At 44.5% G+C, this 72,089-nt stretch overlaps 1 protein-coding gene and 1 long non-coding RNA gene across 3 annotated transcripts; both read right to left on the bottom strand.

Annotated features, from left to right (window-relative positions):
• Positions 1–25,430: 25,430 nt before the first annotated feature.
• On the bottom strand, positions 25,431–45,060 carry LOC136004464 (uncharacterized). Of its 2 annotated transcripts, none has more exons than XR_010608461.1 (3): positions 45,023–45,060; positions 26,803–26,885; positions 25,431–25,876 (listed from the first exon to the last, which is right to left on the bottom strand). It is a non-coding gene; the product is annotated as an uncharacterized LOC136004464 (long non-coding RNA). The 2 variants fall into 2 exon arrangements; XR_010608462.1 differs by lacking the exon at positions 45,023–45,060 and adding an exon at positions 27,535–27,598.
• Positions 45,061–64,624: 19,564 nt separating this feature from the next.
• On the bottom strand, positions 64,625–70,783 carry LOC136004220 (S-adenosyl-L-methionine-dependent tRNA 4-demethylwyosine synthase TYW1-like). Its single transcript, XM_065660522.1, is given in 4 exon segments — positions 64,625–65,094; positions 65,097–65,155; positions 65,157–65,244; positions 70,540–70,783. Coding segments are annotated over 4 exon segments (861 nt in total).
• Positions 70,784–72,089: the final 1,306 nt, after the last annotated feature.

The following is a 72,089-nucleotide window of genomic DNA, read 5'->3' as shown; positions in this document are numbered from 1 at the left end:
ATTTTCTTTGATACCTTTTATAAACCCTTTCTCAGTTTTCCTTTCTAATTTCCCAGAAGTCCTCCGGGATTTTGTGGCTTTTCTCCACAAAGTAATATTTTTATTTCTGGTCCCAGAGAATAATGGATTGGGTAACTATAATTTCCCACCCGCCAGTGTTTCGCAAGACTCCCCGAGCAGTATCTGCCTCTGCGGTACCCTGAGCGACTATAAAAGTGGGATTTACACCAAAAGAACTGCCACAATATATGCTACCCATCACATACAGTTACACTCCCACAAGGCACACAGTCACAATATCCATGTGAAATGCCACCCACCACATAAAGTTACACTCCCACAAGGCACACAGTCACAATATCTACTACGGGAGGGGTAGCCGGACCTTCCCCCACTTTCTAAGCTGTTTAATGATTATACATAGACAAGACACAGAACAGAAAAACATAAATGGCTCGTCCATCTCTGGCCGCTCCCCTCGCGGAGACACGGAACCACGGATTAGGACTCCACACTCGCTTCGTACGTCTCAGTCACACAGAAACACAAACACATGGGATCCCACACACTCACACTATGGTTCCGCTTACCCTTCTCCTGCTTCTTATGGTAGCAGGTCCATCCTGGTTCTCAGAATCTGAGATGCAGTGGAGACCTGGTGGGTTCACCTACCCTTCACCTGCTTCCCTTAGCAGGTCCGTCCTGGCTCCCAAAACTTGGGATGCAGCAAAAACCCGGGCTCACCCGATCCGCCTTCAGGATCGCTCGACAAGTCCCCCTGCTTGCAAGCCCTACCTGCCAAGGGGAACTTCACTGTGCGCCAGACGTCTCTGCACGCCTTACCAGCAGCCCCGGGCCACGCGTACGCCTTACAGGCCCCCTAAAGTACCTAAACGCCAAGCATACCGTTTCTCTGCAGCTGGCACAGGTTGCTGTCTGTCCCCGCAGTGAGAGGACAAGAAGTGGAGCTCCTCCAGGCAAGTGGCCTGGGGTGCCTAGGATGTCCGCCCCTCAGCCCATCCTGCAGCCGATCAGAGGCCTCCTGGCTGGCTTGCCAAATTGATACCTGGATTGACTCCACAACTCGTTAACCAGGTGTCTGCTTTTCCTTATCAATAGAACCAGTAGTTAGTGCCTTTGTTCTGCTTAGTAGGCATGATAGGTATTTACAACAGACAATACTTTTGTTTAAGCAAGCAAATTCCTCTAACCCCCTTGTACATTGGTCAACCAGTTTCTCGGCTTCCATTGCTGCAACCACCCTGACAGGGCATTTGCCACCACCCATGAGTCTGTATAGAGAGAAAATACTGGCCATTTTTCTCATTCAGCAATGTCCAAGGCCAGCTGGATGGATTTCACCTCTGTGAAAATGACTTGATTCACCCTCTCTTGCAGCAGTTACTTCACCTTGTCGCAGGGCACTCCATACAGCTGCCTTCCATCTCCGATGGTTTCCCACAATACGGCAGGACCCTTCTGTAAACAAGGCATATTCCTTTTCACTTTCTGACAGTTCATTTTACGGTGGGGCCTCTTCAGCACACATCACCTCCTTGTTGCGTAATTAGTGCAGCCCACTTACTCCATGTAGCATCAGTTGCATGATGTGTAGAGCAGACACTGCCTTTGAACATCCAGCCCAGCACAGGCAACCAGCATGCCAGGAGGAGCTGTGCTTCAGTGCCAATCACTTCCGAAGCAGCTTGAACCCCTTCATAAGCTACCAGTGTCTCTTTCTCAGTTGGAGTATAGCCGGCCTCATATCCTCTGCATAACCAACACCAAAAGCCAAGGGGTTGATTTAAAGAACCAGTTAAGAACTCACCAACAAAGTTTTTAAGTTGACAAGCAGATATTCTTTTTTGCAGCGCCGGGAGACAGCCAGGATAGCTCCTCCTAGCGTGTCTCTCTCAAAGTGCTACACAAGCCATCCTTATATAGTCACTAAGCATACATATTCATTATGTACATGCATAGTCATTAGGTTACTTATGTATTACATCATTCTTTTAGAAAGTTTCTCCCACATGCGCACAAAAATGTGGTAGTGATCTTTGGAGGTCGTTTACCTCTTCCAAAAAACTTCGTCACTTGGCTGTTCCTTGAACTTTCCTCCTGGCAGTCTTTGAAGCATGCATGGTAGATAAATGCTTGCGCCATCTTAATTAGTTTAGTAACATCACTGACATAATTGAATGATTTCTCCCCATCCTTCTACTTATCAGTTAACTCAGCTACAACTCATTCTGAACATCTGCTAGTTTTAGATAATCTTTGTCTACGTGCCCTGTTTTGCTTACCATAAATTTTGCACATTGTTTTGCTTACAACAAATATTGTACAAGGTCATAAGGTCCTAGAAATATGTCAACTACGGTCATTTATCTTTTACAGGGATGACTGCTAAGCAGAACTAAACTTACTTAGATTATATGTCGTCCTGTTTTCTCTATTTCAGGGTCGACCTCGAGTCTCCCCTGGGGCTTTCTGCCAGAGGCTCCAGGAAGGACTATTCTCCCCAGCTGCAGTGTAAAGTACATTCTTCACATCTTGCCCAGTTCAGACTGGTCCAAGGGTCACTGCGTGAACTATCTCTTGTTTAAATTTGTTCAAAGGCTTGTTGTTGCTCAGGGCCCCATTTAAAATCATTTGTCTTCCAAGTCACATGATAGAGAGGGCTTACAATGAAACTGTAATTTGGGATGTGCATCCTCCAGAACCCCACAGCACCCAAGAAAGCTTGTGCTTCTTTCTTATTAGTTGGTGGAGACATTGCTGTTATCTTGTTGATCACATCTGTGGGGATCTGGTGACATTCATCTTGCCATTTTATTCCCAAAAATTGAATTTCCTGTGCAGGTACCTTGACCTTACTCCATTTTATGGCAAAACCGGCTTTCAGCAGGACTTGGATTATTTTCCTCCCTTTCTCAAAGACTTCTTCCGCTGTATCACCCCACACGATAATGTCATCAATGTACTGCAGGTGTTCTGGAGCCTGCCCCTGTTCCAGTGCAGTCTAGATCAGTCCATGGCAAATGATGGGGCTGTGTTTTCACCCATTGGGGCAGTCGGTTCCAAGTGAACTGGACACCCCTCCAAGTAAAAGCAAACTGTGGCCTGCACTCTGCTGCCAAAGGAACTGAGAAAAATGCATTGGCAATATCATTCGTGGCATGCCACTTGGCTGCTTTTGACTCTAATTCATACTGAAGTTCTAGCATGTCCGGTATGGCAGCACTCAATGGCAGTGTGACTTCATTTAGGCCACGATAGTCTACTGTTGGTCTCCACTCTGCGTTAGACTTTCACACTGGCCTTATCGGGCTATTAAAGGGTGAGCGGGTCCTGCTGATCACTCCCTGACTCTCCAGTCAACGAATCAGCTGATGGATAGGAATCAGGGAGTCTCAGTTGGTGCGATAATGTCGCCGGTGCACTGTTGTGGTCGCGATTGGCACTTGTCGTTCTTCGACTTTCAGCAACCCCACAACAGAAAGATCCTCTGAGAGACCAGGCAAGGTGGACAGCTACTCAATTTCCTCTGTCTCCAAAGCAGCAATACCAAAAGCCCATCGGTACCCTTTTGGGTCTTTGAAGTACCCTCTCCTGAGGTAGTCTATGCTGAGGATGCATGGAGCCTCTGGACCAGTCACAATGGGGTGCTTTTGCCATTTCCTCCCAGTCAGGCTGATTTCAGCCTCCAGTACAGTCAACTCTTGGGATCCTCCTGTCACTCCAGTAATATAGATGGGTTCCACCCCTTGACAGCTTGATGGCATCAGGATACACTGTGCACCGGCACCTACTAAAGCCTTATACTTCTGTGGGACTGATGTGACAGGCCATCTGATCCACACAGTCCAGTAAATATGATTGTCCCCTACCTCCACCTGGCTGGAGGCGGGGCCCCTCTAATAGTCATCACAACGTTTAACACTTAAGTCTTGTTGAAAGTTATTGCTCTTCATTATCACAGGAGCTGGAATAAAGTCAGCTCTTCCACTCCATCTGGGGACCTGCTCACCAGAGACTGAAGCTGCAGCTCTCATGGGATGATGAGTCTTGGCCCTTGATCCCCTGTTCAATTCACTCACACATTCCTCCAATGCTGAAGTAGGTTTTCCATCCCGCTTTGTCATGTCTTCTCCGTGATCTTGCAGGTAAAACCATAGGGTGGCCCATGGCGTATACCTCCTGTATCTTCTCTCTCGAAGAATAGGATGCCTTTTGTTAATAGCTGAGACTTGTGCTGGTACTCGTGAGGAGCTGAATAAATCATATAGATCATCCCTCAATTGTTTGAGATCCTGGGACAGTTTTTCCACAGCTGAGATGATGGAAGGGGTGAGGTTGTCTTCTAAATCTCGGAGTTTATGAATCAGTTCATCCACTGTTAGTGGTACTATGTCATTCCAGGTTACTGTTGCCAATGAATGGGCATATGATGACGGTGCATTCCGTGTTAGTTTTCGCCACATGGGTCTTGTACATTCCACTTCATCTGGGTCTATGGGTACATCCCCGTTATTTGGCTTGATGTGATAGATCATCTCTACGATGGCTGATTCCCTCAGAGACTGGATGCCTTTGTCTAAAGTAGTCCACTTGGCCGAACGACTCATAACATCGTCCTTGTATGGAAACCTTTCTTTCACAGCTGCCAAGAGCCACCTCCAAAGACTGAGGGACTTTTTCTCTCTTGCAATTGCTTTGTAAATTCTCCCTTCTCTAGCAAGTGATCCCAGCTGCTTGGCTTCACTACCTTCTAGTTCGTGACCATAGGCTCCATTGTCCCAGCATCGGAGCAACCAGGTGATGATGTGCTCCCCTGGTTGACAGGTAAAATCTTTTCACATATTCTGTTGCTGGGTTGAGGTCCGAGTTCGAGAAGACACCTCTTCTTCTTCTTCCTCATGTGATGATGACTCCTTATCAAATGCTGGACTGGGTGGTGAATACATTGTTTCTTCATCTTGATTCACCCTTCTTGCCTCTTTTTTGCTTTTTCTTTTGCTTACAGGGGCAACCGATCTTGGTACGAATTGGTCCTCTGGTTTAGCTGCAGTGATTATCACTGTGGTTTGAATAGCAACTGTACTTGTTGCTGGGGGTGGTGTAGCTGCTGTGCTTGGAGCTGGAGTAGCTGCGCTGACTGTTGCTTTGCCCTCAGATGCAGGGGCATTTTTTTCCTTTTGAAGGTGCTGGACAGTGTTGAACAAGGCCCTGTAAGCTGATTCGGAGAAAACTCCAGGAACAAAGTTGCCAACGAAGTTTTCAAGCTGACAAGCAGGTATTCTTTATTGCGGCGCCAGGAGACACGGGGGATAGCTCCTCCTAATGTGTGTCTCCCTGGTGCTACACAAGCTGTCCTTATATAGTCCCTGGGCATACATACATTACGTCATTTTTCAGAAAGTTCCCCTCATGCATACAGAATTGTGGTGGTCGTCTCTGAGGGTCATTTACTTCTTCCAGCAGTCTTCATCACTTCTGGCAGCCTTTGGAGCGTGTGCAGTAGATGCCAATACCGGTTTAATTGGTTCGTTAGCAAAAGGGTCCTGAAGGTTTGACCTGCCATGTCTTCTCTGGCTCTGGTGCTTTCTTTATTCTTGAGTAATGTATTCAAGCAGGTTGTTCCTTTATCTTCACTGCTGTAAAGGTGGTAAGTAATCTCTGGTACAGTCCGCTCCACTTCTCCTGTAGAGGATCTCCTGAAAAATTCTTAACATAAACCCGGTCTCCAGATCTGAAAGGGTGAATCGAATAATCCAAACCTCTTGCTCTTGTCCCTACTATTCTCTTATTTATCTCCTCCAACTGTTTTCCCAGATCGTTCAGAAACTGTTGGAGATAGCCTTCCCCCATTTCCTGAAGACTTTCTCCTTTAAACTGGGACTGATATGGTCTTTCATACAAAATCTCAAATGGGCTAACCTCTTCTTTCAACCAGGGTTTAGTTCGAATTCTTAATAGAGCCAGTGGTAAAGCTTGGTACCAATATAAATTTGTTTCCTGACGTATTTTACTAATCTGTTGTATAATCAGATGGTTCATCTTTTCTACTTGCCCACTGGCCTGAGGCCTGTATGGAACATGTATGGAACATGTTGCCAATCAATTTCTAATTTTTTGCTAATTTCTTGTAACAATTTTCCACTAAAGTGTGAACCTCGGTCTGAAGAAATTGCCTCTGGTACTCCAAAACGAGGTATGATCTCGTTAAATAATATTTTAATCACTTGTCTTGCATTATTTATCCTTCTGGCTTCTGGCCAGCCTGAAAAAGTATCCTTTAACACCAACAAATATCGATAACCTCCTTTTCTTGGTAATTCAGAAAAATCTGTTTGCCACTGCTGTCCCAGATAACTTCCTCTCACAATTGTCCCAATTTGATTTCTATTTTCAGTTTTAGGATTATTCTTAAGACATAGCTGACATTGTTTTGTCACTAATTGAACTATAGTATATAGATTTCTTCCTACAATTTGTTTAAGTATTTATACAAAGAGTTACTACCCCAATGAGTTTTGTTATGTTCCTCCTGAACTAACTTCCAGAGTTGGTTGTAGGGGATTACAGTTCTCCCATCAGGTATCTGAACCCCACCCTCTTTATTTTCCTGTCTTTTTAGATCTTGAATCAATTTTCTATCCTCTTTTGAATACCTATGTTTAGATTTCTCAATTGTTATTTTGCCATCAGGGATTAAGAACATGATTTGAGATTGTTCAGCTGCTCGTTTGGCTTCAAAATCGGCCAAATTATTTCCAATTTCCTGATCAGAGTCACCTTGATGTCCTTTACTTTAAAGGTTTCAGAAAGAATGTCTCTCTTCTTTTTTTTCTTTTTCCTGGTGGCCAGTAGCTCCCACATCTGTAACGACTTCTTTTCTCTCTGATTTAATACCAAATAACTTGCTTCTGTAACCACTAAAATTCCACTTTATTTCCTCTAGACCCTAGTTTTAATTTAACCAGTGGATCTGGTAGGGTAGATTCCCCAGGTCCCCGTCAGTCTAGTTGCAATTCAGTCACTGGAGCCACCCCATGGCACTGCCCCCCCCCACCCAGGGCAGTCTCACTTCCAACATCCAAACTCCCCATAGCATGCTCACCGATCCGCTTCCACAGAAGAAGAGCCCACTCCCCCACCTCTGCCCGACAACCCTCCTCCCAGACTCAAACCCAGGAGCTGCTCAAGCTCCCATCTTTTCCCCCTTGGTTTTCTCTTTTTTTTTTTTCCTCACAGTTGCTCACCCTGCTCTGCAGGGGCTGCAGATGCCTGCCTCTGCAACAGCACTTCTGGTTTAACCCTTTCTTAATTCTGAATGTGAATCTGACGCTTTTTGCCAGTGACAGCAATCTCTTCCTCCTTATCAATATCAGATAGGACAGGTGCAGAGGGTGCTCCTTTCAGAGGTACCTATGACACATAATTTTCCAACCTATCTTCCTGATTACTGTTTTTTTAACTTTAAACATCTTTCCCCAATATCACAGGCTGAACAGCATCTCTCCATCTTAATTTTCAGTTTTTCCCTGTCCTTTTCCAAAGCCAAAATTAAGGGATCTGGCAGAGCTATATTAATTTTGCATTCAGTCTGTCACTCCACGTGGTTTCTTAAAGTGAAAAACATATCTGCATACATTACTTCATTCCATTTTCCTTGCCCCCTCAAAACAACATTAATTGTAACAATGTATTTGTCCTGGTTTGAGCAGCAACAGTCAGTTTTCTCCTTCTTAGTAGCTAGTACAGTGCTGTGCTTTGATCTTTTGGCCTGGGAACAGTGCTGATAACGCCGATGTTTTCAGTTGCTGCTCGAATGTTTGGTCTGGCCAAGGACTTTCTGAGCCTCATGCTCTGCCAGGGAGGAGGGGAGGCTGGGAGGAAGCAGAGACAGGACACCTGACCCAAACTGACCAAAGAGGTATTCCATACCATAGCACATCATGCCCAGGAGGTAACGGGGAGGGAACCGGAAGGGGTAGAGGGACTGCAGGGTTGGACGAGGTATCGGTCGGTGCTTGGCTGGGGGGAGTGGGGCGAGTTATCAGTCAGCTGGTGCTGAGATGTTGTATTCTTTCCTCTTGTTATTTCCTTTAGAATTATTATTATTGGTGGTAGCAGCAGTGATTTGTGTTATACCGTAGTTACTAAACTGTTCTTATCTCAACCCGTGGGAGTTGCATTCTTTTCGATTCTCCTCTCCGTCCCTCCAGGAGCAGGGGGAGGGCAAGAAGTGGGGGGAGTGAGTGGACGAGGTTTGTGGTTGGGTTTAAACCACGACAGTATTATAGTTCAGAGTTCCATTTTTAGGCCATTTTCAGGCCATTTTCCCTGATTTTCCAAAATATACAAAGGCCACCATCGGTTACAATATTTTACTGATGTTTTCTTATTTACCGAGCCCCCAGGAGACCCTCCCAGTTCCTTCCAGTGTGCCAAAATGCACCCTAAAAGACTCTTTTTCAAGATCTCTCCACTCTGCTGATTTTCCATTATCAATCTCACATTCACACACACACACACACGGGATCCCACAGACACACTCCACACAGTTACAACACTTGAGACAGAGACTAAAATTCTATCAAACAGACAACAGTTAATAACACAGTTATAGCATCCTGTCACCAATACCAAATCACATGACCAAAGTCCTTAATGTAACAAGCCACAAAATAAATCAAATACCAACAAGATCCAAAACCATTTCCACAAGACACCCCCTGCGTCTTGTAGGACCCGAACCACAAGATGCCCCCTGCTTCTTGTGGGTCTATACCGAATGGACGCTAGCAGCCGGGTATACGCCTTTACCTACAAGATTTCCTATCTCGATTTACAGAAGGCTTCCAAACCTTGCGTATGCTTACCAAACCAACCCAATCACCAATTTAGTCTTTATGCAAGATGCCCCCTGCACCTTACAGACTATACAAAAGAAAAGAATACCTTTTATGAAGATGGTCCTTGTCTGCTCCTGCAGTGATCCGAATGAGTTGAGGAGTCCCTCCGGGAAAAATTCCGGAGGGCCCTAGGGAGCCCTGTCCTCAGCGGGTCCTGCAGCCGAGCAGAGAGGGTCCCATCTGGGGTGCCAGATTGATTCGGAGAAAACTCCAGGAACAAGCTTGCCAACAAAGTTTTCAAGCTGACAAGTAAGTATTCTTTATTGCGGCGCCGGGAGACACGGGGGATAGCTCCTCCTAACGTGTGTCTCCCTGTTGCTCCACAAGCTGTCCTTATATAGTCCCTGGGCATACATACATTACGTCATTTTCCAGAAAGTTCCCCGCAGGCGTACAGAATTGTGGTGGTGGTCTCTGGGGGTTGTTTACTTCTTCCAGCAGTCTTCATCACTTCTGGCAGCCTTTGGAGCATGCTCAGTAGATGCCCATACCAGTTTAATTGGTTCTTTAGCACCAGAGACATAATAATCCTCCTATCCTCCTACTTATCAGTTAGTTTAACTGTAGCCCATCCTGGACACCTGCCATTCCCAGATACTCCTTATCCCTGTGTCCTGTTCTTCTAGACTGTTTTTCTTAAAACTGTGTCAACAATAACGATTTATCTTGTACAAGAATGCTCAGTGTGTTCTCTAGCTGCATTCTATTTTTTTTATGTATCATGCACTTTAGTAATTTTCCATTGCTACTGTTACAAAGCCATCAAACTTAACATTACTTAAAACTGATTCTAAAGGTTCCATTTTGTGATTTTGTGTTCCCCTTGTCTCAAAGCATAAGCCAAGCCCCAGCACGTTGCCATGATTTGTCCCTCTCTGGTATGACCAGGATGACCACACTCCTCATTTAAGTGTTTTACTAATTCTTTCAGATTTTGCACTTGTTTGGTGGTGAAATTCCAAAGTACTGGAGGGGCCCAGTGACCTAAATACTTGCCCATACTATCCCACACACCCTGCCACTTATGGCTGTCCAGCCTCGGGGAAAATCTCTTGGCCCTCCTATATCGTCATTTAACCCCAGACAAGGCCCAAACCTGACTCTGCTTAACTCTTGAAATCAGACTAAATGGTCGTGGGCAAAACACACTCTGTATGTGTGCCAAGATGGTGATCCCCATCACAATCAGCAAACAGGTCTCAACAGTATTAAAAGGCCATTCAAGAACTTCAAAACTCTCAAATGATGCTGTAAATGATCTGAGAGGGAGGCTGGGAGGGTAAAAGAACGTCTCCTTCACAGGTTGACCACACGAGAAGGAGAAAAATGATGTGTAATTGATAAGCGCTTTTATTATATACTTCCCAAAGTATAAAGGTGGTGACTACACTGGGAACATAAGCCAGATCATTTTCATGATAAATGATTCTATTGTATTACAAGTCATTATCATAAAGTACAATAAGACAAGATCTTTAGCCCAAGCCCCACACTTGAAAAACACTACCACAGCAAATACCGGCTCTAAGTAAGGTACGATATAATGAGACTGTGAGATCAAGTGGAACAACTTTGAGAGCCAATAAATCAGCACTGTGACGAGTGACTATTAATCCTGTCAGATCTGTCATTATCTCAACCCTTCGAGGCCCGCGTTGGGTGCCAAAAAAGAACTGTCGTGGTTTAAACCTATCCACACAGCTTGTTCACTCAGTCCCCCCCCTTTCTTTTTCTCCCTCTTTCTTTCCTCCCCCCCCCTCCCCACTCCCAGAGGGATGGGGAGGAGAACTGAGAGAATGTAACTCCCACAGGTTGAGATAAGAACAGCCCAGTAACTAAGGTATAACACAAATCACTATTGCTACCACCAATTATAATAATGATAAGAGAAAATAACAAGAGAATACAGTACCACCGCCGAACGAGTTCGACCCCCCCAAAGAGAGACTGTGCCCTTCCAGGTAACTCCCAGTTACCTCCCTGGTCATGGCATACTGTGGTATGGAATACCTCTTTGGCTAGCTTGGGTCAGTTGTCCTGTCTCTGCTTCCTCCTGGCCTCCCCTCGCCCCCGGCAGAGCATGAGACTCACAAAGTCCTTAGCCAGAATAAACATTACTTAGTAACAATTAAAAACAATCAGTGTTATCAGCTCTGTTCCCAGTCTGGAAGTCAAATCACAGGGCTGCACCAGCTACTAAGAAGGAGAAAAACGGCTGCTGGTGATCCTAGGACACCCAGTCTCTCTCCTGGTTTAGGTAGCTGAGTACCGATCCAACAATCACTCTTGTTTAAGACACTAGTGGCATTTTGTATCAATCTCAGATATAGATTTTGATTCCATGCTTCTAAACCTATTTTTATACAAGTCCAAATTATGATTGATGTAGTCTCATATGTGTGGGTCCTAAAGACTCGGCACGCCATACTTTTTCTTGGTTCTGGTGTTTTTCTGGTTCTGGCGCCTTCCTGGTTCTTGAGTAATGTATCCAAGCAAGCTGTTCCTTTATCTTCACTGCTTTAATGGTAGTCAGTAATACCTGGTATGTTCCACTCCACTCCTCTTCTAGGGGATCACCTGCAAAATTCTTAATAAAAAGCCTATCTCCTGGCTTAAAAGGGTGAATAGGATAATCTAAACCTCTGGCCCTGGTACCTAACACTGCCATTTTTTTCTTCTAACTCTTTTCCCAAATTTACCAAGAACTGTTGAAGGTATCCTTCTCCTACTTCTTATAGGCTCTCTCCTTTAAATTGAGATTGATATGGCCTTCCATAAAGAATCTCAAATGGGCTAATTCCTGCCTTTGACAGGGGTTTTGTTCTGATTCTCAATAAGGTAATGCTTGATGCTAATATAACATAGTCTCTTGACAAATTTTCCCAAGCTCTTTAATTGATTCATTTTTTTCCATTTGCCCACTGGCCTGAGGCCTATATGGAACACATAATTGCCAATCTGTTTCCAATTTCTTGCTGATTTCTTGTAATGATTTTGCACTGAAATGTGTACCATGGTCAGAGGAGATAGTTGCTGGTACCCCAAAACAAGGTATTATTTCATTTAATAGCATCTTAATCACTTGTTTTGCATTATTTGCCCTGCAAGGGAACACTTCTGGCCAACCTGAAAAAGTATTTGTCAATACCAACGAATACTGATAACCTCCTTTTCTAAGTAATTCAGAAAAATCTATTTGCCACTGTTGTCCCGGATAATTCCTTTTTCCAGTTGTCCCTACCTGATTCCTGTTTTCAGTCTTAGGGCTATTTTTCAGACATAGTTGACATTGTTTTGTCATTAATTGCACTATGGTATAGAAATTTCTTCCTATGATCTGTTTGTTTAAATGTTTATACAAGGCATTACTTCCCCAATGAGTTTTGTTATGTTCTTCTTGTATCAACTTCCATAATTGATTATAGGGGATCACTGCTTGCCCATCAGGTATTTTTATCCAACCCTTTTCATTTTCCTGTCCTTTCAAGTCTTCAATTAGTTTCATATCTTCTTTAGAGTACCTAGGTTTATTTTGCTCAATTACCAGTCTACCATCAGGAACTAAGGACATAACCTCAACTCTTTCTGTTTCTGCCACCTGTTTAGCCTCACGATCAGCCAAATTATTTTCAATCTCTTGATGAGAGTTACCTATTTGATGTCCTTTACAGTGTATGATAGCCACTTCATTAGGTAATTGTACAGCTTCTAAGAATCGCAGAATTTCCGTTGCATGTTTAATTTGTCTTCCCTGGGTATTTAAAAGTCCTCATTCTTTCCAAATTGCTCCATGTGCATGAACTACACCAAAGGCATATTTGGAATCAGTCCATATGTTTATCTGCTTGTCCTTTGCCAACTCCAAGGCTCTAGTCAGGGCTATTATTTCTGCCTTTTGTGCTGAGGTGTTAGAGGGTAATAGTTTAGCTTCTATTACCTTTGAAGTTGTAGTTATGGCATATCCTGCTCTTTGTTTACCGTCTTTAACAAAGCTGCTTCCATTGGTGAACCAGGAATTTGCACCTTCCAGAGTTTCCTCCTTCAGGTCTGGTCAGAGTATATTGTCTCTATAGTGGCCATGCAATCGTGAACCAGAGGTTTGGTAGGGGAAAGATGCAAAACACCATAATCATGGGTCCAGAATCGACACCATCCTGTCATTCCCAGAAACGTCTGGAGATCTTTAACTGCAGATGGTCATGGTGTTTGACAGATATTGCTTCCTTCTGAGCTGCCCCAAGATCTCGTTGTCCTCCTGTCATTTCGTATCCTAAGTAAGATACTCGAGTTCGAATTAGTTGAGCCTTCAATTTAGATACCAGGTATCCATTTAGCCCTAGAAAGCTTAACAATTCTATAGTTTCTTTCTCAGTTTCAGTAGCAATTAACAGGTCGTCAACATATTGTGGTAAAGTTCCAGTCTGTATGGGTGCTTCCCAGGATTCTAGTTCTTGTGCCAATTGATTTCCGAAAATGGTCAGACTGTTCTTAAATCCCTGAGGTAACACTGTCCAAGTGAGCTGTGTCCTTCTTCCTGTTTCTGGGTTTTCCCATTCTAAAGCAAATAAATTTTTACTTTCTTTGGCCAGGGGCAGACAGAAAAATGCATCCTTTAAGTCCAGAAGGGTAAACCACTTCTGATTATTATTCAATTTAGTCAGTAAGGTATACGGATTAACTACTACTGGATGAATATCCTCTAAAATTTTGTTGATTGCTCTGAGATCTTGAACTAATTTGTAACTTTTCCCATCGGATTTCTTTACTGGCAAGATAGGAGTATTATATTCTGATTCACATTCAATTAATAATCCATATTTTAAGAATTTATCAATGATTTCTTTGATTCCCTTTTAATCCTTCAATTTTAAGGGATATTGTTTTATTCTAATTGGGCAGGCCCCCCTTTTATTTCTACTTTAACAGGCAAAGCATTTTTTCACCTTACTGTGGCATTTCACAACACGGACTCAAGTTGATGCAGAGACTCAAATCCCACTTTATTACAAGCAAGCCCTTTTTAACCCCGTTTGGTACTTTCCCAACCTGCACATACATACAATATTCAATCTCATGCAAATCTTATTGCCTTCACCCCCTACGTCTCCCTCTTCTTTGTTTTGTATATTCACTATCAACACCTGCTTAAGGGCTCGATTAATAAGAAACTGTATAAGCTAATAAAAACTAACAAAACAAACATTCTTAATACAAGTTTTTCACTTGTGCTCCTAGCCTAGCAAATAAACAGTTAAAGAACAGTTAACATTCTGCACTAACAATTGGTTTCAAACTGTATAATGAAAATACAGATACATATCCATTTTTACAGATCTTAACAAATCAATTTCTTCTGGCTGTGTTGTTATACCCCCCAGCTATCCCACATGTCTGCAGGATTTGAGGTTGCTATTGCTTCCAACAGCAGTCTGAGAGGACTCATAGGTCTGGGAACCGACAGGCACAGGGTGTCTTGTCCTGTCGCATTGGCTGATGTTCTCTTTTGGCTGTGTGGGAAACCACGGTAGGGTCAGTCCTCTTGTGATGAAGAGACAGAAGACAAGGCAGGACAAACCCATTGTGCAGGGACCCAACGAGGTCCTTGGGGACCTAATAGCAGCCTTCCAGTATCTGAAGGGGGCCTATAGGGATGCTGGGGAGGGACTCTTTGTCAGGGACTGTAGTGACAGGACAAGGGGTAACGGGTTAAAACTTAAACAGGGGAAGTTTAGATTAGATATAAGGAGGAAATTCTTTCCTGTTAGGGTGATGAGACACTGGAATCGGTTGCCCAGGGAGGTTGTGAGTGCTCCATCCCTGGCGGTGTTCAAGTCCAGGTTGGATGAAGCCTTGTGTGGGATGGTTTAGTGTGAGGTGTCCCTGCCCATGGCAGGGAGGTTGGAACTAGATGATCTTGAGGTCCTTTCCAACCCTAACTATTCTATTGTATTCTATTCTATACACTCGTCCCCAGGTTATTAAAGGGAACAGGCCTTCCCATTCATGAGTTTCAAGATTACATACTTTAACATGATCTTTCCCCTGTAACATGATCTTTCTCCACTGTTGCAGTGGAGTCTGGATCAGTCCGTGGCAGATGGTAGGGCTGTGTTTCCACCCCTGGGGCATTCGATTCCAGGTGTACTGTACACTCCTCCAAGTAAAACTGAACTGTGGCCTGCACTCTGCTGCCAAAGGAATTGAGAAAAATGCACTGGCAATATCAATCGTGGCATGCCACTTGGCTGCCTTTGACTCTAATTCATACTGAAGTTCTAGCATGTCCGGTACGGCAGCACTCAATGGCGGTGTGACTTCATTCAGGCCACGATAGTCTACTGTTAGTCTCCACTCTCCATTAGAATTTTGCACTGGCCACATGGGGCTATTAAAGTTGCGTGGGTCCAGCTGATCACTCCTTGGCTCTCCAGTCTGCAGATCGGCTTATGGATGGGAATCAGGGAGTCTCGGTTGGTGGAATATTGCTGTCAGTGCACTTTTGTGGTTGCGGCGCATAGTGCAAACCACAACACTGATAACATATTAGTAGCAAAACCAGCTACTGAAATAAAGCCACAGAAAGCAAAAAATTCTGTGCCATAGTGTGAAGAACTATTGTTCTGTTCCAGTCTGAACTAAAAAACATTATTTGGTGTTTCCAGATTAGTACACAAACAAACATGAAAAAGTCTGACATATTTTATACCCTCTCCCAGTTTCACAGATTCTTTCATTTGACTTTTTCTTTTTTTCCCCCAGGAAATTAGGTTAAATGTAGCCCATTTATCTTCTTTTTTTCTCTTAACAGAAGCCACTAAATTATGTAAACTTTAAAGAAGTAATGCACATATAAAATGTCAGTCCACAGTATCATGCAAAATACCACAACTTTTTTGAAGAGACTCAATTGTTAGTTCAAACTATAGGAACAGTTGTCATAAAGATGGTATAGATTAGGCTACAGCTGAATAATTTGAAAGTCTTGGACAACAAACTGAATCAGCAGAAGAAATGGATTTATAAAAAAATAATGAAGTTTGATTGTAGTAGATCTCTGTAGGCCTCTACATGTGTATGTCTTGCTTCTTGTCTTTGTGTTACATAATTTATTGTCAGCATTTACAAAAAATAAAACACAACGAAGATACACTGGCTAATATCTAAACAAAAATAGCCCAGCCAATACCTAAATAAAGTATATAGGTAAAAGATATCTTATATCTGTCTTTGCTTGCCTTACTTTGTATTCAAACCATTTAATAGGAGTATAAATAAATTTCGCCCCTATGTCAGACATGGCTTTGTCTGAAAAAGATCAAAGGAAAAAAGAAAGCAAAATGAAATAAAAGGGGTAAAGGCAGAAAAGTATGAAAGATAAGGAAAATAAGAGAACCATTCCTGTTGTTTACCAGAGAAATAAGACAAGAGCTGCAGCACAGACCACAGCTCTGAAATAGATTTAGGATCTCGAGTACGCTACTTTATTCAGTGCCTCTGGTCAGAGCTGGAAACACATTATTATGGAGAGATAAAAATAGTAAAAGATCTCTTCCTCTGCACAAATAAATCCAAGCCTGTTGCATACATAAGGAGATAATTTGAGTACAGACCATTTCTCATGTAGGAAAAAATTTCTGGCTAGGTAAAAAATCATACGGTAATATACTGGGATAATGAATATACTGAGCCAAGGTTTGGGGTTAGTCTTATCCAGCTTATATTATAACATATTTGGATTGCTGTTTCATACTACTAAATTCTGATGTTCTTTGTTGCTAAGTGTCACGCATAATGCAGACAGTGTTAAGCCAGTGGTAGAGCAGGTCGATGAAATGCTGAAAAAAAAAAAAAATTCAAGATATAGATCATATCTGTTAGGAGTAGTGTCATGGTTTAAGCCCAGCTGGGAACTCAAAACCATGCACCCGCTCACTCACTCCCTCCGTCTTTCCTCCCCTGCTCACAGAGGGATGGGGAGGAGAATCTGAAGAAGGTAAAACCCGTCGTTTGAGAACAGTTTAACAATTGAAATGAAGTAACATATAATAGTAATAGAAATAATATTGATAATCATAAAAGGGAAAAATAAAAATAAAAAGCATAAATAAAAATTCAGAAAACCCAAGTGATGCACAATGCAATTCCTCCCCGGGCAGCAGTTAATGGTGGCTCCCTAACAAGTCCCTCCAGTTTATATACTGAGCATGATGTTCTATGGCATGGAATATCCCTTTGGCTACTTCAGGTCAGCTGTCCTGACTCTTTTCTCTCCCACCTTCTTGTGCACCTCCTCACTGGCAGAGCACGAGAGACAGAAAAATCCTTGGTGAGAGTAAGTGCTATTTAGCAACAACTAAAACATAGGTGTGTTATCAGCATTATTCTCAGGCTAAAGCCAAAACATAGCACTGCACCATCTACTAGGAAGAAAATTAACTCCAGCCCAGCCAAAACCAGGACAGTGTGCCAGCCCAAGTCCCTTTTCAATACACAATATTAAATTATGTAGATGCTGTGGTATGGAATACCCCTTTGGCTACTTTGGGTCAGATGTCCTTTCTCTGCTTCCTCCCAGCTTCTTGTGCCCCTCCTCACTGGCAGAGCATGAGAGACTGAAAAGTCCTTGATCAGGGTAAGCATTACTTAGTAACAACTCAAAATATCAGTGTGTTATCAGCATTGTTCTCAGACTAAAGTTGAAAACACAGCACTGCAGCTACTAAGAAGCTACTAACACAGCTACTAAGGAGAAAAATAACTGTTACAGCTGAACCCAGGACAAATAGCAAGTTCGGGAATCCCCTAGAAAAGCCTTTAATGGTGATACAAAATGATATTGACAGTTCCATTGCTTACGTTATTTGATAACACTCATTTGTTAACTGCTCATTCTCTTCTCTGGATTCAAAGTTACTCTGAGAACACAGAAATGTACCCTGGACCACAAAGGTAAAAAAAGAAAAGTTTTCCTCTGCTAGCTGTTCTTGCAGAGGCAGTGGAATGGGGCATCTTCAACCTTCTGTCACGGGAGAAGTTGAAAACACTTTTAGGCATTGCCTCCAGGGAATTCTTCAAGCTAGAAATGGATTTCTGAATAGGACTAATTGATTATCCCTCAAAGAATATTTACATATTTGTAAGCACATCCCATGGCCATAGTTCAGGTTTGGTCCAGTTAAATAAAAATCAACAGAGAGCGGAAATACCAACTTTACTACAATGCTCATCAAGCCGTACATGCTTATGGGTCAGGACAGCACAGTAATTCTTTCTGCTAATCACTAGTTAACATACCACTAACCACATCTATCTAGCTGTTGAACAGACCAGACCAGACCAGAATAGATTATTTCAATTGGAAGGGACCTGCAACAATCATCTAGTCCAACTGCCTGACCTCTTCAGAGATGACCAAATGGCTTTTAAACACTGACAGGATTAGGGAATCCACCACTTCTCTAGGAAGCCTGTTCCAGTGTTTGACCACCCACTCAGTAATGTTTCCTAATGGCCAGTCTAAACCTCCTCTTGCAGCTTTAAACCATTCCCATGTGTCCTATCACTGGATCCCAGGAAGAAGAGATCAGCACCTGCCTCTCCACATCTCCTCCTTAGGTAGCTGTAGAGAGCAATGAGGTCACCCCTCAACCTCCTTTTCTCCAATCTAGACAAATCCAGAATCCTTAGCCACTCCTCATAGGACATGCCTTCCAGCTCTCCCACCAGCTTTGTTGTCCTCCTCTGGGCCCATTTGAGTACCTTAACATCCTTCTTAAATTGCAGGGCCCAGCACTGCACACAGTACTCAAGGTGAGACCACACCAATGCTCAATACAGTGAGATAATCACTTCTTTTGACTGTCTGGTTATATTGTGTTTGATGCACCCAGGATGTGGTTTGCCCTCTTGGCTGCCAGGGCACACTGCTGACTCCTACTGAACCTGCTGGTTCCTATTGAGCATTTTTCCCAATTTGTACAACACCTAAAAATTTCCCATTAATGGGACCCTATGCATGACACATACGCAGACTGCAGTATGGTAAAGATGACCTTTCTTGCTATTATGAAATATTTTAGAAGGCTGGGTATCGGTTGGTGGGTAGTGACCAATTGTACTGTGCATCACTTGTGTTTAAAGTTTCCCTTTTCCCCTTTTAGTTTCATATTCTCTCCCCTTGTTACTTCCCTTACTATTATTATTATTATTATTATTGGTAATAAAAGTAGTTTTGTATGGTGCCTTAGTTTACCGACTGTTCTTATCTCAACCCGTGGGATGTACATTCTTTTGATTCTCCTCCCCATCCCTCCGGGAACGGGGAGGGAGGGATTATGTTGGGGGGAGTGAGAGAGCAGTTGTCCTTATACAAGCCATCCTTATATAGCCACTGGGCATACATACATATTCATGAGGTTACATATGGATTACATGATTTTCCAGAAAGTTCCCTGCATGCGTACAAAATTATGGTGGTGATCTCTGAGGGTCATTTACTTCTTCCAACAATCTTCATCACTTCTGGCAGCCTTTGAAGCACGCACAGTAGATGCTCATGCGAGTTTAATTGGTTTGTTAGCACCATAGACATAATAATCCTCCTATCCTCCTATCCTCCTACAAGAAATAACCCAGACTGTCTTCCCCAGCAAATTGTTTATGTGCACCATAGGAACTTTATCCCCCTCTTCCGTACGTAAAAGTTCTGATATATCCACTCAATGCCATGCTCTTTGGCCCAAGTGTCTATAAGGTTGCTCCGGAAATGAGTCCCATTGTCTGACTTAATTCTCTCTTGGGTGCTGTGTCACCACAAGACTTGTTTCTCAGGGCCCAGGATAGTGTTCCGGGAAGTGGCGTGGGGCACAGCATATGTTTCCAGCCATCCGGTGGTTGCTTCCACCATGGTTATCACATGGCATTTGCCTTGGTGTGTTGGTGGGAGTGTGATATAGTCCATCTGCCAGGCCTCCCCATATTTATACTGCAGCCATCGTCCTCCATACCAAAGAGGTTTTAACTGTTTGGCTTTTTTAATTGCAGCACGTTTCACAGTCGTGAATAACCTGAGCAGTAGTGTCCTTTGTTAACTCCTTGATCACGAGCTCATCTATGTGTTGCATCTCTGCCTTGATGACCTGAGTTGTCATGGGCCCACCAGGCTAAAAATAATTTACCCTTATGTTGCTAAACTAAATCTGTCTGAACCACTTCAATCTTAGCAGCTTGATACACCTGTTGGTTGTTCTGGTGTTCCTCAGTGGCCTGACTCTTGGGTACATGAGCATCTACATGGAGTACCTTCACCACCAGATTCTGCATCCAGGCAGAGATATCTCGCCACAGTTCAGCAGCCCAGGTGGGTTTACCTCTGCGTTGCCAGTTGTTATGCTTCCATTGCTGCAACCACCCTGACAGGGCATTTGCCACCATCCATGAGTCAGTATAAAGAGAAAGTACTGGCCACTTTTCTCTCTTCAGCAATGTCCAGGGCCAGCAGGGCGGCTTTCACCTCTGCAAACTGACTCAATTCACTCTCTTCTTCAGCTCTTTCAGCAACTTGTCATCAGGGGCTCCATACGGCTGCCTTCCGTCTCTTATGCTTTCCCACAATACGGCAGGACCCATCAGTAAACAAGGCATATTGCTTTTCAGTTTCTGACAGTTTATTACATGGTGGGGCTTCTTCAGCACGCATCATGTCCTCCTCTGGTGACATTCCAAAATCTTTGCCCTCTGGTCAGTCCTTAATGACTTCTAGAATTTCTGGATGACTGGGATTTCCTGTTTGAGCTCATTGTGTAATTAGTGCAGCCCACTTACTCCATGTAGCATCGGTTGCATGATGTGTAGAGGAGACCCTGCCTTTGAAATCCATCCCAGCATGGTGTCGTGGTTTAAACCGATCCACACAGCTCGTGGCACTGCACTGATTTCATGGCACTGCACTGATTTCATGGCACTGCACAGATTTCAACACAAAATACTGACATGCTACCTTCCTTTTTCATGATAACCTAATGCTTTAATGCCTTGGCCTTCTCTTCTACTGCCACAGGGTGACAGCACAACACACAGGAGGCAAACTGACTGCACCCATAGTGACCTCACCCAGCTAAGAAGGAGCAAACCCAAAGGATTTTTTTCCCAGGACTGTGACTTTCTTTTTATTAGCAATGCACAAACATTTCCTAGGATTTTCATTTTCAAGAAGGGGAAAATGGAAGACCCGGGGAATTACAGACCAGTCAGTCTCACCTCTGTGCCTGGCAAAATCTTGGAGCACATTCTCCTGGAAGGCATGCTAAGGCACATGAAGAACAACAAGGTGCTTGGTGACAGCCAGCATGGCTTCACTAGGGGGAAATCCTGCCTGACCAATTTGGTGGCCTTCTATGATGGGGCTACGGAATTGATGGATAAGGGTAAAGCAGTTGACGTCATCTACCTGGACTTGTGCAAAGCGTTTGACACTGTTCCACACGACATCCTTCTCTCTAAATTGGAGAGATATCAATTTGATGGATGGACCACTCGGTGGATAAAGAACTGGCTGGACGGCCGCACACAAAGAGTTGCGGTCAATGGCTCGATGTCGGCTGGAGACCGGTACCGAGTGGTGTCCCTCAGGGATCAGTGTTGGGACTGGTCTTCATTAACATCTTCGTCGCTGACATGGACAGTGGGATTGAGTGTGCCCTCAGCAAGTTTGCCGATGACACCAAGCTGTGTGGTCCGGTTGATACGCTGGAGGGAAGGGATGCCATCCAGAGGGACCTTGACACGCTTGTGAGGTGGGCTGATGCCAACCTTATGAAGATCATCTAGTTCCAACCCCCCTGCCATGGGCAGGGACACCTCACACTAAACCATCCCACTCAAGGCTTCATCCAACTTGGCCTTGAACACTGCCACGGATGGAGCACTCACAATCTCCCTGGCAACCGATTCCAGTGTCTCTCCACCCTAACAGGAAAGAATTTCCTCCTTATATCCAGTCTAAACTTCCCCTGTTTAAGTTTTAACCCGTTACCCCTTGTCCTGTCACTACAGTCCCTGACGAAGAGTCCCTCCCCAGCATCCCTATAGGACCCCTTCAGGTACTGGAAGGCTGCTGTGAGGTCTCCACGCAGCCTTCTCTTCTCCAGGCTGAACAGCCTCAACTTCCTCAGCCTGTCTTCATACGGGAGGTGCTCCAGTCCCCTGATCATCCTCGTGGCCCTCCTCTGGACTTGTTCCAGCAGTTTCATGTCCTTTTTATGTTGAGGACACCAGAACTGCACACAATACTCCAGGTGAGGTCTCACAAGAGCAGAATAGAGGGGCAGGATCACCTCCTTCGACCTGGTGGTCACGCTCCTTTTCATGCAGCCCAGGATACGGTTGGCTTTCTGGGCTGCGAGCGCACACTGCTGGCTCATGTTCATTTTCTCATCGACCAGCACCCCCAAGTCCTTCTCTGCAGGGCCACTCTGAATCTCTTCCTTGCCCAGTCTATAGCTGTGCCTGGGATTGCTCCGACCCAGGTGTAGGACCTTGCACTTGTAGTGGTTGAACTTCATAAGGTTGGCATCAGCCCACCTTACAAGCGTGTCAAGGTCCCTCTGGATGTCATCCCTTACCTCCAGCATATCAACCGGACCACACAGCTTGGTGTCATTGGCAAACTTGCTGAGGGCGCACTCAATCCCACTGTCCATGTCAGCGACGAAGATGTTAAACAAGACCGGTCCCAACACCGTTCCCTGAGGGACACCACTCGTTACCGGTCTCCAGCCGACATCGAGCCATTGACCACAACTCTTTGCGTGCGGCCATCCCCTTAGTGAAGCCATGCTGGCTGTCACTAAGCACCTTGTTGTTTTTCATGTGCCTTAGCATGCTGTCCAGGAGAATGTGCTCCAAGATTTTACCAGGCACAGAGGTGAGACTGACTGGTCTGTAATTCCTTGTGTCTTCCATGTTCCCCTTCTTGAAAATGGGGGTTATATTTCCCTTTTTCCAGTCGTCGGGAACTTCACCTGACTGCCATGATTTTTCAAATATGATGGTCAGTGGCTTAGCAACTTCATTCGCCAGCTCTGTCCTTGTAAAAATGTCCCTCTCCAGATTTCTTGTAGGCCCCCTTTAGGTATTGGAAGACTGTTATAAAGTCTCCCCTGAGCCTTCTCTTCTCTAGGCTGAATATGTCCAACTCTCTGCCTGTCTTCAGAGGAGGGGTGCTCCAGCCCTCTGATCATCTTTGTGGCCCTCCTCTGGACTCATTGAAGCAGGTCCATGTCCCTCTTGTGTTGGGGGCTCCAGAGCTGAATGCAGTACTCCAGGTGGGTTCTCAGAAGAGCAGAGTAGAGGGGGAGAATCACTTCCCTCGACCTGCTGGTCACACTCCTTTTAATGCAATCAGCATACAGCTGGCATTCTGGGCTGCAAGCACACACTGACAGCTCATGTTGAGCTCTTTGTCAAACAACACCCCAACATCTTTCTCCTCAGGGCTGCTCTCAATCCAGTCTCCGCCCAGCCTGCATTTGTGCTTGGGATTGACCCACCCTCATCATAAAAAATGTCTTCCTTATATCTAGTCTGATTCTACCCTCTTTTTTAGTTTAAAACCATCACCCCTTGTCTTATCACTATAGGCCCTGCTAAAAATCCTGTCCCCAAATATATACAATAAGGTCACACAGGAGCTTGTGGAAACTTTGCTTTTTCAGTGCTCAACTTTCAAATCTCACTCTACCGAAATGCTCCTAATTAATTTTGGAAACTAAATACCTAGGGATGCAGCCATATTGTTTATTTAAATATATATTTTACACAGCAGCCAAATTAAGTGGGACAGCTTGTTTGCTATGGGTTCTTGCCCTATGGGATCTTTAAGACACAATGCATTAAACAAGACAGGAAAATAACAGGTCATGAAAGAAACAGCATTAAATATTGGTATACTTCATTCTTATATTTTTTGGTATGTAAAATCCACAAGATTTACAGATTTCACTAGCAGAAGTTTAAAAACTGCAGTAAAGAAGCCAAGCAGGTAGGTGGTGCAAAAAACTACAGCCATTCCAACAGATAGCCTCTGTCTAGACAATTTAATGTCACCTATTACTTAGCTGCGACCAGGCAAGAACCTTGTGTCAAATTTAATTTGACTGCTTTGTATGTTCACCTTAGATAAACAAGCTGTATATTTCTGTATATTTGAAACGCAACACTAACTCATTCCATTGTCAAAATGTTTCTTGGTTTTCTGTTTCTTGAAGTCACAATTTAATTCCCCAAATTAAAATGCAATTCCTTTGTTAAGAAATTTGCATCAAAATGGAAGTAAATTAAAAAATTGTCTTGAAAGAAAGCCTATAATGAAGAGTAAAGAGCATCAGCATTAGTTAGCCAGCTCTAACAACACAGAGGGCCATGTTTAGTCTTCCAAAACCCTGTGCCATCACATAACGATACATGGAAGACAGTTTTCTGAACACACCTCTTGATCTGTGAAGATCTCAATGAAGTTATGGAAGGAGAAAGTCCCTGATTGAAGAATGAGTTCTCCTGTGTTTTCAAAGCACTGCCCAGTTAGTACAAGGAGCTTGTGTCTTGCAGCATATGTGATCATTAAGCGCACCTAGAATGAAGCACATCAATAATTGTTTTTTCCCTTATTATTATTATTATTAGTGGTAATAAATGTTGTTTTGTATGGTGCCTTAGTTATGGGACTGTTCTTATCTTAACCCGTGGGATTTACATTCTTTTGATTCTCCTCCCCATCCCTCCAGCAGTTCCCAGCTGGGCTTAAACCATAACAGTTATCAGCATTGTTCTCAGACTAAAGTCAAAAACACAGCACTGCACCAGCTGCTAAGAAGGAGAAAAATAACTTATAGGTGAACCCAGGACAATGGGGATAAAATAACTGTTGACAGAGTTTGAGTAGCTGTGGTACTGGTCATCAGAGTTTGAGTAGCTACAGTGCTTTTTGTGGAGACAGAAGTGGCTCCAATGCCTGTCACTGGGGTTTGAGTAGCCATAGTTCTTTACCACTTTCTCCACAGGGCTGCTCTCAATCCAGTCTCTGCCCAGCCTGCATTTGTGCTTGGGATTTACCCAACCTAGGTGCAGACCTTGCACTTGGCCTTGTTGATCTTCATGAGGTTTGTGCTGGCCCAGCTCTCAAGCCTGTCAAGGTCTCTCTAGATGGCATCCCTTCCCGCCAATGTGTCGATTACACCACACAGCTTGTTCTCACTTTTGTCCAGTAAGAGTCTCATTTAGCCAGCCAAGGTAAATCTCAGTTTGTAAATTCTGGTTGTGACCAATGTGGCAAGATGAAATTGAAGAAAAGATTGCCTATCACAGTCTAGCGAAAGGAAGTTAACAGTGACCTAGACAAACATCATTAACATCAAACCTAGACAAATTAGACTTAGTCCGTGTTTTTCCATGTGGTCATCTGTCGTGAAAGGAAGACTTGGACGACTCAATATGAGTTAACAGCAAGCTTCGTTTATTGGGCTTCTACCTTCGGTTAATATAACAGTGAATATGCAAATACTAGGCACTTGATTGGTTCTGGCACAAATAAGGCATTGTGTAAGCTCTATATTTTTGCAGCTACACAGTGCACCCCCCCACCATCCTCCTTCTCATGCACTTATCACTTAGTGGCCTTGGCTGTGATTGGTCATAGTATGTTGCTGTTTGCCGGTGTCCTTCATTTCCTCATTATCTGGCCTGAGAGGTTTGCACCATGTTCTACACAGATGTCTTGTTTCAGCTCGTTGATGGGAACGTGACCTTTTGACCTTTTTCGACAAGCCAATCCTCCACAGTCATCCATCACACGAATGACAAACAACAGTGACAGAAGCAGCATTTCCCTACTTTCGGCAGTTCCTTCAGCTCTTCCGGCAGTTCCTCCCCCATCCTTTGTAGCATTTTACTCTGTAAACCTGAGTGTATTAAAGACAAACCTAAGAGCTGCTACCCAGCTGACATCCTTGCTCCTTACCAACTGCCTCTAACGCAACATAAGAGATTTTTCACACATAATTTTTTAGTGCATGAGCTGCCATTAACTAAGGTTACTTACTTCTTTGCACTTTAAAAACTTCAGAAATGTCATTTGTTTTGGTATGGTTCCTCCAGTTTGTGTTTAATATCACTTAAGGTTGGTAAGAAAAAATATTTTTCACAAATTACTGCAGGCAGAGCCACTTCATTTCCCAAAAGAACTTGTACTATGCCAGTGCTTCCCAGCACTGGCTAGCAATGTAATTATCCCTATTTTTTACAACATTCAGTCTCACTAACTATATTTGTCAAGTTTGTCTTTGAGCTACACGCTCAGTTCTTTGACTCTATTCTAGCAAGTTTATGAGGAATGGGCAGTCCTTTTCTGGGGCACTCTCCAGAGTCATTGAACATGTCACATGATTTTTGAAGGGCAAATCACATAGATCAGCCTAGAGTCACCACCACTTAGATGGTAATTCATCTCAAAGACCTAAATTTATCTCAGGGCATGTGGTTTCTTTTCAGACACTTCTTTATATGCAATATAAGCATCTAGACCTACTAAACAGTGGAAGAGCAGAAGAAAAGCAGATGCAGTTTCACCACACCTTCCTTTATGAAAAAGGGAATTTTTTGTTTTACAAGGAAACACATGCTGGAATAAGTGGTATGTTTCTGTCCTATGCCTTTGATGCTTTATCAGGAGTCCAGCAAATCAGGAAGGAAAACAAGGGATGGCTGATGTTTTTAATAATATTTGCTCCTAACATGTCCTTTCATCCACAGTTAGGAGCTGCTCTCAAACTGTCTAATTAATGGAACTTTCATGACACATCCAGTGAAGTATTTCTGACTGACTTACCTCAGTACTAACTGCTTCATCTGAGGGATTTATCAGGACTGCAGTTTCTAAGACATCACTTCTGTGGTGAAGAATCTTGTGACCTGGAAGGGAAGGAGGGAGGGAAGGAGGGAGGGAGGGTGTCATGGTTTAAACCAATCCACACAGCTCGTCCACTCACCCCCCCCCCCCCCCGACCCTTCCCACTCCCAGAGGGATGGAGAGGAGAATCAAGAGAATGTAACTCCCACGGGTTGAGATAAGAACAGCCCAGTAACTAAGGTATAACACAAATCACTACTGCTACCACCAGTGATAATACTGATAAGAGAAAATAACAAGAGAATACGATACCACCGCCAAACGAGTTTGACCCCCCCGAAGAGAGACCATGCCCTTCCAGGTAACTCCCAGTTACCTCCCTGGGCATGACGTGCTGTGGTATGGAATACCTCTTTGGCTAGTTTGGGTCAGGTGTCCTGTCTCTGCTTCCTCCCGGCCTCCCCTCATCCCCGGCAGAGCATGAGACTCACAAAGTCCTTGGCCAGAATAAACATTACTCAACAACAATTAAAAACAATCGGTGTTATCAGCTCTCTGACCAGGCTGGAAGTCAAAACACAGAGCTTGCACTAGTTACTAAGAAGGAGCAAAACGGCTCCTGGTAAACCCAGGACAGAGGGAGGGAGGGAGGGAAGGAGGGAAGGAGGGAAGGAGGGAAGGAAGGAAGGAAGGAATTAGAATACACCAGACCTTTCCTGCCATGTATACCCAGAAATGTTGATGAAAAAGGCTTCTGCTTCTCAAACACAACATTGCTCAGTTGGGAAAAATGTCTTCCTCAGAGACTTCCTTTGTCTGTTAAAAACGTCTTCTCTGAGTTGAAGAACTCTAGGAACAGATATTTTATGGTTCATTTAAAAGTTTTTTTCTCCCCTCAATTTCCAGAAATTCTTCCACAAGGCACAGACAGCTAGGGGACTCTGCGCATTGGTGCTACTTGAAATGCAGAGTGACAAATATTTCCAGCTTCAGAATTCACTGTATATTTGTGACTTGTGCGAAGTTTCCTTCTAATGCCTTGCAAGCCATGCCATCTGCTACTGCCAGACAGCAGGTGACTGGCATAAAACGGCAGTCATCTGATAGAGAAACAATAATTAAAGTTCTTTACAAAGAAAAAGAAAAGATGCTTAAAGTCGCATAAGGGTTGCATTTGAATGTCAGCTCAGGTGTGAAAAAGTCATCATCCTGCTGGAGAATTTTTATGAGCAGGAAGAGTCATAGATATATTAGGGTCACCCATACCTGCAAATGCCAAATGCAGTAGCCCAGGCTTGCTTCTAATTGCATGGTGTTGTGGTTTAAGCCCAGATGGTAATTCAGAACCACGCAGTCACTTGCTCACTCAACCCCTTCATCCCTCCCCCCCCCTCCCAGAGGGATGGGGAGGAGAATCAAAAGAATGCAAATCCCATGGGTTGAGATAAGAACAGTCCAATAATCAAGGCATAATACAAAACCACTACTACTACCACCAATAATAATAATGATAAGGGAAATAACAAGGGGAGAGAATATAAAACTAAAAGGGAAAAGAAAAAGATAACACTTAACACAAGTGATGCACAATACAATTGCTCACCACCCACCAACCAATACCCAGTCCGACCTGAGCAGCGATCTGGGCCTTCTAGGTATCTCCCCCCAGTTTATATACTGGGCATGACTTGCTGTGGTATGGAATACCCCTTTGGCTAGTTTGGGTCAGGTGCCCTGTCTCTGCTTCCTCCTGGTTTCCCATGCCCCTTCTCACTGGCAGAGCATGAGAGACTGAAAAGTCCTTGATCAGGGTAAGCATTACTTAGCAACAACTCAAAACATTGGTGTGTTATCAGCAGTGTTCTCAGGCTAAAGTTGAAAACACAGCACTGCACCAGCTACTAAGGAGAAAAAAACCTGTTATAGCTGAACCCAGGACACATAGACACATCTGCAGGGAAAGTGAATTGACTTCAAGAGCATATCCTATCTCAGCTCTCCATTCCTTCTCTCATAGCTTTAGCTGTGGTCTGCTGCCCATGGTCTTTCAACAGGATTTGAGCCCCAACATGCCTAATGCTGTTTGTTCTGGTTTTCCATTTCTAATATTTTTTGGGACACTGCCACCTGCTTCAGAGTCCTTGGCCATTTTCCATGACCCTGAAAGGAGAACTACCACAAAAGTCAGTGGGAGATTAGCTTAACACTCAGTGACAGACTTGGCAAGTTGCATCTCTAATACTGATTTTGCTTCAAACCCTCACCCAAATAAAAACAAAAGCCTGGTGTGAATGGATGTCCTGGGTTCAGCAGTAGCAGTCATTTTTCTCCTTCTTAGTAGCAGGTGCAGCACTGTGTTTTGAGTTGTGGCCTGGGAACAGAGCTGATAACACAAATGTTTTAGTCTGACCAAGGACTTTCTGAGCCTCATGCTCTGCCAGGGAGGAGGGGAAGCCAGGAGGAAACAGAGACAGGACACCTGAACCAAACTAGCTGAAGAGGTATTCCATACCACACCATGTCATGCCCAGGATGTAACGGGGAGTTACCCAGAAGGGCTAGGACTGTGGGGTTGGAGTAGGTATCGGTCGGTTCTCGGTTGGCTGGGGTGGGATGAGTTATCGGTTGGCTGGTGGTGAGGTGTTGTATTCTCTTCCCTTGTTATTTCCTCCGTCATTATTATTATTGGTGGTAGCAGTAGTGATTTATGTTATACCTTAGTTACTAAACTGTTCTTATCTCAACCCATGGGATTTGCATTCTTTTCAGTTCTCCTCTACGTCCCTCTGGGTGTAGGGGGAGGGCAAGAATGGGGGAAGTGAGAGAGCGACTGCATGATTTATGGCTGACTTTGTTTAAACCACAACAATGGACATTTTGATGCTCCTCTAATGAATTTCATTATTGACTTTTCAGTCTTTTAAAAACATTTCTGTCCTATTCTCATGACTTTACTGCTCATGAAACTCACAGTCCTCCTTAGCTGATCCTAGGTGCTTGCACAGAGCATTTCAGAAGCCAAAAAGGGATTGGGTGAATTCCAGAACTCAGTAGTATTTGGCAGTGGTGACCTTGACAGCAGCACCAGGGTATCGCTTGTTACAAAACAGAGGCAAAAAGCCATTTTGCTTTTATTTTAACAGTTCACTAAAACCTAATGACTCATGTTATTACAACATCTGCATTGTTTCTCAGCAACTTAAAAGATGCTGTCAGTTTAAGAAATGCATATTCAGTATGCATCTTGTGTTTGGAGTGGAGCAGTGTGAGCTCTGCACCAGAGCCCCTGACAAGGGGAAGGGTTTAGCATGCTTGCCACAGGAGGAGAATGGGATAGGTATGAGATTGCTTGAGTACGTATGCTGTTGCTGCAGATATGCCCCTGACAAAAGTCTCTCTCTTCACACCTAGACTTGCAGCTAAGCAAGCTGAGGGTGCCTTTTAGAAGACTGCAGTTTCCCAGGGTTTTTTTTTTTTGTGGAATCCAACACTGAATTACATAATTTGTGGAGGGTAACCACAGGTAAAGCCAGTCTTCTGCCTGAAGTCCCCCACCCCACGAGTAATGCTCTGGCAGTATGCAATGGCAAGGACATGTGCAGTTGCTTGCATTAGGGGCCACTGCTGGATATCTTTGCTCCTTTGGGTGCAACAGATCAGAAACCCTTCTCATAAGTGTGCACAGCCGTCAGAGTAGCAAAGGGCCAAAACACAGTAAAAAGGCAGTGAGGTCAGTGGAATAGGCTTTTGCTTATTTACCTGGCTACTGAGCTGCTGTTTATGCTCTCCTGCTAGCTATTGACAACTCATACAAGTTCTAATGGCTTTGGCACTAGTCAGAAAAAACAGTAGCATCTTTACTGAACCTGAAGGCTTGGAGTTTGAGGACTTTGAGATTCTGGGATAGGTATGTTTGGAACATGTTTCTGGAAAAAACACCCCAAAAACCAAAACCAAGAACTAATTTAAAAAAATAAAAATAAACTACCACAGTGAAGAAATTGACAGTGGTATTTATGTGTGGTCCATACAACTGACAGTTAAGGTTACATCCCAGTAAAACATGCAATTCTTGCTTACTAGAGTTCATTGGAGCCTCAGAGCAGAGCCATTTCATTAAGGTTAAGCTGATGGGGGGGGGGGGTGGGGTGGAGGGGGGTGTGTCAGTGGATTCCATGCCATTGATAAGACAGATGCAAAATTTGTATGCCCATCATTAGTACTATGAAAGGAAGAGGAAAAAAAAAACTGAAAGGGAACACTGCTCAACTATTTGTTGATCACACACTGTTGTTCACAGAATCACAGAATCACAGAATCCCAAGGGTTGGAAGGGACCTAAAAAGATCATCTAGTCCAACCCCCCTGCAAGAGCAGGGTAACCTACAGTACATCACACAGGAACTTGTCCAGGCGGGCCTTGAATATCTCCAGTGTAGGAGACTCCACAACCCCCCTGGGCAGCCTGTTCCAGTGCTCTGTCACTCTTACAGTAAAGAAGTTCTTCCTGATGTTAACGTGGAACTTCCTATGTTCCAGTTTACACCCATTGCCCCTTGTCCTATCACTGGATATCACTGAAAAAAGCCTAGCTCCATCATCCTGACACCTACCCTTCACATATTTGTAAACATTGATGAGGTCACCCCTCAGTCTCCTCTTTTGCAAGCTAAAGAGACCCAGCTCCCTCAGCCTCTCCTCATAAGGGAGATGTTCCACTCCCTTAATCATCTTTGTGGCTCTGCGCTGGACTCCTTCAAGCAATTCCCTGTCCTTCTTGAACAGAGGGGCCCAGAACTGGACGCAATATTCCAGATGCGGCCTCACCAAGGCTGAGTAGAGGGGGAGGAGAACCTCTCTTGACCTACTAACCACTCCCTTTCTAATGCACCCTAAGATGCCATTTGCCTTCTTGGCCACAAGAGCACATTGCTGGCTCATGGTCATCCTCCTATCCACCAGGACCCCCAGGTCCCTTTCCCCTTCACTACTTTCCAGCAGGTCAACCCCCAACCTGTACTGGTACATGGGGTTGTTCTTCCCCAGATGCAAGACTCTACACTTGCCCTTGTTAAATTTCATCAAGTTTCTCCCCGCCCAACTCTCCAGCCTGTCCAGGTCTCGCTGAATGGCAGCACAGTCCTCTGGTGTGTCAGCCACTCCTCCCAGTTTTGTGTCATCAGCAAACTTGCTGAGGGTGCACTCAGTTCCCTCATCCAGGTCATTGATGAAAATATTAAACAGCACCGGTCCCAGCACCGACCCCTGAGGAACTCCACTAGTCACAGACCTCCAGCTAGATTCTGCGCCATTGACCACAACTCTCTGCCTTCTTCCTTTCAACCAGTTCTCGATCCACCTCACTACTTGATCGTCAAGCCCACACTTCCTCAGCTTATCTATGAGGATGCTGTGGGAGACAGTATCAAATGCCTTACTGAAATCAAGAAAAACCACATCTACCGCTGTACCATCATCCCTCCACCTAGTCACTTCCTCATAGAAGGCTATAAGGTTGGTCATACATGACTTCCCCCTCATAAAACCATGTTGGCTGTTCTTAATGACCCCCTCATCCTTGATATGCCTAGTGATGGAGTCAAGAATAAGTTGTTCCATCATCTTTCCAGGGATGGAGGTAAGGCTGACCGGTCTATAATTACCCGGGTCCTCCTTCTTGCCCTTCTTATAGATTGGTGTGACCTTTGCCATCCGCCAATCCTCAGGCACCTTGCCCATTTCCCACGACTTACCAAAGATGATGGAAAGTGGCCTAGCAATGACCTCCGCCAGCTCCCTCAGCACCCGTGGGTGCATTCCATCCGGACCCATCGATTTACAGATGTCCAGTTTGCATAGCTGATCCCTAACCCAATCCTCATCTACCAAAGCAAACTCCTCCTTTGTCCTGACTCCTTCTGGGGCTATAGAAATCCGGGGCCCTCGGGGAGAGTCTGCAGGAGTAAAGACAGAGGCAAAGAAGGCATTCAGCACCTCTGCCTTCTTTATATCCTCTGTCTCCAGGGTACCCACTTCGTTCAGCAGTGGGCCTATATTGCCTCTTGTTTTAGTTTTATTTGCTATGTATTTGAAGAAGCCCTTTCTATTGTCTTTAACCCGACTAGCAAGATTGAGTTCCAAGGAGGCCTTAGCTGTCCTAATTGCCTCCCTACATCCTCTAACAACTGTCCTATATTCCTCCCAAGTGGCCAGCCCCTCCTTCCATAATCCATAGATTCTCCTTTTCCACTTGAGTTTGCCCAGTAGCTCCTTGTTTAACCACGCCGGTCTCCTAGATCCCTTACTTGACTTCCTACTCATTGGGACGCTCCGATCCTGAGCTTGGAAGAAGCGGTCCTTGAATGCTAACCAACTATCTTGAGCCCCTTTACCGCCTAGTACACTTTCCCATGAGACTTCCCTTAGCAGTTGACTGAAGAGGCCAAAGTTGGCCCTTCGGAAATCCAGAACTGTGGCTTTGCTAGGTATTCTATTCCTCCCACACAGGATCCTAAACTCCACCATCTCATGGTCACTGCAGCCAAGGCTGCCATTGACCGTCACCACTTCGACCAAACCCTCCTTGTTGGCGAGTACTAATATGAGACAATATGGAGGGCTACCATATGTAATCATGATTCCTATACTGGAGTATTCCCCCATTGCAGTGCATTTATTGTTATGGCTTCAATATGGCACCATGTTGAAAAAAGAATTGAACTAAAAAATGTATGGAGCCCTCAGGACTCTAGTAGCTGTTTACGTAAGTAAGTTCTCATTTGCCTCAGCAGGTTATTTCAGACAGTGGTCTGATCTAAAACAAACACCACCAAAAAAAAAGCCCCAAAATAGGCTAAAAGATGTCAGGGAAGCTGAGAGGAAGTAGGACTGCTTGCTCCAGGCTCAAACTGTGCAGGGGGCTCAAGCGCCCATTGTACCTCATGGGGGAAAGAAAGAGGCTGGGAACTAGTAACTAGTAACCCAGTACTAGTAACTAGTAACCCAGGAAGCCAGGAACTAGTAACAAAAAAAAAAAAAAAAACAACAAAAAAAGGAGGAAGAGGACAATTAAAAGCAAGGGGCTTCCTCCTAAATCTGATGTCCACACCCAGAACTGCTTTGCAGTTCTGCAGGGGGCTAATGAAGAAACACACACCTTGCCACATGAACAATGTGCTGATGCACTGGTACAGAAGATCACTACTGATGCTGCCAGGAAAAAGTGGCGGGTCACAGTAGTAAGAGACTCTACTTTGAAAGGCACAGAGACACCCATCTGTCGGCCTGACCCAGTCTCAAGGGAGGTGTGTTGCCTACCAGGGGCACAGATCAGGAGTGTTGCAGAGAGGCTGCCTGCTCTAGTAAGTCTCACGGACTATTACCCACTTGTAGTCATCCATGTAGGTGCTATTGCTACAGACAACAGTAGCCCAGAGAACATTAAGAAGGACTACAGAGCCCTGGGAGAGGTGGTTAGGGGCGCTGGAGATCAGATAGTCTTTTCGTCAATTCTCCAGGATACAGGGGAGGACCTTAAAAAAGCTATGAGGATTGGCCAGGTTAATAAATTATTAAAATGGTGGTGTCATAGTCAGGAGTTTGGGTATTTAAAACATGGGACTCAATTTGGGAGGCCAGGTCTACTGGAGGCTGATGGAGCTGGTCTGACAACGAAGGGGAAGAGCTGTTTTGGTGGAAGGCTTGCCAGGCTGGTCGAAGATGCTTTAAACTATATGTGTTGGGGGAGGGGGGGGGCATCATTCCATCCCAACACACCCAGTCAGTTGCCAGCACCTATAATAAATGCTCGGAACAATGTAGAGATATGTCAGCTGCTTCAGCCAGTAAGCTGGCTTAATTTGGAGCTCAGCTCAGATGCCTCTATACAAACACCCATAGTATGGGGAACAAACAAGAGGAATTAGAGATGTGTGCACATCTACAGGGGTATGATATAATAGGTATCACAGAAAGATGGTGGGATGGCTCCTACAACTGGAGTGTTGGAATGGAAGGTTACAGGCTCTTTAGAAAAGATAGGCCTGGCAGACAGGGAGGGGGAGTTGCCCTTTATGTTAGAGATAGGCTGGAGAGTATGGAACTGTCTGGGGACAGGTGAGCAGTTTACAGAGTTTGTGGGTCAGGGTTAAAGGGAAAACAGCTATGGGAGACATTGCTGTGGGGATCTGTTACAGACCGCCTGATCAAGAGGACTCTGTGGATGAAGTGCTCTATACACAGATAGGAACAGCCTCATGTTCACAGGCCCTTGTCCTCATGGGGGACTTCAACCACCCTGATATCTGTTGGAGGGACAGTACAGCCCTGCACAAGCAATCCAGGAGGTTCCTCGACTACGTGGAAGACAACTACCTTCTGCAAGTAATAGAGGAGCTGACAAGGAGAGGTGCCATGCTTGACCTCGTGCTCACCAACAGGGAGGGGCTGGTTGGAAATATGACACTCCAGGGGAGACTTGGTTGTAGCGATCGTGAGATGGTTGAGTTCGAGGTCCCCAGGACAGTGAGAAGAGCATGTAGCAAGCTCACTGCCCTGGACTTCAAGAGAGCAGACTTTGGCCTCTTCAGGAACCTGCTTCGTAAGGTTCTATGGGATATAGCCCTAGAGGGCAGGGGGGCCCAAGAATGTTGGTTGAAATTCAAGGATCACCTGATATAAGATCAGGAGTGCTGCATCCAAGCTAGAAGTAAGTTCAGCAAGGGGGCCAGGAGACTTCCTAGGATGGATAAGGAGCTGCTGAGGAAAATTCAAATGAAAAAAGAGTCTTATAAAAGGTGGAAGCAAGGGCAGGAGGCCTGGGAAGAATACAGGGATGTTGTCCGGGAAGCTAGGGACCAGGTTAGGAAAGCTAAGGCCCAGATAGAATTAAACTTGCCTAGGGACGTGAAAGAAAACAGGAAGGGATTCCATAGGTACACTGCAAAAGAAAGACAGACTAGGAACCATGTGGAACCTCTCCAGAACCTATCAGGAGAACTGGCTACCCTGGATTTGGAGAAGGCTGATGTTCTCAATGACTTCTTTGCCTCAGTGTTCACTGGCAAACGCTCTGACCGCCCCACCCAAGTCTTGGAAGGCAGATGCAGGGACTGTGAGAATGAAGACCTTGGGCCCACTGTAAGAGAGGATCTGCTTCGAGACCATCTTAAAAATCTGAATGTACACAAGTCCATGGTACCTGATGAAATCCACCCGCAGGTCCTGAAGGAGCTGGCAAATGAAGTTGCTAAGCCACTGGCCGTCATATTTGAAAAATCACGGCAGTCAGGTGAAGTTCCTGACGACCGGAAAAGAGGAAATATAATCCCCACTTTCAGGAAGGGGAAAATGGATGACCCAGGGAACTGCAGGCCAGTCAGTCTCACCTCTGTGCCTGGCAAAATCTTGGAGCACATTCTCCTGGAAGGCATGCTAAGGCACATGAAAAACAACAAGGTGCTTGGTGACAGCCAGCATGGCTTCACTAAGGGGAAATCCTGCCTGACCAATTTGGTAGCCTTCTATGATGGACAGGGGTAGAGCCGTTGACATCATCTACCTGGACTTGTGCAAAGCTTTCGACACTGTCCCGCATGACATCCTTGTCTGTAAACCGGAGAGGCATCAATTTGATAGGTGGACCACTCGGTGGCTAAAGAACTGTCTGGATGGCTGCACACAAAGAGTTGTGGTCAATGGCTCAATGTCCGGCTGGAGACTAGTAACGAGCGGTGTCCCTCAGGGATCAGTGTTGAGACCGGTCATTTTGTCAGTGACATGGACAGTGGGATTAAGTGCTCCCTCAGCAAGTTTGCTGATGACACCAAGCTGTGTGGTTCGGTTGATATGCTGGAGGGAAGGAATGCCATCCAGAGGGACCTTGACACGCTTGTGAGGTGGGCTGATGCCAACCTTATGAAATTCAACCATGCCAAGTCAAGGTCCTACACCTGGGTCGGAGCAATCCCAGGCACAGCTACAGGTTGGGCAGAGAAGAGATTCAGAACAGACCTGCAGAGAAGGACTTGGGGGTGTTGGTCCAAAAGAAACTTAGCATGAGCTGGCAGTGTGCACTTGCAGCCCAGAAAGCCAACCGTATCCTGGGCTGCATCAAAAGAAGTGTGACAAGCAGGTCGAAGGAGGTGATCCTGCCCCTCTACTCTGCCCTTGTGAGACCTCACTTGATGTACTGTGTACAGTTCTGGTGTTCTCAACATAAAAAGGATATGGAACTGTTGGAGCAAGTCCAGAGGAGGGCCACGAGGATGATCAGGGGACTGAAGCACCTCCTGTATGAAGACAGACTAAGAAAGTTGGGGCTGTTCAGCCTGGAGAAGAGAAGGCTGTGTGGAGACTACATGGCAGCCTTCCAGTATCTGAAGGGGGGCTATAAGGATGATGGGGAGGGGCTCTTCATTTGTGACTATAGTGACAGGACAAGGGGTAACAGGTTAAAACTTAAACAGGGGAAGTTTAGATTGGATATAAGGAGGAAATTCTTTCCTGATAGGGTGGTGAGGCACTGGAATGGGTTGCCCAGGGTGGTTGTGAGTGCTCCATCACTGGCGGTGTTCAAGGCTAGGTTGGATGAAGCCTTGTGTGGGATGGTTTAGTGTGAGGTGTCCCTGCCCATGGCAGGGGGGTTGGAACTGGATGATCTTGAGGTCCTTTCCAACCCTAACTATTCTATGATTCTATGATTTTCAACTCTAACTATTCTATGATACTGTGATTCTATAATAGACTGTCGTGGTTTAAGCCCAGATGGTAACTTAGAAGCACACAGCTGCTCACTCACTTGCCCCCTTCCTTCCTCCCCTCCCACTCCCAGAGGGATGGGGAAAAGAATCAAAAGAATATAAATCCCACGAGTTGATATAAGAACAGACCAACAACTAAGGTATAATACAGAACCACACTCCTACCACTAATAACAATAATGATAAGGGAAATAACAAGGGGAGAGAATGTAAAACTAAAAGGAAAAAAATCCAATAAACAGAAGTCATGCAGCGTACTATTGCTCACCACCCACTGATCAATACCCATCCTGACCTGAGCAGTGATATGGCCTTTCCAGGTAACTCCCCACAGTTTTTATAGTGGGCATGATGTGCTGTAGTATGGAATACCCCTTTGGCGAGTTTGGGTCAGGTGGCCTGTCTCTGCTTCCTCCCGGCTTCCTGTGCCCCTCCTCACTGGCAGAGCATGAGACTGACAAAGTCTTTGACCAGGGTAAGCATTACTTAGCAATGACTAAAACAATTGGTGTTATCAGCAGTGTTCTCAGGCTAAAGTTGAAAACACAACACTGCGCAAAATACTTGGAAGGAGAAAAATTACTGCTATAGCTGAACCCAGGATAGTATCCACCAATTATTCCATACCATTCACATCATGCTCAGAACGCAGGCAAGCACAGCAGCTGCACCAGCCCCAGTGACAAGTACAGCAGCATCATTTGAGAGTTCTGAAGGTTTTGAATGGCCTTTGAGTACCCTTGGGATCTGCCTGCTGATTGTGATGGGGATCAGCATGTTGGCACACATACAGAGTGTGTTTTACCCATAACTATTTTGTCTCATCTCGAAATTTAAGCAGACTTGGGTTTGTGTCTTGACTAGGGTTTAGACGACGATAGAGGAAGACCAAGAGGTTTTCCCCAAGGCTGGACAGTCATGAGTGGCAGGGTGTGTGGACAGTATGGGCAAGTATCTGGTCCACTGGGCCCCTCCAGTGCTTTGGAAGCGTCAGAGGTGTAAGGCAGCTGTATGGAGTCCCCAGTGACAAGTTGCAGAAACTGCTGAAGGGGAGGGTGAATTATTTTGAGCCTGGTGGGCCCATGGGCAGAGATGCAACATAGAGATGGACTCATGATCGAGCAGTGGACTTAGCAATGGACACTATTGCCCAGGTTATTCACGAGTGTGAACACTGCACACAGCCTCTCCTGCTCTGAGAGACTGTAACAAGAGATGGAGCCTGACATCATGGACCAGATGGACTCAGCAGCTTTATAGGTATTGGTCCATGCACTAAGGAATGATCTCTCTGCCTTTCTGTGTGTGTGTGTATGTATATATAAGAGTAATGGTATATTGAAAATGTGGGATCTGAGCATGACGTGAATGGTATGGAATAAGGGGTGGATACTGTCCTGAGTTCAGCAGTAGCAGCCATTTATTTTCCCTCTTAATAGCTCGTGTAGCACTGTGTTTTTAACTTTCAGCCTGGCAACAGCGCTGATAACACTGATGTTTTTAGTTACTGCTCAAATGTTTAGTCTGACCAAGGACTTTGTGAGTCTCATGCTCTTAACATAGGCAAGAATTTTTATTTTACATCTGAGGTTTATCTGCCATGGCCTAGCTAGCTAGCTAGGACGGTGACAGCAAAGTTCTCTGGTTGTAGGTTTTTGTAAGAGTGTCCTTCTCTTAGAAGGAAGACCTAACACGGCTAGACGAGCTCCATCTGCCCGGATTTGAAGTTAGAAGTTTTCCTTCTCCTATGAGGATGGCTTGTCTTCGCTAACGAAGATTTGGGATGGGCTTTACCCACGCATTCTGAGCAAGCCTGACATCTCCTGGGTCAATCTCTAGCGACCAGTGTCACAACAGCACAACATCAAACGCCTAGTGGGATTCTGACTTATTGGCGTTCAGTCATAAGCCTGCAGATGGTAGCCTCGCGCCAGTGGCTCCTCAGCCAAGCACATGCACCAGGGTTCTGAACCTGCGGCTCCTCTCGTGCTGAGCAGGGTTACTATTGCAACAACATATCATCAGTAAGGTAAAACTAACCTGTCTCATGATGGTCTAAGCCCAGATCACATTCCCTATTAGTGGGTGAACAATCCAATACTTGGTGAATTCTGCTTCACAAGGATAGGAAGAGCCAACATCGAAGGATCAAAAAGCGACGTCGCTATGAACGCTTGGCCACCACAAGCAAGTTATCTCTGTGGTAACTTTTCTGACACCTCCTGCTTAAAACCCCAAAAGCCAGAAGGACCATGAGGCCCCGCTTTCACAGACTGTTTTTGTACTGAAAATCAAGATCAAGTGAGCTTTTGCCCTTCTGCTCTGTGGGAGGTTTCCGTCCTCCCTGAGCTTGCCTTAGGACACCTGCATTACGCTTTGACAGGTGTACCGCCCCAGTCAAACTCCCCACCTACCGCTGTCTCCGGAGCGGGTTGCACCCGGCATGTGCTGGGTGCTTGGCGCCAGAAGTGAGAGCCCCCCTAGGGGCTCGCCCCCCTGCCTCGCTGGGTAAGTGAAAAAGCGATCAGAGTAGTGGTATTCCACCGATGGCCAGGACGCTGGCGGGCAGGCCACTGAGTGCACACCCAGCCTCCCATTTATTCTACACCTCTCATGTCTCTTCACAGCGCCAGACTAGAGTCAAGCTCAACAGGGTCTTCTTTCCCCGCTGATTCCGCCAAGCCCGTTCCCTTGGCTGTGGTTTCGCTGGATAGTAGGTAGAGACAGCGGGAATCTCGTTCATCCATTCATGCATGTCACTAATTAGATTACGAGGCATTTGGCTACCTTAAGAGAGTCGTAGTTACTCCTGCCGTTTACTCGCGCTTCATTGAATTTCTTCATTTTGACATTCAGAGCACTGGGCAGAGATCACATCACGTCAACAACCGCCACGGCCCTTCGCGCTGCTTTGTGTGATAAACACATAAATGTATTGGCTTTCGCAAATCATAGGTGTGGTTATGTGGATATAACTGTACGAGTTTGCAATAACAGAAACAAAGCTCGCTAAAGACACAAGATTAGACAACAAGTTAAAGAAGGGCTGGAACTCTTGAGCAAAACGGAGTCACATAGCAAAAGAATTTGTAAAAGTAAAAGAAAGAAGGGGGAGGCTTGATATAAGAAAAGCTAGTGCCTGAACAACATAGAGTTAAAGTACGTTTTAGCTTAACTTAGGTTGTAGAAAGAGAACAGTGTTTATGTTATAAGTCTGTGGAATGTAGTGGCTCCACTAAACATGAGTCAATTGTTTTACGCTAGTCTTCTAAAGTATCTTTAGCTTTAAAGAACAATGTTTGTGTTGTAAGTCTGTGGTGAGATAACAGGATTTAGTGGCCCCACTAAACATGAATGAGTTATTTCAGACCATCCTTCTACTTATCAGTTAGTTTAGAGACAGAGCCTCCCAAACATCTGCTAGCTTGGGAAACTCCTTGTCTGCCCATCCTGCAATGAATTTTGCAGGAAGGTCGCACTGTTTTAAAACTTTGCTAGTTATCAGAAGAATTACAGATATGGCTGGTTTCAGTTAGTTGTGTGATTACTGGGGCGTCCAACTGTGCCAAAGGTAAAAAGTACAATGTAAGGAATGTTATAGAGTGCTCAGATAAAATCAGGCAGTCAATTAAGTAAAATGATATATCAATTTATTACAATAAATTTGGCAAGCGATAGCAAGCAAAACAGCACTGGGCAGCCGGGGAGCCTCTGCTCCACCAACGGCACGCAACCCCCTTTCTCGTGGTTGTGGTTCTTATAGTCCTCTACTCCCGGTATATGTGTCCTTCCGTGGTGTACTCTGCATCTGTGCCAGTTTGTTGCTAGGGGGTCTTTTTCTGCCTCTTGGTGGTCGCTGGGATGAAGGCCCCGAGTCTTTGTCTTGTAACCGTCTTGTGACCTTTGCTTAACACATGCGTAGTTCGTCATATCTTGCATAAGTACAAAGCTTGCACAAGCATTGTTTACATTACCAGATGTCTGTGGTTAATACAAGGCCTACTCCTTCTGTGTTCAAGGCTGACATCTGGTTTTTCTACTAGCATAAGCAGGATTTGATTAACAAACATTATCTCTTTTATTACAAGGAAGACTGCTTACTTCATCCCCAAGACCCCTGCCCACAATCACCGGAGAGCAGTGCGCAGATACAAGAGGAGGAGACTTATGATAATAAGTTCCTGGAACTAGTTATAATATTCCTCGCCTATACGAGGGAATTATGAATATGCATGTGACTGATTGATTCGGAGAAAACTCCAGGAACAAACTTGCCAACAAAGTTTTCAAGCTGACAAGCAGGTATTCTTTATTGCGGCACCGGGAGACACGGGGGATAGCTCCTCCTAACGTGTCTCCCTGTTGCTACACAAGCTGTCCTTATATAGTCCCTGGGCATACATACATTACGTCATTTTCCAGAAAGTTCCCCGCAGGCGTACAGAATTGTGATGGTGGTCTCTGAGGGTCGTTTACTTCTTCCAGCAATCTTCATCACTTCTGGCAGCCTTTGGAGCATGCTCAGTAGATGCCCATACCAGTTTAATTGGTTCTTTAGCACCAGAGACATAATAATCCTCCTATCCTCCTACTTATCAGTTAGTTTAACTGTAGCCCATCCTGGACACCTGCCATTCCCAGATACTCCTTATCCCTGTGTCCTGTTCTTCTAGACTGTTTTTCTTAAAACTATGTCAACTATAACGATTTATCTTGTGTGAGAATTCTCAGTATGCTCTCTAGCTGCACTCTATTTTTTTCTATGTATCATGCACCTCAGTAATTTTCCATTGCTACTGTTACAAAGCCATCAAACTTAACATTACTTAAAACTGATTCTAAAGGTTTATATATTCCATTTTGTAATTTTGTGCCCCCCATGTCACATAATGCAATAGTGAAAGTATATAAACCTGTAACAAATACTAATTAGTTGCTCCTCTGGCTAAGGTCATGAGACCAGCGCTGTTGCTTTTGCTTTATTGACTTTGTCCCTCAATAAAACCTTGTTATCTCGTTTAGAGGAGTGAGTTCGTATTTCACATTTGTTTTAAACAGTCGGATTCCCCTGGTCCGCACCAGTTCTAAACCGGCTGTTAGGCGCCGGCCGAGGCGGGGCGCCGGCCCAGGGATCCCCCCGGGGACCCACCCCTGCAGACGCCGCGCGCCGACGAGGGCCGGGAGGCGGTGGCGCGCGCGGCGACGGGCGACGGGAGCGGCAGCGGGCGGAGGGAGGGGCGGGCCGCCGCAGCTGGGCCGATGCACTGCCTCCTCCAGCGGCAGCGCGCGCCCAGCCCCTCTTCCCGCCCCAGCCCAACCGACCCAGCCCTTAGAACCAATCCTTATCCCGAAGTTACGGATCCGGCTTGCCGACTTCCCTTACCTACATTGTTCCAACATGCCAGAGGCTGTTCACCTTGGAGACCTGCTGCGGATATGGGTACGGCCCGGCGCGAGACTTACACCCTCTCCCCCGGATTTTCACGGGCCAGCGAGAGCTCACTGGACGCTGCCGGAACCTATATGGCCAGTGCAAACATCTAAGGGAGAGTGGAGGCTAACAGTGGACTATTGAGGCCTGAACGAAGTCATGCCACAGCTGAAAGCTGCCATAAGAGACATGCTAAAACTCTAATATGAACTACAGTCAAAGGCAGCCAAGGCATATGACACAACTGATATCACTAATGTGTTTTTCTTGATCTCTCTGATAGCAGAGTGCAGGCCACAGTTTGCTTTCACTTGGAGTTTTGTCCAGTACACTTGGAATCTATTGCCCCAAGGGTGGAAACAGCGCCCTACCATTTGTTGCAGAAACCACGGAAGGACAAGGTGAATCGAGTCAGTTTGCAGAGGTGAAAGATATGCATCTGGCTTTAGACATTGCTGGACAAGAAAAATGACCAATGCTTTATTTCTGTACTGACTCGTGGATGGTGGTAAATGCCCTGTGGGGGCGGTTGCAGCAATGGAAGCAGAAAAATTGGCAGTGCAGAGGTAATCCCATCTGGGCTGCAGAATTATGGCAAGATATTGCTGCTCAGGTAGAGAACCTGGTTGTAAAAGTATGTCACATAGATGCTCACATGCCCAAAACCTGACACTGAAGAACACTGAAACAATGAGCAGGTAGACCAAGCTGCTGGAATTGAACTGGCTGAGGTTGAGCTGGACTGGGAACATAAGGGTGAGCTATTTACAGCTCAGTGTGCCCATGACACATCAGGACATCTAGGAAGGCATGCAAGTACAAATGGGCTCATGATCGAAAGATGGACTTGACTACTGATGCCATTGCACAGGTTAAGCATGAATGTAAAGCACGCTCCATAATCAGCAAACATCAACAAGCATTACTGCTTATCTTACAGGGTGGGACACAGCTCTGGTAGGGTGTCAGTCACTATGAGGGCTCCCGTCCCATGTAAAACTTAAGAAAGGTCTCTACTTGCTGGTATCAGTAACATGGTCCTATGTCAACTGCTTGAGAAACCAAAAATATCCCATCTCATTTATTGAAACTGTTGATGATTTTATAAGAGCAACACAGGTTTACTGCTCAGGCTGATACTCAGATGCCCATCTGGAATGAAGGAAAGCCTCCCAGGGGAAGAGTCTTATCAAACAGAAATGAAGTATCACAGTGTGGGAGCAGAAAGCAGCAACAGCATTTTACAAACTGGCAAGAGACTGACTTATTAAACTACAGATGAAGTGGGGGAATCTGAGACTTGCACAGAAGATCTGGGGTTGCTTTACATTACTAGATTTTTACAGCATATCTCTATACACTGGACAGAACATTTTTGTGATGTGTCAGAGGAAGAAAGGAAGAAACTTTCCAGGTTGCACAGAAGCGGTTGGGTAGATAGATATTGCCCACTTCCAGTTTCTGAAAAGTAGGTCAAAATCCTATCTAAAGACTTCTGGAAATAAATATTTATCCTTTTTGAAAGAAATCTAGGTATATACTCATCCTCATTTCATTAAGTAAAGCTTCAAATTAGAAACAGATATGAACAAAGAGAGGCTTGGCAGCTGCTTGATTCAGAATCAGTCCAATAGAGAGAAGTAAACACCATGTGACAGTTCCTTAAAGGGTGATTTCCACATGCACCATCCTAGTTCCCACAGCCATAGAATCCCACTGTTCACCTACTCAGCCAAGTATTGATAACATTTAGGGTAGAATTATTGAGATTGCGATGGTGTCAGTAACATTTTCTAGAGAAGTGACTGAACAGGTCACTCCTCCCCCCCCCCCCTCCCCTCCCACCCCCTGCTCCCGGAGGGATGGAGAGGACAATTGAAAGAATGTAACTCCCACAGGTTGAGATAAGAGCAGTCCAGTAACTAAGATATAACACAAACCAGTACTGCTACCACCAATAATAATAACGATAAGGGAAATAACAAGGGAAGAGAATGCAACTACTCACTGCGGAAGATCAACGGACAGCACGCTGATTAATGTAATCAGAAACTGACGTTTATTCACTTCAGAGCACTGCCTTTTATAGCCTCCAAGCTTGGTCACGCGCTTAAGGTGTACAATGATTGGCTTCTACACATAATGCAAAGACAGCTGATTGGTAACTTCTTCAGTATCTGGGAGCAACACTAGCTGATTAGTTCTTTCTTCAGCATCCGGGAGTTGTTTTCCACTTGCAGAACTTCCGCATACGTGGCCACAACTTTGCTCTGAAGTAACTGGAACTAGGCCATTAGTCCTCACTGCGAACTCTAACCAATGGCAAGAGTCTTGGATCTCTCACATGCCCATTGCTTGTCAAAAAGCCCTCAACAAATCCCCCTTCTTTATTTTGAGCGATCCAGACCCCTTTAATCATTTGCGATACTAAAGATATTAAGCAACACCATACTATACTAATAATAACAACAAATACTATAATGCTTAATAATATCGTAATGCCTGATCTAAACAAATCTGCAAACCACCCAGTAATACCTAAACTTTTGGGCCAACCATCCAAACCGTGATTGATCATTTTCTTCATGTTATCTTTTAATTAGGATAGTTGTGGATTAATTGAACTAGAATGGTCAGATAGATTCATACACTAGTTGTTCTACTGATCTTCTTTTTCGTTGCTTGGTTTTACTTCTATAAAATGATAGCATATCCCTCATGCTGGGAAAAAACATAGTCAACTTCCCTATATAACATGGCCCTCCCTGAATGTTTTTTGGTACCCCTTGCCAAGCTCTATATCCACAGATTAAAAAATATCCTTTAGGAAATTGTTTTGCCAAATTATTATTCCAAAGAGAAAATTTACTACCTAGGGTCTCAGCACCTATTGCTCCATTAAAATATCGATTTTTTCTATAATTTTTATAATAATAAATACTCGACATATTGGTCCATTGTGTCCAAATATATTTCTGTTGTGGTTTAAACCAATCCACACAGGTCGTCCACTCACCCCCCCCCCCCGACCCTCCCCACTCCTGGAGGGATGGGAAGGAGAATCAGGAGAATGTAACTCCCACGGGTTGAGATAAGAACAGCCCAGTAACTAAGGTATAGCACAAATCACTGCTGCTACCGCCAATGATAATATTGATAAGAGAAAATAACAAGAGAATACGATACCACCGCCGAACGAGTTCGACCCCCCCAAAGAGAGAGAGAGCCTGCCCTTCCAGGTAACTCCCAGTTACCTCTCCGGGCATGACGTGCTGTGGTATGGAATACCTCTTTGGCTAGTTTGGGTCAGGTGTCCTGTCTCTGCTTCCTCCCGGCCTCCCTCGTCCCCAGCAGAGCATAAGACTCACAGAGTCCTTGGCCAGAATAAACATTACTTAGCAACAATTAAAAACAATCGGTGTTATCAGCTCTCTGCCCAGGCTGGAAGTCAAAACACAGAGCATGCACCAGTTACTAAGAAGGAGCAAAATGGCTCCTGGTAAACCCAGGACAATTTCTTATAAAAGTTTACCAATGTAGGTGCCGATCCCCCAAAATAAAAACATGACCCATTGCCTGCTAAGGATCCCCAGAGATCTAACTCCTGAGGGTCCCAAGGCATTGTGGCGTTTAAGGCACTAATGATCATTGCTCCAGCCATTCCTGGTTTATTCGCTTCCCCATAACAACAGGCTGGTTTGTGTTCTGGAACAGTACAATCATAAATTCTATGACATGTCTGGTTAATGAAAGAGCTATTTAAAACCATCCTGTTATTTATCCAATTGGTCCAGTCCACCAGGCACATGTAAGGGATGCCGCTTAACCCTGATTTTAAGGCACTACCGTGAATTACCATGGGAGGTTCTTCCCTTTCTCCTGCCAGGCGTAAATAATTTAACACATAAAATGCTTTTGCCAAGCGTTCGCTAGGTCCTACACTGCTCTCCCCTGTTTTTTGTTTAAGCAACAGGTTTTTAAGGGACTGGTGAGCCCCCTCAACAATTGCTTGTCCAGTAGGTGAATTAGGGAGTCCGGTGAGATGTTTCACACCCCAAAGCGAGCAAAAGCGGTGAAACCTAGCAGAAGTATAGGCTGGAGCACTGTCTGTTTTAAGAGATAGGGGTACATCTAAGACAGCAAAAGAGGCATGAAGATGTTTCACAATGTGGTGAGAAGTTTCTCCAGTTTGAGTGGTGGCCCAAATTGCCATGGAAAAGGTGTCGACTGAGACATGAACATAGTTTTGGCGTCCAAATTCTGGAACATGAGTGACATCCATTTGCCAAAGTTGTAGCGGTAAAATGCCTCGAGGATTTATTCCAACACCAAGGCCAAAGCCTGTTCATTGACATGCAGGACAAGAGTTTTTACAATTCCTTTTACTTCAGTAAGATTAGTCTGATTTGAAGTCACTTGAATCTTTATAACATGTGGCATACCAGCGAATCCTACACGCCATGTAACCGGTTGGAATAATGGGGGATTTAACAAATGTGCCCAGTATACTTGTCCATTACCATGGTCAACTTACTCTCTTGAAGTCAGATAAAAATAGCACCAAATAACATTTTGCTTTAGTTTGAAATTGAAAAAGTGTATTGTTTGATGAGTTTTGTTTTGTTTTCCAAGTTTTTTCCGCCTTTTGTTCATTGGAAAAAGAAATTAGAAGTAAAAACAGGAGGAAAGTGGAAAAATGCTTTATTTCACTTCAGTGAGTATGAAATGGGAGATAAAAAGGAATTTCCTCTTGACTATTACAAAAAGACAAATTAGAAATTCTTTTGAATAAATTTATCCTGATTTTATTTTTTTTGTCAATGAAAAACACATAGTTTTACATGAAAATAAAAAAGATTTCTTCTTCAGTGTTGGAGAGAAAATAGCAGTTTTAAGTAATTAGATCCTGTGTACTAGTTGGAATGACACTTAAAAATCAGTGATAAATGATAATAAAGACATTAAAAGCAATTATATCCATTGCATTGCAAAGCTGAATGTATAATTAAAACATCATCATCAACAAAACTCATGGCAAGAGAATGTGAAACTGCAGCAGGCAGTAGTTTTGAGTTAACTTTGAGCAGTTTTGAAGCCTTCTGAAGAGAGAGAATAATCTAGTATCTGAAGGGGGCCTACAAGGATGCTGGAGAGGGACTCTTCAGTAAGGATTGTAGTGATAGGACAAGGGGTAATGGGTTAAAACTTAAACAGGGGAAATTTAGATTGGATATAAGGAAAAAGTTTTTTACTGTTAGGGTGATGAGGCACTGGAATGGGTTGCTCAGGGTAGTTGTGAATGCTCCATCCCTGGCGGTGTTCAAGGCTAGGTTGGATGAAGCCTTGCGTGGGATGGTTTAGTGTGAGGTGTCCCTGCCCATGGCAGTGGGGTTGGAACTAGATGATCTTAAGGTCCTTTCCAACCCTAACTATTCTATGATTCTATGATTCTATAATCGCCTGTTGATATGGGATACGTCTTGGGTTTAAGGCAGCAGGTTCTACTGGTTTTGAATTCTTGTCAAAGGATTACAAGTTACAGAATTATATTTGGTTTCTAGGGACAAAATATAATTTCTATCACACCAGCCTGAGGATCACTGCTGTGCAAAGGCTCAACATATGCTTCCTTTCCAGCCAGTTTTAGAGATCACTCAGTTTAAGAGGGATATGAATCAAGCCATGGGTTTTGAATAGCTACATTTACACTATCATCTGCTTAATTTTGGGGTTGGCTGGAAGCTGAGAGTTCCTTCAAGGTGGTGTTGGCCACCATACATTCTACATTCAGCCTGGGCACAGGCTGCTTGAAACCCATCTGCCCTTGCAGCACACCCTATCAGTGACCCCACTGGAAGACCATTAGCTGTCTTGTATACCAGGTGTTAGTCTTATAACTCACTGCAGGCACAAAGGAGAAAAATATCTATGAGGTCTCGGTATCCTAGCTACTTGGGTGGCAAAAGCACATGGAGATGCTCTAGAGCAAAGAGCGTTGTTTTTTTTTACCTCCCAGTCTGAATCATCTCTAGCTTCTTCTGGGGACCCAACAGCAAGTACTCATTTTACACTATATTTTCATCAGGCTTTAAGATCTGCCTCAAAATACTTTGCAGAGGTTACCTAGCTCTGCTGCTTCTGTAGGATTTAAAACTAAGTATTTTACAAGGGTCCCTTCTCATGTTGATTTGAGCACACTGGAAAAAAATTGCCATATTGCTACTGCATAGAGAACAGAAAGAAAGAAATCCAGGCAAGCACTGACAGGTTTGTACAAGAACATGAAAAATGGGGAACTACTGGATCTGTTACTGCACAGGTCCAGCAGATCATGGTCCTGCACTGGGAACATAGAATCATAGAATAGTTAGGGTTGGAAAGGACCTTAAGATCATCTAGTTCCAACCCCCCTGCAACCTCACACTAAACCATGTCACCCAAGGCTCTGTCCACCCTGGCCTTGAACACTGGCAGGGATGGAGCATTCACAACTACCCTTGGGCAACCAGTTCCAGTGCCTCACCACCCTCACAGTAAAGAACCTCTTCCTCATATCTAACCTGAACTTCCCCAGTTTAAGTTTTAACCCATTACCCTTTGTCCTATCACTACAGTCCCTAATGAAGAGTCCCTCCCCAGCATCCTACTACAGGGTCTGTAGTTCCCTGGGTCATCCATTTTCCTCTTCTTGAAAATGGGGGTTATATTACCCTTTTTCCAGTTGTTGGGAACTTCAGCTGACTGCCATGACTTTTCATCCAGTTCTTCAAGGCCACAGCAATTTCACATAATCTGTAGCTGCAATCAGGGTAGTTTGCTATTCTTCACCCTTGCTCAAGACTTTTTATGCATGCAAACTACATTCCTGCAGGGGTCTTTATGTGGCCTTTCATTCTAGCTCTCTTTCAGAGACTCTGGATTTTACCTAAAGATGTGTAATAATACAATGAAATGTGGCCTATTCCTATGAGAATAACTTGTGACTCTTATATTGCCTAAACAGGTTTATGCATTCTACAAATGTACCATTTAGTCTTCCTACTACAATAATCCAGTTCTGGTTAATAATCCAGTTCAGGAATGGTTAACTTCCTCCCAAAACAAAACACCAGAGTTGTTCATTCAGACCACATACAAGACTGACCATCTTCTTCCTTTCCATCTTCTTGTAATTTGTATTGTGGATTAATAGCAACATTACTATCAGTACAGTTTTGCAGCAACATTTTGGCTTGGTTTTTGCTTCCCTTCAGTTTCTATATATTTATCTGTCTATTCCATGCACTCCAATAGGTTAATACAAATTAAAGATGGTTTAAGGATGTTCTTTTCTTTCTTTCTACTATCTGCTCTTTAAGTTAATAAGTCATTCCTAGTCACCATTATTTTGCAGTAGTTTGGGATTTGCTGACTAAGGGTGGCACTGTAGAATTTAGTCAATGGCCTGAGTAGAAAGCATGCAGCAGGGTTGACCAGAAAGAGCAGCAAGCAGAGCATTTTGCTTAATGATCCCTATTTTGGAGTGGGCAGAGACCACCACTGTGCATTCTGATATTCAGGGGGTCACAGTCAGTGTTTGCCTTGTGCCCATGGGAGTCTCTGCTGGTCCTGCCACAGCAGGACCTCAGGAGCCCTTGTGGAGCTGGAATTGTGCCATGGGATGGGCAGGGGTCCTCCATAATTTCTTCCTAAGAGTTGTCCTGATTTTTGTCAGGTATCCTGTTTGCCAGATGTTACGTGTGAATTTCTTTGGGTAATGCCAGAGTGCTGCTGTCATATTTATTTGATCTGCATATTTCATATGCAGAAAGCTTTGTTCTCTGCTATTTGCAATTGTAGTAGAGTGACACTGTTAGAGCTGTTGCTCAAAAGTATGATTTCCAATACAAAAATATAGCTCCACAAATGCTGAAAATGAGCATTATTTGAATGTTCTTTTCCATACATTTCATAAAGTTTTACCCGAGAGAGCTTGAACATGTTGGTTGTTGTTTTTTTTTTTTAACTTCTGTTTACATTCCTTCCAACATGTCATGGTTTAAGCCCAGACGGAAACTCAGAACCACGCAGCCGCTCGCTCGCTCCCCCGCTTTTTCTCCCCCACTCCTGGAGGGATGAGGAGGAGAATCAAAAGAATGTAAATCCTATGGGTTGAAATAAGAACAGTCCAGTAACTAAGGTATAATAAAAAACTACTACTACTACCACTAATAATGATAATAAGAGAAATAACAAGAGGAGAAAGAATATAAAACTAAAAGGGGAAAAGGAAAAGAAAACAATAAACACAAGTGATGGACAATACAATTACTCGCAACCCGCCAACCGATACACAGCCTGACCCGATGTCCTGGGTTCAGCAGTAGCAGTCATTTTTTCTCCTTCTTAGTAGCTGGTACAGCGCTGTGTTTTTGACTTTCAGCCTGGAAACAGCGCTGATAACAATGATGTTTTTAGTTGTTGCTCAGTAATGTTTAGTCTGACCAAGGACATTGTGAGTCTCATGCTCTGCCAGGGAGGAGGGGAAGCTGGGAGGAAGCAGAGGCAGGACACCTGACCCAAACTAGCGAAAGAGGTATTCCATACCACAGCACGTCATGCCCAGTATATAAACTGAGGGCAGTTACCCGGAAGGGCTAGATCACTGCTCGGGTCGGGCTGGGTATCGGTTGACGGGTGGTGAGTTGTTGAGGGCTTTTTAACAAGCAATGGGCATATGAGAGATCCAGGACTCTTGCCATTGGCTAGGGTTCATAGTGAGGACTAATGACCTAGTTCCGGTTACTTCAGAGCAAAGTCGTGGCCACGTATGCGGAAGTTCTGCAGGAGGGAAACAACTCCCAGATGCTGAAGAAGGAACCAATCAGCTAGTGTTGCTCCCGGATACTGAAGAAGGAACCAATCAGCTGTCTTTGTATCATGTGTAGAAACCGATCACTGTAAACCTTAAGCGCGTGACCAAGCTTGGAGGCTATAAAAGGCAGTGCTCTGAAGTAAATAAAGGTCAGTTTCTGATTACATTAATCAGCGTGCTGTCCGTTGATCTTCTGCAAATGGTGCCCGAACAGGGACCCTCTTGCTGTTGCTTGACTGAGCGAAGAAGACAGCTGGAATAGGAGGGGAGCAGAAAAGCCGACCAAAGGGGTTGCTGTCCCGGCAACTGAAAAAAGCAGAGTGCACTCTGAGGTATCCACGCGGAAAAGGAAGCGTGAAGAGAGGGAATCTCACCCTGATCAGGTGAGCGGTCAGGGAGGAGATGGGAGTCTCACTGTCGAAAGAAGAGGCGGCAGTAGTAAAGCTCCTCCTGCATATCCTTTCTAAGAGAGGACTAACATATGATGACGGTACCTTAAAAGCCCTTTTAAAATGGGCTAAGGACCGGGAGCTCATTTTGGGAATGGGTGCAGCTTTTGAGCTACACACCTGGGATCAGATTTGATCTGCTTTCTGGGAAGAAATTAGCAAGGGAACCAAGGAGGTTCATAAATTAGCTACCTTGTGGCGACTGATTAAAGAAACTTCAGAAGAAATGGAAAGTGAAAGGGCAGCCACTGCATCTGTGTTCGCTGCGCTTTCGCCGAATTCCTCTGGGACAGAATCTGCTTCAAATGAACTATTTTCCCCGATATCAGTGCCCGGACCGGTGCCGGTACAAGTCTTAATCATAAACTCCTTTCAACCATCACAATCAACAGCTCCTGAAGTGGAGAAAAAAAAAAAAAAAAAAAAATCATGGACCCTTAACCCCCCACCCACCCCCTCCAACCCCCGAACCTCCGCCAGTTACCGCCACGGCTGCAAATACTGAGGACAGAGATGAAGATGATCCTTTTGACCTGGAGCCTATTCATCCAGAAAAGGAGTCTGGTTTATATCCCCCAGATCCTCACGATAAATAGGCAGCTGTAGAGGGAGAAGAGAGATGGGTGGGGGATGCAGATGTATTGTGTGCTTTCTCTGTGATGTAGGTGCTGGATCAAGACCTGCGGTGGGAAGGTCTCTTGTATGCTGTTTTCAGGGATATCGGGCAGACTGTGGCGGACCGTGGACTTGGGGCCCCATATACAACTCATTTGATACAGTCTCTCTGTGATACTCATGTACTAGAAGTTGGCAAATATGTCTATGATTCTATTGACACTTGGAAACCTTTATAGATATTGCTGGCCACTTCTTCTGATGTAGGGTGGCCACCTGTGTTGGAATGAGTGTGCATTTTGGTCAGTATAAAAGCTCAAGCCTCATGCAATGTGGGGGAGGCAGAGCCTCTGCGAGGATGCTCGCTAAGGTTGAGCCTGCCACCTCGCACTGCGATGATGCTTCTTGGAGCTGGTTTCCTGATAGTCTTCACAGGGTCCTTGTGCCACGTTCTGTACGTGGGACTGTGTAGTGGGAGTAATGATTGTCTGGATTTTGTGTTTTAAGTATTGTAGTTGTGTGGAGTGTGCATGTGGGATCCCATACGTATGTGTGTGAGTGTGAGGAGGGCAGATGGTGTTCTATGTATTTTTTTGTTGTCGGGTTCATGTAAAAGTTTTTAACAGGTAGCAGTTTAACATTTCGGGCAAGAAAGGGTTAATGCAAAAGTGCAGTTGCTGGCAGGTATTTATGGTTGCTGCTGAAGCAGGCAGGCAGCTGTAGCTGCTGTGGAGGAGGCCAACATTGTGGCCGTGCAAAGCAGGGTGAACAGCCTTGGAAAAAAAAAAGGTTATTTGAAAAGAGTTCAGTCCCCATGTTCAAAAGAACCTGCCCTCCAATTCAGCTCCAAGCACTCCCCAGGTGGAAGGGCAAGGATGGACACTGGAGCCATGGAGTGAAAAAAAAAAAATAACAGAACAAAACTCACAGAAAACCAAAAACAAACAAACAAAACAACACCCCCCAAAAAAAAACCCAAACCCCCAAGAAACAAAAACCAAATCTCTCCATCTATTGAAGTATTGAGGCAGTTTGTAGAGACACCACAGACAAAGCCTACAGAGCGCCTGCAACACAGTGGGCGCATAGTAGGAGCCTTGCTTAGTGTGTTTAAAGTAACCTGGGGGTGAATCCAAGACTTGGAGGAACAGATCGCTTAAAACAAGAACAGCTAACTGAAAAAGCAAGAGGGGTAGTGCAACCACAAGCTTTATCAGCCATTACCTAAGCAGCATCAGGATGGCAGAGAAAAAAAAAAAAAAGGGTAATGATGCAGCAAACTCCTTGACTATTAAAAATATGCAGTTTACTTCTGCAGCTGCTTTACATTCCCTTTGCATCAGAATGCCTCTACTTCAAGAAAACACTTTAACCTATCAACTTCTCAAGAACGGATAACCCGGAAGAGGGGATATATTTGTGTCCTCCTACCTACAGGTCCATGGCAGCAGCCTGCAAAGTTTGTCAAGCCTTGCCATGAGTTGGACAGAAGAGTGGAAAAACCCAATGCCTCAGCTACAGGAGCCAACCGTGAATACCCCAAGCAGAATCAGAGAAAAATGAATGATTGCAAAACATCACTTGGAGGCAACTGAAAAGTAACAACTTGAATAAGTGTACTTGTAAAGTAGCTATTATTAGAGGCTGTGATTTTGTGTATAAAAGCACCTGTATTTACTAGCCAGTTGCTAATAAGAAACTACACCTTGTATTGTATGGATTTGTCACTTGCAAAAGAGATGTTAGAGCATGCAAATTTGCAGCAGCTGCTAGAAAATGCTAAGGCAAAAGCTAGAAAGATTCTAATATGACGGTAGTGTTATAAAGCAGATAATGGAACAAATTAAGAGGGTGGGAGAACTCCACTGGTAAGAAATTTCTTTGGCTAGTCCCATGCTGCCATCAGCATCTTCAACATACTGCTGCACCCTGTAATAGTTACTCTGCTAATGTAAATCTGTATGTGCTTTGCTATAGTAGTGACTTGTTACTGGATGAAGCAGGTGAAACTCTGCATTGACAACAAGGCACAAGGACTGAGGTTGGCCAAATGCCTGCTACCACAGTCAAGGGCAAGACTGGATTGGCCTCTGTGTTTGCCACTAAGAAGAACCTTTAGCTCCGCTGCTGGCTGCAGTCTAGCAGGTGTGGAGCGGTGGGGACACATGCCATGCCAGACCTTAATGTGAGGGATGGCCTTCCCTGTTATCAGAGAGCCATCCAGGAAAAAAAAGGGCAGGCCCAGCAGGCTGTGGCTGGCATATGTTGGAGGTATGATCTAGTCCTGCTCAAGTAGGGTCATCTAAAAGATATATAAAACAAAAAAAAAAAAAGGGGGGGGAATGCAAGGATTTTCTCCACATGATGAACGATTCCTTGACCAAACCTCTGGTTCTATATGAAGACCTACATGATAATGACTGGAGAGGACCAGTGCCATTGCTGACATGGGGTCAAGGATATGGCTGCGTACAGCTATCGACAGGACCATACTGGCTGCCAGCGAAACGTATAAAGCCCCAAAACTCAACAACATAAAGAAATGGTAAAGACAGAAATCTTTGTAATATCTGTTCTATTATGTGTGACCATGGGTAATGGACAAGTATACTGGGCACATTTGTTAAATCCCCCATTATTCCAACCGGTTACATGGCGTGTAGGATTCGCTGGTATGCCATATGTTATAAAGATTCAAGTGACTTCAAATCAGACTAATCTTACTGAAGTAAATGGAATTGTAAAAACTCTTGTCCTGCATGTCAATGAACAGGCTTTGGCCTTGGTGTTGGAATAAATCCTCGAGGCATTTTACCGCTACAACTTTGGCAAATGGATGTCACTCATGTTCCAGAATTTGGACGCCAAAACTATGTTCATGTCTCAGTCGACACCTTTTCCATGGCAATTTGGGCCACCACTCAAACTGGAGAAACTTCTCACCACATTGTGAAACATCTTCATGCCTCTTTTGCTGTCTTAGATGTACCCCTATCTCTTAAAACAGACAATGCTCCAGCCTATACTTCTGCTAGGTTTCACCACTTTTGCTCGCTTTGGGGTGTGAAACATCTCACCGGACTCCCTAATTCACCCACTGGACAAGCAATTGTTGAGGGGGCTCACCAGTCCCTTAAAAACCTGTTGCTTAAACAAAAAACAGGGGAGAGCAGTGTAGGACCTAGCGAACGCTTGGCAAAAGCATTTTATGTGTTAAATTATTTACGCCTGGCAGGAGAAAGGGAAGAACCTCCCATGGTAATTCACGGTAGTGCCTTAAAATCAGGGTTAACAAAAAAGGAAAAGATTTTTGATCAATACAAAGATCCCAAAACAGGAGAATGGAAGGGACCTGTTGAGGTTTGTATGACTGGTCGAGGCTATATGTGTTCAATTACAGGAGAAGGTTCTCACTGGATTCCAGAGCAATGGGTAAAACCTTGGAAATCACCGATCGAGGAAACCTCAGAATAGCCTCATTTATAGGTTGGTGGATGATGGCTATGACTATAAGTCAAGCATTACATACTATAGAACCACGAGAGAACATGTGGATCACCTGGGCAAATCAAATGAACAAGTCATCCCTCTGTCTCTCCATGGCCACTCCTGGGGACCCTTTTCGTTCTTGTTTAATCGGCGTCCCTTACCTGCGCCTGGTGGACTGGACCATTTGTATAAATAACAGAACAGTTTTAAATGGCTCTTTCATTAACCAGACATGTCATAGAATTTATGATTGTACTGTTCCAGAAAACAAACCAGCCTGCTGTTATGGGGAAGTGAATAAAACAGGGATGGCTGGAGCAGTGATCATTAACGCCTTCAACGCCACAATGTCTTGAGACCCTCAGGAGTTAGATCTCTGGGGATCCTTAGCAGGCAATGGGTCATGTTTTTATTTTGGGGGATCGGCACCTACAGGGGTAAACTTTTATAAGAAATATATTTGGACACAATGGACCAATATGTTGAGTAATTATGATTATAAAAATTATAGGAAAAACGGATATTGTAATGGAGCAATAGGTGCTGAGACCCTAGGTAGTAAATTTTCTATTTGGAATAACAATTTGGCAAAACAATTTCCTAAAGGATATTTTTTAATCTGTGGACATAGAGCTCGGCAAGGGGTACCAAAAAAACGTTCAGGGAGGGCCATGTTATATAGGGAAGCTGACTATGTTTGTTCCCAGCATGAGAGATATGCTATCATTTTATAAAAGTAAAACCAAGCAATGAAAAAGAAGATCAGTAGAACGACTAGGACCAAACTGTAATGATAATGTTAATATGTTAGGTAAAGTTGGAAGAGTTTTTATGTCCATTTTTATTTCTGGGGCGATGGCTGGGAGGGCACTAAAAGACATAGAACATTTAGCTTGCTGGACTGCAAAGCAGATTAATATCACATCTAATGTCTTATCAGAATTATTAGAAGATTTAGACAGTGTTAGGCATGCAGTTTTACAAAATCGTGCAGCCATTGATTTTTTGCTTTTAGCACAGGGCCATGGTTGTGAAGATTTTGAAGGAATGTGTTGTATGAATCTAGCTGATAATTCTAGTTCAGTTCATCAACAACTATCCCAATCAAAAGATAACATGAAAAAATTAATGATCAATAATGGTTTGGATGGTTGGCTCCAAAGTTTAGGCATTACTGGATGGTTTGCAGATTTGTTTAAATCAGGCATTATAATATTATTAAGCATTATAGTCTTTGTTATTATTAGTAGTATACTAAGGCGTTGCTTAATGTCTGTAGTATCGTGAATGATTAAAGGGGTCTGGATCGCTCAAAATAAAGAAGGGGGATTTGTTGAGAGCTTTTTAACAAACAATGGGCATGTGAGCGATCCAGGACTCTTGCCATTGGTTAGAGTTTGTAGTGAGGACTAATGGCCTAGTTCCAGTTACTTCAGAGCAAAGTTGTGGCCATGTATGCGGAAGTTCTGCAGGAGGGAAACAACTCCCGGATGCTGAAGAAGGAACCAATCAGCTGTTGTTGCATTATGTGTAGAAACCAATCCTTGTAAAGCTTAAGCGCGTGACCAAGCTTGGAAGCTATAAAAGGCAGTGCTCTGAAGTGAATAAAGGTCAGTTTCTGATTACATTAATCAGCGTGCTGTCCGTTGATCTTCGACACTCCCCTGTATCCTGTAGAATTGAGGAAAATACTATCTGAGCTCCAGCGCCCCTAACCACCTCTCCCAGGGCTCTGTAGTCCTTCTTTATGTTCCCCAGGCTACTGCTATCTATATCCCTAGCACCCACATATATCACTAGAAGTGGTTAATAGTCCTTGTCACTTACTAGAGCACGCAGACTCTCTGCAACATCCCTTATCCATGCCCTAGGTAGGCAACACACCTCCCTTGAGACTGGGTCATGCCGACAGATGAGTGCTTCTGTCCCTTTCAAAGTAGAGACCCCCTACTAGTACGACCCACCGCTTTTTCCTTGCAGCACCAGTAGAGATCTTCTTTACCAGTGCATCAGCCAGCTGTTTCTGGTGCGAGTGCATTTCCTCATGAGCCCCCTGCAGGACAGCAAAGCGGTTCTGGGTGGTGACAACAGATTTAGGAGGAAGCCCTTTTTGTCCTCTTCCTCCTTTTTTTTTTTTTTTTTTTTTTTGTTGCTAATTCCCAGCTTCCTGGGTTAACAGCCTCCTTCTTTCCTCCATGAGCTAGAGGGGAAGCTTGAGGCCCCTGCACAGTTTGGGCCTGGAGCAAACATTCCTGCTTCCTCTCAGTTTCCCTGACATCTTGCAGCCTATTAATAGCATCCCACAGCTCAGACACCTGCTGCAGGAGGACGTCCACCAGGGATCACTGAGTGCAGACCTGCCCTTTTTGCACCTTTCCCTCACAAGACCAGTGCAGGCACTCTCTACACTCCGAGCTCTACACTGCAGTCTCCCCTCTCATCGGCTCTGTCTGGATGCCTACACTGGTCATCGCCTGGGCAGCCAGATCAGAGCTCCTGGACCGGGCCCTGGTCATACAGCAAGCGCTCATCATCCCGCTCAAACTGCCTTGACCCACCCTGTTCGCGGCGCTCCTGGTCGCTCGTTCTCTCTTGGGTAGGTTTTTAACCAGTCAGGGCTGGTGCCTCTTCTCCTGGCTCCGCCTCCTCTGAATCAGCTGCTTGCATCAGCTGAGCTGCCGGCTCTTTGGCAAGTCCTATTGAGGACTTGAAGCTCCCTCGCTGGCTATTGTCGCTCTGAGTTGAGGCTCCTGGACGCTGATCTCCCCCCACTCCGGTGTTGAAGGTGTCCTCTCTCAAGCTACTCACCTCAACAATTGACCAGGAATTGTCGATGATGCCCGGTTTAAATCTACTGCCGCTCCTCCTGGCTCCGCCCCCTGTGAGTCAGCTGCTTGCTGACTCATTGTGTAGTCTTCAGATTAACATTTCACTCAGTGAAGACAGACTATGTAAGAGCCTTCTGAAGCACTTTCATAGAATCATAGAATGGTTAGGATTGGAAAAGGTCTTAAGATCATCTAATTTCAACTTAAGATCATCTAGTTTCAACTCCCCTGTCATGGGCCTCACCCTAGACCATTTTGCCCAAGGCTCTGTCCAACCTGGCCTTGAACACTGCCAGGGATGGAGCATTTACCACTTCTTTGGACAACCTGTTCCAGTGCCTCACCACTTTCACAGTAAAGAACTTCTTCCTTATATCTAACCTAAACTTCTCCTGTTTAAGTTTAAACCCATTACCCTTTGTCCTATTGCTACAGTCCCTGATGAGGAGTCCCTCTCCAACATCCTTGTAGGCCAAACTGTAAGCCCCTTCCACAATCCAGAGACCAGCTGCTCTTGTTGGTGATTGAAATAAAGGCATATCCCAAAGCTATGTATTATTGTTACAGTTATACTATTGAAGTTCTTAAATTGGTCTGAAGTAATGAACATGGAATATGCTTTTTTTTTTTTATGCTAGGAGTAACATCTTCCCTTGGACATAGGGCCAGGCTAAAGGCTTGTGCATCACTGAAACCTCATTTAAAACTTAAAGACTTGAACAAAACCTGAATATTAGTGGGTAGCATATTGCATGCACTATCAGGAAACACATTCTAGTTTTAGACTTCAAGCACTTTATTTAAAATTGTCTGTCTACTTAAAAAAATACCAGATCTGGAAGAAAAATACAGCTTTATGTGTAATGTTTGACTATGTTCAGTTGTGGGATACTAATTTGGCATTAAAAGTACTAAAGGAACAAAACCAAACCAAAGCAAACAAAAAGCCAGACAGCATTGTCTCTTTAAAACAGTGAGACATACATACATAGTCCACATGTGTTTTGCTATTTTTTTATTGAAGTGGCATACTTATGCGATTTAGCTGCAACTAGGAAGCTGGTATCACTTTCAAACATTGAGGGTCACATGACACTGAGTCAGTTTTATACAGCATATCTCCACATTTCACCCAGCAGTGGATCTAATGATACACTCCTTATTGAAGAATAAAATTGGATTTCCAGATACAGAGAGATGATGACAAAACTATTGGAGTAGAGGCTCCAACAGGGCAAGTTATAGTGTGAACAATGACCATGGAGCTGGGAACCTCCAGCTTTCTCAGAGACATATCCATGAAGTTAAAGCATGTTTTCTTGTCTGACTTCCATCTCAGATGAAGCAGCATATGCTTGTGAATACACAAGGGCAGAGGTCTGCATCCCCTAAAGAGGTTACCATAAGACCACTTTCAGTAATGCATTTAACCTGCTGTGCTTGTGAGGCAAGTAATTGTTTTACCTTTATGTTTGGGAACCACAACCAGTCTATTCTGTAAACAGCCCCTAACCTTGGAAAGCCCCTTCCACACTCCAGAGACCAGATGCTCTTGTTGGTGATTGAAACAAAGGCATATCCCAAAGCTACGTATTATTATTAGTAGTAGTACTGCTGATGCTGCTCCTCCTTCTTTGCAGTTTCGTGCCCTGCACCGTCTCCTTATAAAAGTGCCACTGCCTCTAACAGGCCTTACTCTTTGCCTCCTGCGGAGCCGCAACTGAGTGGCCCTTCTCTTAGCACACGGAGAGGGGCTCCAGGGATGGCCAACGTGGCGGTGGAAACAGACTCAGAGCCTTCCTGTAGCATCTCCAACCCCACCTCCCTTTCGCCCAGCCTCTCGCACCGCTTCCTGGACAGCAAATTTGATGACAGTTCAGATAAGCTCTTAATGTGGTTTCTGATACAATAGATTGCAGCACACATAGAGAGGGGGGGAAAAAAGGCCCATTGCCATAATAGTGGTATGAAACACAAAGGAAATTATCGCTGACCCTATAGTTTGTTACATTCAATCACAACATGATTTTGTAACATTTTTGTTTTGGGCTGGCGAAAGCAAAAATATCAGAAATCTACCATTGTTAGAAGGAAGAAAGAGATCTTGAAAAGGGGAATTGGTAGCAGCCTTGCTATGTAGGTGAGGTTTAGCAGTCCAGCTAAGACTTAATTTGTCTCTGTTGTTTTCTCAACTATTTTTGCTTTAGTTGGCTATTTCTCTTGATTGTTTTTTCATGACTGACTGTGGTAAAGGGCTGCCTCATCACAGCTAGCCAGCTTCACCATGACCTGTTCATCTATTGCTACCATTGTCTCCTAGGGAGAGCTATTGAGGCAGATGCTTTGTCATTCAGAGCCTCTTCAGCACTGCACTTTCCTAATGCTATCTAATTCTTAGTTGTGTCAGAAGTAAATTGGCTGCATTTAATTAAATTTTTTAAATTTATAGAGCAAATGGATAAAACTTATGCCTTCAAGACATTTGATGTCATCCTTTCTCTGAAGAAATGCTCTTTAGTCTCTTCTTGAAGCTTCTATTGTATAGTTGCTGCTACATAGCTCTGTTGCTGCTATCTCTTGCCACTAAACATAACACAGTTTAGGATGTTCAGAGGGAATGCTTTGGCCTTTTTATTCAGCATTTTGGATTAGAAGTTGCCTCACTGCTCCTGGTATCAGAGTATGTGATTAGGATTTTGCCTGCTAGGAAAAAACCTTGATCAAATTTCGAGGTGCATTGTTCTGGGTAAGTACACTGGGTGTCTGAAGTTTTATCTGTGTCAGGCAAATATAGTCTTGACTAATCTTTCTAATTGGAAAGTATGCTGTAGTATGGAAATGTCTTCTTTCAACCTTTATTCTCAATAGAGCCTTAAATGCGTTTAGGGTTCTTGATAACTGCCTCACTGTCTTCACCGGTACATCTTGAAAATACCATCATTGAAAAGTGATGTTGTGCTGAACAGCACAAAATGTCAAAGAAACCATCTGCTGATAACACATTAGTGGTGTGATGCTACGCGGTCTGGTAGAATGCAGAATCATTTCTTAAGATATCATGAAGAAGGAATGATGTGGCAACCTGCATTTTCAATAATTACACTTAGGATGTCATTATTCTACTAGGGCAATCCTCCAATCCACCATCCACCAAAAAAAAAAGAGGAAGTGAAAAGAAAGCTTCAAGATTTTTCCACTGATTTGGCAGTTACCACTGGGTGTGCCCTGTCTCCTAAATCCTGAGTCTAGTGGCACTGCACTCCTAAACCTGCAGAAAGAAATAGCTCCAGTTCATTCATATTTCCATGCTGTTAATGATATAAATCATGGGATTAACCTTGGATTTTAGTTCCAGAATTACCTCTGTTCTACACAAACCTTATTTATATAAGGTTTATATATTGTGCTTCTTGTGCCCCTCCTCACTGGCAGAGCATGAGAGACTGTCCTGGGTTCAGCAGTAGCAGTCATTTTTCTTCTTCTTAGTAGCTGGTGCAGTGCTGTGTTTTCAACTTTAGTCTCAGAACAGTGCTGATAAAACACCAATGTTGCTAAGTAATGTTTACTCCCATCAGGGACATTCTCAGTCTTATGCTCTGCCAGGGAGGAGGGGAAGTTGGGAAGAAGCAGAGACAGGACACCTGACCCAATGTAGCCGAAGAGGTATTCCATACCGAAGCATGTCATGCCCAGTATACAAACTGGGGGTAGTTACTCGGAAGGCCCTGATTGCTGCTTGAGTCAGGCTGGGTATTGGTCAGTGGGTGGTGAGCAATTGTATTCTTTCCCCTTCTTATCTCCTTTATCGTTATTATTATTGGTGATAGTAGTAGTGGTTTTGTATTATACCTTAGTTACTGGACTATTCTTATATCTCAGCTTGTAGTATTTACATTCTTTACGTTCTCTGGGAGCGGGTGTGTTTGGGGGTGTGTGGGGGTGTGGTGGGTAAACAAACTGCTGAATAGTTCTGAGTTACCAGCTGGGCTTAAACAACAATAGGTTATATCTCAGTGAGGGTTGAGATAATGACAGATCTGACCAGAGTGTGTCTAATTGTGTTTGTGATAAGCATTCATTGTTTCAGATTAATAGTCCTTTGTCACAATGTTGATTTATTTGCTCTTGGAGTTGTTGTGCTTGATCTCAGAGTAGCAAAATGTCATACCTTACTTGCTGCTTTACTGTTTATCCGCTTTGGGGACTGGGCTAAGATTCTCCTTTCACTGTACTAATGGTAATGACTTGTAATACAATAGACTCATTGATCATGAAACTGGGCTGGTACATGTCCTCAGCATGGTCATCACCTCTATACTATGGCAGGCATGTAATGGGAGGTTTTAACAATTACACATCTTTCTTTTTCCTTCCCTCGAGGGGTCAACCTATGGAGGAGATATTACCTCACATCCTCCACTCCCCCACCATGCTATTTACAGTAGGAGTAGATTCCAGGAAAGTTAAAGATCTTGAATATCCTTTCAATGCCCTTGAAAACACCCTGCTCTTTTTGCTGGGAACCAGCTTGTTGCTGCATATGCTCTCTATGATTTGCCTACAGCATGACCACTCTGAGAACGCCTGATCTTGTTCAATCTTGGAAGCTAAGCAGGGTCTGGCTTGGGTCTTGTCTAAGTTTAAATGACTATTTAGGAATACCACCAAGATGTCTTCCCAGAGGCAGGACAGTCATGAGTGGCAGGGTTTGTGGGATCTTAGGGGGAAGCACTTAAGGCAGTTTGCCCCTCCAGTGCTTTGGAATTTCACAGAATCACAGAATCACAGAATAGTTAGGGTTGGAAAGGACCTCAAGATCATCTAGTTCCAACCCCCCTGCCATGGGCAGGGACACCTCACACTAAACCATCCCACCCAAGGCTTCATCCAACCTGGCCTTGAACACTGCCAGGGATGGAGCACTCACAACTCCCCTGGGCAACCCATTCCAGTGCCTCACCACCCTAACAGGAAAGAATTTCCTCCTTATATCCAATCTAAACTTCCCCTGTTTAAGTTTTAACCCATTACCCCTTGTCCTGTCACTACAGTCCCTGACGAAGAGACCCTCCCCAGCATCCCTATAGGCCCCCTTCAGATACTGGAAGGCTGCTATGAGGTCTCCATGCAGCCTTCTCTTCTCCAGGCTGAACAGCCCCAACTTCCTCAGCCTATCTTCATACAGGAGGTGCTCCAGTCCCCTGATCATCCTCGTGGCCCTCCTCTGGACTTGTTCCAGCAGTTCCATGTCCTTTTTATGTTGAGGACACCAACAGAAGAAGCAACAGTCTTATTTGCTTTGCAGCAAACGGTACTTAGAAGTCTGACAGGTTCATTGCAGAAGATTAAAATCAGACATATAATTTCCATTTACCTTAATATAGTGGACTGAATGCTGTGGTAAGACAGGGGTTGATCACTTGTGGTATCACGCATCCCTTTGCTTCCTTCATGTGCCTCGTGATATTGCCAAGATCTTCAACATCAAGGACACAATTTGCCCCTCCAGCTTCCTCAGCATCAGCCTCCTCCTCACTACTGCTTTCAAACAACTCCTCTGCCTTAATATTCTCATATTCCGATGCCCCATGTTCATGATCTGAACTCTCCTTGCTCTGCTCCCCTGGAGATTTGCACTTCCCTTTCTTGCACTTCCCAATGCAGGGCTTCTTTTCCCCTCTGCAGAGGGCCTGAAGCTGACTGAGGAACTTGGCTTTCCAGGCTTCAAATTCAGCCTCAATGGTGCCATGCTTGCTCTGGGCCACCTTACAGTCCCTGTCACCACGAGTCATGATCCCGCTGGTGCTCAGCATCCACAGCCACCTGTCAATATTTCTTCCAAACTCAGGCCCTTCAGATAGGCTTTCCCAAAGCCAAAGTCATTTGCAGCCTCTTCTAAACACCTCGGTTGTTGCACTCTCGGTTGGCTGCCCATCTGTGTACGTAGCCACCAAGAACACACACATGTTCCTGCTGGTTGTCTCCTCTAATTTCACTCATGAACAAATGCGGAATCCAGAAAAATTAACAGAACACTTAGATGAGGTGTGCTGTGAGACAAGGGGGGGGGCACAAAATTGCAAAATGGAATATATAAACCTTTAGAATCAGTTTTAAGTAATGTTAAGTTTGATGGCATTGTAACAGTAGCAATGGAAAATTACTGAGGTGCATGATACACAGAAAAACAGCAGAGTACAGCTAGAGAACATATTGAGAAATCTTGTATAAGATAAACCATTATAGTTGACATAGTTTTAGGCCCTATGACCTTAGTACAAAATGAATGTAAGAAAAACAGGCTAGAAGAACAGGACATAAGGATAAGGAGTATCTGGGAATGGCACGTGTCCAGGATGGGCTGCAGTTAAACTAACTGATAAGTAGAAGGACAGGAGGATTGTGATGTCTGTGATGTTAACGAACCAATTAAGCTGGTATGAGCATCTACTGTGTGTGCTTCAAAGGCTGCCAGAAGTGATGAAGATTTTTGGAAGAAGTAAACAAGCCTCAGAGACCACCACCACAACTTTGTACCCATGCGGGGAACTTTCTGGAAAATAATGAAATCCATATGTAGCCTCATGAATATGTATGTATGCTGATTGGGAGAAAAATCTAGGAACAAACTCACCAACAAAGTTTTAAGCAGGTATTCTTTATTCTGACGCTGGGCGACATGGGGGATAGCTCCACTTAGCATGTAACTCCCTTATTGCTACACAAGCCATCCTTATATAGCCACTGGGCATACATACATATTCATGTTGCTTACATTTGCTCACAATGATTTGGCACATTATGATTGGATATATGTCCTTAAGACCCCTAGTAACTAACATATAATTGGTCAGGCACATTTATGAGAACTTGACCCTGAAAGCTTGCCAACAATCCATGGTTTCACAACTCGGTAAATTCCAGCTGCTTCTTATCTTGCTTGCTTAAGCTTCCTCAGGCCTCTCAAGGCCTTGCTGTATCTTTCAGGGTTATTCAGAGTTCATATACCAAATATCCATTCTCCTGTTAGAACACTGTCTCCTCAGTTCCTGGAGTTCTCTCCGAATCAGCTGTTGTCCTGGCAATACCAGAGAAGGACAATTGGCTGCAACATGATGGTGTTTGGCCTATGCCTATAGGGCCGTGTTCTGTAAGGAGCAGGAAAAAGATGTCCCTGTATCTGATGGCAAAGCAACAGACAACTCAGCTACTCAAACCCCAAGCACAGCAGCTACACCAACTCCAGCGACAAGAACAGCAGCTGCACCAACCGCAACACAATAGAGAGAGGCATCCAGTGCCTGAGGGAATCAGCCATTCTAGACATGATCTATCGTAGGCTGGATGCCAGGAATGCACCCATAGATCCAGATGAAGTTTAATGTACATGACCCATGTGGCGGAAACTTACATGGAGTGCACCATCATCATATGCCCACTCATTAGCATCAATGACCTGGAGTGAGGCAGCACCACCAACAGTGGATGAAGTGACTCATCAACTCTGACAGTTTGAAGACAATCTCACCCCTTCCATTATTTCAGCTGTGGAAAAACTTCTGAGCCAGGAGTTCAAACAATTGAGAGATGATCTATTCAGTCTATCCAGCTCCCCACGTGTATAAACCCAAGCCTCAGCTATTAACAGAAGACGCCCTACTGCCCAAGAAGGAAAATATAAGATGTACACTCCATGGGCCACCCTATGATTTTACCTGCAGGATCATGGAGAATACATGAGAAAGTGAGATGGAAAACCTACCTCACTTCTGGAGGAACAGGTATGTGAATTGGAGAACAACGGTCAAGGATGATCCTCCTAAAAAAGTTGCTTCTCCAGTCATCAGTGAGCAGCTTCCCAGATGTAGTGGAAGAAATTATTTTACTCCAACTCCTGTGTCTGGGGTTCAGTGGTAGCAGTCATTTTTCTCCTTCTTAGTAGCTGGTGTAGTGCTGTATTTTTGATTTCAGCCTCGGAACAGCGCTGATAACACCGATGTTTTCAATTGTTGCTAAATAATTTTTACTCTGACCAAGGACTTTCTGAGCCTCATGCTCTGACAGGGAGGAGGGGAAGCCGGGAGGAAACAGAGACAGAACACCTGATCCAAACTATCCAAAGGGGTGTTCCATACCACAGCACGTCATTCCCAGTATATATATTGAGGGCAGTGTCCTGAGTTCAGCAGCAGCAGTCATTTTTCTCCTTCTTAGGAGCTAGTACAGTGCTGTGTTTTGATCTTTTGGCCTGGAAACAGTGCTGATAACACTGATGTTTTCAGTTGCTGCTCGAATGTTTGGTCTGGCCAAGGACTTTCTGAGCCTCATGCTCTGCCAGGGAGGAGGGGAGGCTGGGAGGAAGCAGAGACAGGACACCTGACCCAAACTGACCAAAGAGGTATTCCATACCACAGCATGTCATGCCCAGGATGTAACGAAGAGTTACCCCGGAAGGGCTGGGACTGCAGGGTTGGATGAGGTATTGGTCGGTGCTCGGCTGGGGGGAGTGGGGCGAATTATCTGTTGGCTGGTGCTGAGGTTGTGTATTCTCTTCCCTTGTTATTTCCTTTAGCATTATTATTATTGGTGGTAGCAGTGGTGATTTGTGTTATACCTTAGTTACTGGGCTGTTCTTATCTCAACCCATGGGAGTTGCATTCTTTTCGATTCTCCTCTCCATCCCTCCAGGAGCAGGGGGAGGGCAAGAAGGGGGGGGAGTGAGTGAACGAGGTTTGTGGTTGGGTTTAAACCACAACAGTTCTTTTTGGCGCCCAACGTGGGCGCCCGTAAGGGCTAGATCACTGCTCAGGTCAGGCTGGGTATCAGTCGGCAGGTGGTGAGCAGTTGTATACTCTTCCCTTGTTATTTCCCTTACCATTATTATTATTGGTGGTAGCAGTAGTGGTTTTGTGTTATACTTTAGTTACTGGACTGTTCTTATCTCGACCCGTGGGAATTACATTCCTTCGATTCTCTTCCCCATTCCTCCAGGCGTGGGGTGAGTAAGGGGGGGGAGAGAGAGCGAGCGGCTGCATGGTTGTGAGTTACTGGCTGGGTTTAAACTATGACAGTTCTTTGTGCCGCCCAACATGGGGCACGAAGAGTTGAGATAGCGACAGATCTGACCAGAGTGTGTCTAATGGTATTTGTGAAAAGCATTCATTGTTTCTGATTAATAGTCACTTGTCACAATGCTGATTTATTGCCTCACAAAGTTGTTGCTCTTGATCTCAGAGTTTCAGCATGTCATACCTTACAGCCGGTATTTGCTGGTTTATTGTGTATTGGCTGGGGGGCCTAGGCTAAGGTTCTTGTTTTGCTGTACTTTATGGTACTGACTTGTAATACAATAGACTCGTTGATGATGAAACTAATCTGGCTTGTGTTCTCAGTGTGGTCATCACCTCTATACTTTGGGAGGCATATAATAGAAGTATTTAGCAGTTACACATCTTTTGTTTCTTCCTCGGGTGGTCAACCTGTGGAGACATTCCGTTATGTTCCCAGCTCCCCCACCAGACCGTTTACAGCATCATTTGAGAGTTCTGATGGTTTTGAATGGCTTTTGGATACCCTCGAGACCTGCCTGCTGATTGTGATGGGGATCAGCATGTTGGCACACATACAGACTGTGTTTTACCCACAAACATTTCATCTGATCTTGAAAGTTAAACAGAGTTGGGTTTGGGTCTTGTCTAGGGTTAGATGATGATATAGGAGGACCAAGAGATTTTCCCCAAGGGTGGACAGTCATGAGTGGCAGGGTTTGTGGGATAGTATGGGCAAGTATCTCGACCAGTGGGCCCCACCAGTGCTTTAGAATTTCACCACTGAAAAAGTGCAAAAGCCAGAAAAGTTAGTAAAACACTTAAATGAGGTGTGTTGTCATTCTGGTCACACTAGAGAGGAACAAACCATGGCAACGTGCTGGGGCTTGTCCTATGTTTACAGAGACCTGTGCAACACTATCCAGCACCTTCAAAGGGAAAAAAATACCTCTGGATCTGATGGCAAAGCAAGAGACAATGCATCTACTCCAAACCCAAATGCAGCAGCTACACCAACCCTAGTGACAAGCACAGCAACTTCTCAAAGTCTGACTACAACAGATACTGCAGCCACTCCAGCCACAGTGATAATCACTGCAGCTAAAGCAGAGGACCAATTCGTGTCAATATCGGTTGCCCCTGTACGCAAGGGGAAAACCAAACAGGAGACACAAAGAGTAACCCGTACAGTGAAGAAAGATGAAGAACCAACGCACTTACTACACGGGACAACATTTGAACAAGATTTATTATTATGTGAGTCAGAGGAAGAAGAAGAGCTGACTTCTCAACCCCGGACCTCAAAAGAGCTACAGAATATGTGAAAAGATTTTGCCTGTCAACCAGGGGAGCACATCATCACCTGGTTGCTCTGATGCTGGGACACTGGAGCCCGACATCATGGACCAGATGAACTCAACAGCTTTATAGGGATTGGTCCATGCACTAAGGAATGATCTCTCTCTCTCTCTGTGTGTGTAGATGTGTGTGCGTATGTATATATATATATGAGACAAGAGTGATGGTATGTTGCAGCAGGGAGGAATCAACACCACCATTGTGATCAATAAGCACGATTCGTTTATTGGGCTTCTACCTCCGGTTAATATAGCAACAATAATACATGAATATGCAAATACTAGGCGCTTGATTGGTTCTGGCATAAGTAAGGCATTGCGTAAGCTCATTATTTTTGCTGTTAAACTGTGTACTTTTATATCCTCTATTTTTATGTGCTTATCTTGTTTATTAGTGTCTGTAATTGGCCAGAGCATGGCGCTTCCCTCCAGATGTCCATCAGTTCCTCATTATCTGGTGCTAGTAAGTCTGCACCATTCTCTAAACAAATGTTCTATTTCAGCTCGTTGATGGGAACGTGGCCTTTCTCTGTTAGCCACTTCTCCACAATTCCCCCTTTTTCTTTATGAAGGAATAAGGACTGAGTCAGGAGTAGTTGTAAACAAGCAGAACAACATTGCAAAGCACAACAAAGGAACAAACCCCCTGTAATTATGAGTCCTATAACGGCGAAGCAGCTTTTAAAGTAAACGTATATGCAGCTCTATGAAGCGAACCTCAATTTTCAAATAACTTGAGTAATTCAAAATCTGTACTTCTAAAATCAGCTAAATATTTCTGAAGTGCTATAAGCGGGTCACTTTTGCGATAAAATTTGTTCTGACAAGCTACACAAAAGGTCTTTTGTTTTAGCCAGCCCTGGCGAAGATACCTTATGGACTGACAGCCACTACAATAGAACTCTACTGTAGGGTCACACTGATGACAAAAACTGCAGGGTTGTCGAAGCACTTGTTGTATCTCCAATCTCAGTTGTACCACTATATGTCTGTGGCCATGGACCGGATCTAGGATGGCGACCGTGCTCAACGAAAGCTCTGTGTTGATTAAGGAGTTAAGTTCTTCTATTAGTGGCTGTAGCGCTCGGTGCAAGCGACGCTCCTCCCGGGCCTGCGAGTCAGGGTCCATACACTAGCTCGGAGATGCCGTCACTGGAGCTTCTGCAGCAGCCGGTCTTAGTCACTTGGATGGTACCCACAAGGGTCCTGCGGGAGCAGAAACACAGGCGTAACCACGGCCCAGATATATTACTTCTGCCGGTCCCTGCCACAAACCTGTATTAGGATCTCGATAGTACGCCTTAAAAGAAGGCTTTATCTTTTGCGCTTCTGTTTGTACAAAGTGCTTAACAACCGCTGGAGTTTGTTCATCACCAAAGATGCATAAATAATTTAACGTATACAATGTTAAGGAAATCCGCTCTTGAACATCTATTATGTCTGAATGTTTCTTTTAACGTCCAAGCGGATGGCCACTTACTCAGAGAAACTATGGTAATATCGGCATCAGAGTCAAACAATGCAGTCAAAGTTATCGATTGAATTCCCCAAGTTAATATTGCTGTAATCTTTGGGCGGGTCGCCAATGATAGAGAAAATAGGGCGAGTCCTCAGGTAGATCCAAAACCACCGGTGCCACGAACGGTTTGATGTGCTCCTGATATTAACTGCGAAATGGGCACAAGTTGTGCTATACGTGTGCCTTTTGGTATATGCAGAGGAGGATAGTCTTTGCCATAATCTTAATTTCACCCATATAATCAGCATCGATGACACCTGGAACAATGAATTGTCCTTTCAACGCGGATGATGATCTCCCCAGCAACAAGGCTCCTATAGGTTTATTGTCTAAAGTAAGGGGACCATATATTCCGGTAGAGAACAACGACACGGTCTTATCATATAAGGTAGTGTCTACTGTGGTTGCCAAGTCCATTCCGAGGTTGTCGGCGGTGGCTGGTTGCAAGGCGATGGAGTTTGACTTGCTGCGTACACACGTTGAGGCGCAAGGGCTGTGGGACCCATGCTTGGGATCATCGCACGATGGGTCTTGGCGCTCCGCTGCCTGTTTCCCAACCGGTTCTGTTTACGTCGACAGGTAGCAGCACAATGGTTATCCATTTGACAATTAGGGCAGCAAACCGAGTTGTGGCAATCTTTTCTCATGTGCCCATTTTGACCACATCTAAAACATCGAGGATCCTTGACCATACCAGTGGCTTGCAAAGGTGCCAAGGCCGCTAATACTTGCGACTGACTTTCTTTTTTTTTTCTTTGTCTTTTTCCTTTTTTTTTCCTTTTTTTTTTTTTTTTTTTAATTGCCTCTCCCACTGCTTTTACTGCCTCAACCAACATTGCCTGATGCCCCATAGGTACCCGTGTCATGCGTTCTAACATCTCTTCTACAGTGGCATTTGCAGGTAACTGAACAAGTA

This window comes from Lathamus discolor, chromosome W (assembly GCF_037157495.1).
Source record: "Lathamus discolor isolate bLatDis1 chromosome W, bLatDis1.hap1, whole genome shotgun sequence".
In the NCBI taxonomy this organism is placed as follows: domain Eukaryota; kingdom Metazoa; phylum Chordata; class Aves; order Psittaciformes; family Psittacidae; genus Lathamus; species Lathamus discolor.
The sequence above is the reverse complement of the archived record's forward strand: the minus strand, read 5'-3'. Positions and strand labels throughout refer to the sequence as shown.